General features: G+C 44.8%; 1 long non-coding RNA gene across 1 annotated transcript; it reads right to left on the minus strand.

The window, feature by feature from the left end:
* Positions 1 to 1,776: 1,776 nt before the first annotated feature.
* On the minus strand, positions 1,777 to 11,245 carry LOC308460679. Its single transcript, XR_013978716.1, has 3 exons — positions 11,146 to 11,245; positions 2,840 to 3,070; positions 1,777 to 1,825 (listed from the first exon to the last, which is right to left on the minus strand). It is a non-coding gene; the product is annotated as an uncharacterized lncRNA (long non-coding RNA).
* Between the last annotated feature and the right edge of the window lie 60,844 nt (positions 11,246 to 72,089).

Here is a 72,089-nt window from a genome sequence, read left to right on the forward strand (position 1 = left end):
CTCTCTTGCTCTGATGAGCGGTCCTGCTCTTCTGGTCCCTGCACACTGATCCCCATCCCCTCGCTGTCCTCTGTCATCCTGTGTGTACTTTCTGCCACCCCAGGCTCTCCTTTCCCACCCCCGGTTTACCCCAGTAGGTCCCAGTTGTGGCTACACCCCTTGTCAGAATCCCCTTCCTCCTCCCCATTGTCCTGCCCGTACGTGACAGCGCCCCGACCTCCACCAGATGCTCGCCTCTGCAAGTTCCTGACACCCACATTCCATTGCCATTAAGCATGCTCAGTACCCACTGGTACAAAGTTATGCACCAAAGAAAATCCCCTGTGTTGCAAAACAGAACACTCTGAACAACAACAAGCAACACGGCAGCTAATAATATACTGACAATATTTTTATAACACTATGCTGTTTCAAAATTCATAAACAGAAGACCTGTAAATATGTGCACGGAGTCGCAAACTAATAAGAGTCAAATAAATGTTCCATGAACAGGAGTGGTAAGTCACTGTCAAAGATCACTGAAATGGAGGCAGAATGCCTTTCCACAGTCAATATCCTACAAATGTGAGATAATGGGTGCTCCAAACGTCACAATAGGGTGCTCCAAGCACAGCAGCAGCAGACAGTACCCTTCTTCCAGGATAATGAACTGTTTCAATGATAAATCTTCATCAGCTAGCAATAATATGAAATGAAAACCATTACATTCAAATACAGTCCAGTGAAAGAAATGACAGGCCTGCATGTTAACTAACCAATAATAAATACATACCAAATTAATAGACCTCAAAGGTACATCAAATGGCCATGGATCAGCTATCACTAAAAAGTGTAGTAAGTTGGTGCTGCTGGCAAAATCCTAGTGGAATTATAAAGGCTCTCAACAGGTACAATGAATCACATAGAATTACAGGAAATGTAAAGATATAGTCTCCGAAATACAGCAAAGAACAGGCATAGGCAAACTCCGGCCCTCCAGATGTTTTGAGACTACAATTCCCATCATTCCTGACCACTGGTCCTGTTAGCTAGGGATGGTGGGAATGCAAACCTTGGGGTTCTGCTGAGCATGCTGATACCTCCTCCTTGTTCCTCAAAGATGCTGCTTTGGCTGCAGTCTTGTTGACGCTCACCAGCAGATTTCAATCTAGGGGAAGCGATCGGTCCAAAACCCAGGTATAGCAACAAATCTGCCTTCCCAACTGCCATGATATTATTAGGAAGGCAAATACTGTGCAGTGCTGTTGGCTATTATTTTCTCAGATGCACATCTGTATCGTATCTGTATCCAACCTGTGCTGGGTACTGGATGTTTAGCTTCCAATCTAGAATTGGAATCAGGCTCACAGCTGTTGATGGCTGAAATGTTTACTTCTATGCATAGTACCCTGTTGCATATTAAAGATTCTTGACCCAGCAATCTATCTGCATGCAGTTCCTGTTTCTGCTTGACGCTTCACATGTTGCTAATGTGATCACTTTCTACCTTTGAGTAATGTGGCAATTCTGTACTCATGTACCACTCTCAGTTTATTGTGTGTTTATTTGTTTCTTTCACATGGAAAATTCGATAAATATTTAATTAAAACTAATGAATGCAGTGCTGTAAAACTAGACTAGAAACAGAAGTGCAATCTCAGGGATGCTCATATTTTCTAAATGGGTATTGAAATGATTTATAATTAAGTCAAGAAAACTATAATAAAGTTGGGAGTTATGAAATACGATGCTATCTGAAAATGAAGTACTTACATTAATTCACCAACTGGCAACAGAGAGCTGTAGCAGTAAGTGATATCATGAAAGATTAAAAAATTGAACTTACCTAAGGAAGAAAAAATAGAATTATTAGATAAAAGTGGCTGTAGCATAAATTATTCTATTCCCAAACCAACCCCCCCATAAGCCATCTGAATTTTTATGATGCAAGTACCGTGAAAGGGCATAATTGGAGCTGAAGGGGTCAAATAATTTGCCAAGTGATTAAACTGTTGCAATTTATTAGAGTTTTAATGCAATATTTCCCTGGGATATATATAAAAAGTTTTATAATGTGTAATATAGCAATTTTATAACTAGTGATCAATACAACCCTAATGGTAATAACCTGTTCTGAAATTTATAATCTCATTTCACATTGTGTTTACATTCCAATGTTGGGAAGATAAAAAAAGCTTGAATATCCTTGCTTAGAGAAATGTCTTTAAGAAACCAATGTTTTCTTCATTGGTACCGGTATATTATTTTCGTAATGCATTGGCCTGTGTATTTGGAGGAGGGGAAGTATACAGAGGATAGTTGTCGTGCCTAAGCCCCACTGAAATGAACAGAAGTTGCACAAAATCAGGGCACAGCCCAATGGGGTTTTAGTTGGAAGTACTTATTGTGCTACTACACCAAGAACATTTAAACAATTATGCCTGTGCTAGCAAAAATCTGGAAGTTTTATGGCACACAATCCAATTGCAACTGTTTCCTGAGCAACTATTAATCTGTGCAAGGAAAAAAAGTTCACCCAAATGGTGCTTAATAAAAGCTAGGTGAATCACAGAGAAAGCACAGGCATATTAACCTCATTGGGTCTAGCTCAGACCTGTATAAATTTTAAATCACCCAGACTCACTTCCATAAAGCAGCATGCTCAACACTCAAGCCTAGTAGACCTTCATCTTGGTATTGGATGTTTACATCACATACTCCCATCCTCTTTTGGCAAGGCGAGCCATTGCCATAGCTGCCTTGCCAATATGTTTGTCCAGCACAGCATCGATGGAGAGGTTGCTGGTCATGGTGGAACCCAGGTAGACTAAAACCTCTACCACCTCAAGCATGTGCTCACCTTTGCTGATTCATGGAGGGCTGGCGACATCCTGACTCAGGATATTGGTCTTTCTCAGACTGGTGGTAAGGCCGAACTCCCTGGAGGATTGGGCAAGACAGTTGATGGGTCTCTGCAGAGCTTCCTCAAAGTGTGTGGTCAAGGCTGCATTATCTGCAAACAACATCCATTGGATGAGGACCTTCCACATTTTTGACTTGGCATGCCAGGTTGAACAGGTGTCCGTTGGTCCTTGAAGGCATAATAGAACAGCAGAGAGACAAATATGCCAAAGAGAGTTGAGGTGAGAACGTATCAGTCTCTACAGCCACAGCAGGTGCCGTAACCTTTGAACAGTTTGACTTCATACTCAAAGGTCTCCCAAGACAGATGGATGGCAACAATGATCAGGTTAAATGCAGCCACCAGAGGTTAAATAAGGCTGCAGGCCTAATCCCATTGACCTGGGAGCAAGATCCATTGAATTCAACAGGGCTAAATTTCTAATAGACATGGTTTGGGCTGAACTGTAAATCTGCTTTTGTTGCCTATTTGGGGTTATAAAAAACAAACGGGTTACCTATATGAATGGTGAGCTGCACTATGGTCTTGGAGTGTAATCAGTTGTACAGGCTTGGTCTTGTCATGGATGATACATGGAGAAAAGCAGAGGGAGGAGAATCTTTATAGAATGATGGTTGCCAGGATCAGGTCTGGAAAAGATAACAAAACTCTCTCTCTCTCTCTCTCTCTCTCTCTCTCTCTCTCTCTCTCTATATATATATATATGGGGGGGGGGGGAGGAATATTCACCATCTTGAAACTTTAACTTCTCTTCTTCAGAGAGCCAGTGTGGTGTAGTGGTTAAGAGCGGTAGACTTGTAATCTGGGGAACCGGGTTCGCGTCTCTGCTCCTCTACGTGCAGCTGTTGGGTGACCTTGGGCTAGTCACACTTCTTTGAAGTCTCTGAGTCCCACTCACCTCACAGAGTGTTTGTTGTGGGGGAGGAAGGGAAAGGAGAATGTTTGCTGCTTTGAGACTCCTTCAGATAGTGATAAAGCGGGATATCAAATCCAAACTCTTCTTCTTTTTCTTCTTCTCTTGAAAATCCAACATCTCATCTGAACCTTCCAAATGTATCTTAAATTTTGGAACGTTGCTGTAGGAAAGATTCAGCAGATGCTTAGGGCATTGCAGACACAACACAAAATCTTCATTATCAGATCCATGCTATTTACCTTTTTAAAAGAACAGTTGTTATTTTCTAAAAAGGTAAAAGTCACTAGACCTTCCTGAGTTGAGTTTTTTCTGCTAGTTCTGTGCTCTTCCTTTATGATCCTGCTTAACTGCTCTCTTTTTTCTTTGAAATAAAAAAATTTCCTTCCTGTAGCACCTTAAAGACCAACTAAGTTAGTTCTTGGTATAAGCTTTCGTGTGCATGCACACTTCTTCAGATACACACTTTTTTCTTTGTGCAATATCATTTCTTTTTTCTTTGTGCAATATCATTGATTTAAGTGTTCTAATTCATAATGCCAACAAAGGTTCGTATAGTTAAGGCTATGGTTTTCCCAGCAGTGATGTATGGAAGTGAGAGATGGACCATAAAGAAGGCTAATCGCCAAAGAATTGATGCTTTTGAATTATGGTGCTGGAGGAGACTCTTGAGAGTCCCATGGACTGCAAGAAGATCAAACCTATCCATTCTTAAGAAAATCAGCCCTGAGTGCTCACTGGAAGGACAGATCCTAAAGCTGAGGCTCCAATACTTTGGCCACCTCATGAGAAGAGAAGACTCCCTGGAAAAGCCCCTGATGTTGGGAAAGATTGAGGGCACAAGGAGAAGGGGATGACAGAGGACAAGATGGTGGGACAGTGTTCTCGAAGCTACCAGCATGAGTTTGACCAAACTGTGGGAGGCAGTGGAGGACAGAAGTGCCTGGCATGCTCTGGTCCATGGGGTCATGAAGAGTCAGACACCACTAAACAGCAATTCATACAGGGTGAGTGTTTTAAAAGAGGCCCCATGGAACAGGTGTACTCTGTATCCACGGGGCCTCTTTTAAAGGACTCACCCTGTATTTTAATATTTTCATTGTTCTGTTCTCAGTTATTGTTGGTCATTGTGTGGACCACTTGGTTAAAAAGCAGCATGTCAATGGCCTGAGTGGGTGGGTAGATAAATGAATGAATATATATATATATATATATATATATATATATATATATATATATATATATGTTTTCTTCATACAGTTGGATTCTTATGGCGGCACCTCTTTTAGAGATGTAGAAAAGGAATAACATTCTGGGCTGACTTAGATTGCTTGGAGATGGGGCATAATATCATTAGCATCATTATGCATAATAATTTAATCATGCAGTAGTAGGCGTAATTCCATCTGTTTCAACGAGCCACTGAAGAGGCACTTTTTATACTTAGCTAGATTCATGCGGGAGTCTTATGACAAGCTTTCAGTGTGTGATTCAAGTGGGTGTTAAAAAGTCATCCTTATCATCACTGCCTGTTCTGTCACCAAATGATATCTGTCCCGAGACTGAAAAATGGGTGGGGGAAAGGAACCAGCTTTACTATGTCTGGAAGACTCTTGCAAGACTGAAGCCATCTATTATATTGCTTCATGAACCTCACATTAAGAAAACCAAGAAAATAATTATCTAGATCCCTTTCAATCTGGTTTCTGATTTGGATTTAGCTGCTGCAGCTGATAACTTCAACTAGGAGCTAGGTTGGGAATCTGCATCCTTGTTAACAGCTCTTGTTAACAACAGAGTACCATTCTGGGACACCTTGCTAGGATGGAACTGGTTTTAGTCCTCCCTGCTGGTCTGATCTCAGAAGGTGGTGCTGAGGGGGCTGCTTCTGAACTGCTTGGTCTGGAAACCAAGCCTTATGAAGAACAGTTGAGGGAGCTGAAGCTGAAGCAGGAGAGCAGGATGAGGGAGACACCCAAGATTCTTCACCACCCTGACTCATCTCTGCTTCTTGGCCTCCCTCATCCTGCTCTTCTGTTCCAACTTCTACCTCTGATTCCGGACTTCTCTCTGCCACAGCCTCTCCCAGCTCACTAAGCCCTGGTACCTCTTCAGCTTCTGACATCTCCTCCTCTCGGTCTGCTCCCTCTTCTCCCTCTGGCCACTCATTATTGTCCCACCACCACTCCCTGGGCTCTGAGTCTTCTTCTGTTGGTGCTTCTCCAGTTGGTTCCTTCCACCATTAAAGGTTAAAGGTGGAAGGTGTGTGTCTTATTAGAATTGCTTTTATTATGATGCTGCTTTTATTATGATGCTGTCAATTATTATGCTTTGTTTTATGTTTGTATCATTATGCCCTGCAAAACATGTTGTTGATTCTGTATGCCACCCTGAGATCTTTTGATAAAGGGTGGTATATAAATTGAATAAATAATCATTATCATCACATAATCCATACAAAGGACCACCAATGTGATTTCAAGCCAGATGGCAGAAAAAAAGGAAACTGAATCAAGTGACGTCACTTTACCTCAAATAAACTCTGAGCTGCAGAGAGGAGCCAGAAGGGAAAGATGAGAAATTCACTCATAGAGCCATAGAATTGTAGATTTGGAATTGTTCCCAAGATTCATCTAGTCCAACCCCCTGCAATGCAGGAACTCAAAAACATCCATTACAGATGGTCATCCAACCTCTGCTTAAAAACCTCCAAGGAATGAGAGCCCACAACCTCCCGAGTGAGACTGTTCCACTGTCAAACAGCTCCTACTGACAGAAAGTTTTTCCTGATGTTCAGTTGAAATCACTTTTCTTGTAATTTGAAGCCATTGGTTTGAGTCCTACCCTCCAGGAAGAAACAAGCATGCTCCATGTCACAACCCTTGAGATATGCAGCAACCATTCCTCATAAGGCTTGGCTTCTGGACCCTTGATCATCTTAATTACCCTCCTCTGCACACGTTCCAGCTTGTCAACATCATTCCTAAATTGTGGTACCCAGAATTGGACACAATAGTCCAGGTTTGATCTGACCAAGGCAGAATAGAGTGGGACTATTACTTCCCTGGATCTGGACACTATACTTCTGTTGATGCAGCCTAGAATAGCATTAGCCTTTTTTTGCTGCTGCTGCTGCTGCTGCTGCTGCTGCTGCATCACACTGTTGACTCATGTTAAGCTTGAAGGTTGCTGCTTCATACTTTTGAAGCCAACAACTATTTCCTCTAGTTGCATGAGGCAGAGCCTGTGCATTTTTAATAGCTGTGTTTAAGAAGGAACGCCGTGCAATCTTCCCCAAATGAAATCCACGAAGCGATTTGGTATTCCATCCTTTATCTGATCAAATAAAACAAGTAAGTGAGTCATCACAAGAATGTTTTCAGACTGGAATCTTATGTGTGCTTACTTGGGAGTAAGCCACGGGTGGATTAACTGCTGGTGTGGCTGGAGAAGTGGCAGGAGTCTTGGGGAGGACCGCTCCCCCTGCAAGCCCATTTTCCACCTTGGGCCTGGGGGCGGGCCCCATACTCCACCACAGCATATTAGGCTCCAAGGAGGCTTCGGGACATCGCTGCTGCCGCTCTGCCTATGAGTCTTGGGGAGGACTGCTCCCCCTTGAAGCCCATTTTCCACCTTGGGCCTGGGGGTGGGCCCCATACTCACCTCCGCAGCTTATGGGGCTCCAGGGAGGCCTCAGGTGTGTGGGGTGGGGTGGATGTTTAGTTGGGTGTGGGAATTTGTTTAATTTAATTATGTTGTGTTTGTAACTTTGTTTTTTGTTTTTATAGTTTTATTGTTCTGTTAGTTTGTTTTTTTGTATAGGCTTTAATTTGATTTTAAGGGGAGGGGTCAGGGCTGCCTGGGAGTGGGTCCCAGCAAACAAAATGGCTGGGGCAGGTTCCACAGGGGGGGATGCACTCGGACAACCGATCTCAGTGATCACGGGTCGGAGGAGGAGTTACGCTAAGACCAGACCATGTCATTACCGAGGAAGCAGGCTTAGTCGTTGTTTGAGGACTATCCCTGCCTCCAGGTCTGGTCCTGACCGGAAGGATACTGGAATCAACAAGGGAAACCCACATGACCTGAAAGTGTTGCTGTGCAATGCCAGGTCAATGATGAATAAAACCTCTGCCATCCACGACCTGATTGTGGATGGAGGATTTGACCTAGCATGTGTGACAGAGACCTGGTTGGATGAAGCAGATGGGCCAATCCTTGCCGCTGCTTGTCCACCAAGTTTCTCTTACTCACAGCAACCCAGGCCTTGTGGGCGGGGAGGGGGGGTTGCAGTGATTTTTAGGAAGTCATTAGTTTGCACCAGGCGTCCTATTGGAAAGACCCAGTTCTCTGAGTGCATGTTCTGGAAGTTGGGCAATAGGGGCAGTACAGGATTCCTATTGGTGTACCGACCTCCCCGCTGCACCAAGGATTCCCTGCCCGAGCTGCTTCAGGTCGTGGCGGATGTCCTCCTGGAGACACCTAGTTTGGTTGTCCTAGGAGATTTTAACATCCATGCCGACACGACCTTACAAGGGGCCGCTCGGGACTTCGTGGAAAGCATGGCCTCCATGGGGCTGTCCCTGAATAAGTTTGGCCCAACTCATAGCCACGGGCATGCCTTAGACCTGGTGTTCACCTCTATGGATGTTGGTGATCTGACACTAAGTAAAAGCGAAACCAAAGAAGTGCCATGGTCAGATCACTTCCTGGTGCAACTGGACTTCTCTGTGACCCTTCCCCTCTGCAGGGAGGCGGGACCGATTCAGATGGTCTGCCCCCGCCACTTAATGGATCCAAATGGTTTCCAGAGAGTGGTAGGGGATGTTTTATCCCATGTTGATGGCCTTTCAGCTGATTCCCCGGTGGCCCGCTGGAATGTGGAGTTAACCAGGGCTATTGACTGTTTGGCTCCAAAGCGCCCTCTCCGATTGCATGGAGTCCGGACAGCCCCGTGGTTTTCCACGGATCTGAGGGCAATGAAACAATCGTTGAGACGGCTAGAGCGCCGGTGGCGGATAACCCATTCTGAATCTGACCGGACACGGGCTAGAGCTCAATGTCGAGCCTACCAAGTGGCAATAGCGACGGCAAAGAAGACTTTCTTCACCGCCTCTATTGCATCTGCGGAAAACAGCAGCAGGAGACTCTTTCAGGTGGTTCGCAATTTAGCGGAACCACCTGCTCCATCAGGACCCAGTAGGGGCCACATGATCTCCTGCAATGACTTTGCAAAGTTTTTTGCAGATAAAGTCGCTCAGATTCGAGAAGAGGTAGACTCCACCGTGGGAGCAGGGCCGGGGCAGGAGAGTGCTAGAGTCCTGTCTAGTCAAGTTGTGTGGGATCATTTCCAATCTGTTACCCCCGAGGATGTGGACAGGCTGCTTGGACGAGTGAAACCAACCACTTGCCTCCTTGATCCTTGCCCATCCTGGCTTATAAAAGCTAGCCAGGAAGGACTGGGCGATGGGCTTCGTGGGGTGGTGAATGCTTCCCTCCGTGAGGGAGCCTTCCCAGACCCGCTGAAAGAGGCGGTTATTAAACCGCTTCTTAAAAAACCATCTTTAGATGCGGCCACGATAGCCAACTATCGCCCAGTCTCAAATCTTCCATTCTTGGGCAAGGTGATTGAGCGAGTGGTTGCTGAACAACTCCAGGCACGCCTGGAAGAAGCGGACCATTTGGATCCCTTCCAGTCAGGATTCAGGCCTCATCATGGGACTGAAACTGCCTTGGTCGCACTGGTTGATGATCTCCGGCGGGCTAGGGACAAAGGTGAGAGCTGTTTCCTAGTTCTGCTGGATCTCTCAGCGGCGTTTGATACCATCGACCATAACATCCTTCTGGACCGTCTTGAAGGGCTGGGAGCTGGGGGCACTGTTATACAGTGGTTCCGCTCCTTCCTCCTGGGCCGTGTTCAGAAAGTGGTGGTGGGGGATGAGTGTTCAGACCCCTGGGCCCTCACTTGTGGGGTGCCTCAGGGTTCTGTCCTCTCCCCCATGCTTTTCAACATCTACATGAAGCCGCTGGGAGAGATCATCAGGGGATTTGGGCTGGGTGTTCATCAGTATGCGGATGATACCCAGCTCTACCTCTCTTTCAAATCAGAACCAGTGAGGGCAGTGAAGGTCCTGTGTGAGTGCCTGGAGGCGGTTGGAGGTTGGATGGCGGCTAACAGATTGAGGTTGAATCCTGACAAGACAGAAGTACTGTTTTTGGGGGACAGGGGGCGGGCAGGTGCGGAGGATTCCCTGGTCCTGAATGGGGTAACTGTGCCCCTGAAGGACCAGGTGCGCAGCCTGGGAGTCATTTTGGACTCACAGCTGTCCATGGAGGCACAGGTCAAATCTGTGTCCAGGGCAGCTGTTTACCAGCTCCATCTGGTACGCAGGCTGAGACCCTATCTGCCTGCAGACTGCCTCACCAGAGTGGTGCATGCTCTGGTTATCTCCCGCTTGGATTACTGCAATGCGCTCTACGTGGGGCTACCTTTGAAGGTGACCCGGAAACTACAACTAATCCAGAACGCGGCAGCTAGACTGGTGACTGGGAGCGGCCGCAGAGACCATATAACACCGGTCTTGAAAGACCTACATTGGCTCCCAGTACGTTTCCGAGCACAATTCAAAGTGTTGGTGCTGACCTTTAAAGCCCTAAACGGCCTTGGTCCAGTATATCTGAAGGAGCGTCTCCATCCCCATCGTTCTACCCGGACACTGAGGTCCAGCACCGAGGGCCTTCTGGCGGTTCCCTCACTGCGAGAAGCCAAGTTACAGGGAACCAGACAGAGGGCCTTCTCGGTAGTGGCGCCTTCCCTGTGGAACACCCTCCCACCAGATGTAAAAGAGAACAACAACTACCAGGCTTTTAGAAGACATCTGAAGGCAGCCCTGTTTCGGGAAGCTTTTAATGTTTGATGTATTATAGTATTTTAATATTCTTTTGGAAGCCGCCCAGAGTGGCCGGGGAAGCCCAGCCAGATGGGCGGGGTATAAATAATAAATTATTATTATTATTATTATTATTATTATTATTATTATTATAGAAGTAGGATCTGCTGAAATTCTTCCTTTTTACCCAACTAAGGTTGCAGTTCTATTCTCGCTCAACTGGGTGTAAGTCCCATTCAACCCAGTGGAACACAGTTAGACATGCATAGGAATGTGCTGCAGGGCTGCAATCCTAGGCATCATCCCTATGAAGCAAGTCCTAGTGGCAATGGCAGGAGTTATTTCTAACTAAATATGCATAGGATGATGCATAGAATCCTGTAAAATAACCAGGGGAGGAAAGGCGAGTATTTGAGGGGAGTGACAAAGAATAAACATACCTTGGACATTTTCAGCCCAGGTCCACCCAGTGCTTTGGACGACAAGCAGCAGAATAGCAATGAATGTGGTGGGTGAAAAGGAAGAATGTGAAGATCCTCTTATGCCAATTGTGCACATAGAAACATGAGATTTGAATGACTTGTTAGCAAGATAGTGCCCTCATCTGGACACAGCCTGGATCCTGCCAGGAAAGTCTCTCTCTCTCTCTCTCTCTTTCTCTCTCTCTCTCTCTCTCTCTCTCTCTCTCTCTCTCTCTCTCTCCCTCTCTCCCTCCCTCCCTCCCTCCCCAACCCCTCTCTCTTAGTCTTGCCTGGGAGAATTTTTCTTTTTAAACCTCATGGAATCTTAGCTGACAATTTTCTTTCTCTAACTGTCTGTGTGTGATGGCAGCTTCAAAAGTTTGACAACTGCTGTTCAAATTTTTCTGAAGTTCCAGCTCTTTCATTCTAATTATCTTCCCTCTGAGCCACTGAAAAACAAGAAAACCCAAACCCAACAGTCAGAACCCCTGCTGAGAAACAGAACAGCCTTTCTCGATGCTAGAAATATCTTAAATCATATTTATTTTTCTGAAAGTTTACAGTAATGAAACAATGCAAACCGCTTTTTTACCTTGCTTTCCCCTGAGATATTTTCTGAAGCTCTCGGGTAAACACAGTCTGATTTGTATGATAATATTACCTTCCAGTTTTCCTGTGCTTCCCTCCCCCCTCTTCCTCCTTCAGATATGACTTTGGGGTATTTCAATCCTTGTCTCCGCATTTTGAATCCAAATGAAAATTTATATATAAGGAGGGAGACCAATGTCTGAACAGTTTCAGGGCGGCGATAAATATTTTACGAAATGTATCAGTATGGTGGAATGACTGGACTTTAGATTTAAACCAGAGAATTCAAGTCACTTCTCAAAGCTATTTCCCATATTATGTGGTAGCAAACCCAGGTTTTTTACTTGACTTTGAGAGACTCAAGAAAGAACTGCAGCCAATCCTGAATCTTTAATGCAGGCCCAGGGCCCAAATGTGGCCCTCCAGGAGTCTCTATGTGGCCCTCTCTCCCCTGGCCACGCTCCCTCTCTGCAGGCCGTGTTGGGAATCCTAGGTGAGATACCCAAACAGTGGAAGTTGTTCCCAGTACTAGTCAAGCACATGGAAACAGTGAAAGGTTCAGATAGTTTATTGCTGCAGAAGATAAGGCTCCTTCAAGCAGTTCTGGACGTAGATACAGTATATACAGATTGTAGACTTTTGCAGATACTTTGTACTTGAATGTATCTATATGCCTCTGTATCTCCGCTGCTTTAAATTTTGGAAATTTAGGATGTAACACTTGACAACGAACACCAACAGACTGAGGACTCACTAACTAATTGAGCTGACATACATTAATCACATATATTGTTGGGGCACTGGGCTGCTTTACCATAGGAACTGGTTTAGCTGATCTTGCACCTGCGATTAGCTCATCCATGGGTGGTTTAGGCTCATGAAGGAAATTAACCACTTCCCATGTCCAGTTACTCCAACAAGCCATGCCTTTTACACTCTGAGTGTTTTTGTCTGTCTGGAATGTGCTCTTAAACTCTTACTAATGCCACTTGCTTTCTTAGATGGAAGATAGAGATAGGGTTGTGTGAGCATGCAAAGAAACTACCCGACTGTACAGAGGTACAGATAGAGGGCTGAAAAGAGTTGACCCCATTCATACATTACATTTCTACATTTTAAAATATACCCTGAGGAGGAGGCGGAGGCGGAGGCGGAGGAGGAAGAGGAGGAGGAGGAAGAGGAGTTGGAGTTGGGATTGGACTTGTTCGGTAATTTTGAGGGAGTGGCAAAATGAGGAATGCTTCCTTATTTACCTTGTTGCTACTAAATGTGGTTACTAATCACTTGCTCTTTTCCATTGCAACACAAAGGACAATGTCTCTCACCACTGGATGCCTGGTTGAACATTGCTGCATGAATTGTGCACACCAGTGAGAGGGAGGCGCTCTCAGCAAATTTAGAAAAGTAATTTCTGAAAACAAAGGTTACAGTGGAAGAATGGTTGCTCAACAACGGTGCATCTGCCATTATGTACACATTAGGAACCAGCTTCCATTATGATTTACTATTGCACTCAGTTATTAGTTTCAATGGTCTCCAGTTGTCAAAGAGGGCAATTTTCAAGCAGGAATTGGATGGAGGGGAGGGGATCTTTGAGATTTTAATACAGGAAACGAGCATGCGGCTCCACTCCATTAGAAGCACGGAGCCTTTCAAAATGTACAATATTGCTTTTATTTAATTAAAATAAGTTGCTATGGATAGCTTTTATCGCTCAATGGCTTTCCCCTCTTTTTCTGTTGATACACTCTGCCCCTGCACCTTAAAATAGAATGCTCTTCAAGATATTCCATGCCTTAACTGACTCCCAGGATTATATAGATAGCCACTCTCCCATTCTCAGTCTTCAGGCATTATTAAAAGAATAAAATATTTAGGACTCAGTGTTAAGAATTTGGGGGTGTTTATGCAAACCAGCCTCAGCCACCACTATCCAACTTGAAATATTAACACTGGACTAAATGGCACAAGGTTGTGGTGTGCTGGTCTCTTAGCCTCAGCCTGCCTTCCAAACCACATTGTGTATATAAGAGCACTGGTCCGTACTGAAGGGTTGTAGTAAACCACTCTTAGTCTCAGTCCAATCCCAACTTGCATGCATATTAACGCCAAACCAAATTGCAGAGCTATAGCAACTAATTCCCTCTCAGCCGCAAGCTTCCTCCAAACTGCAATGTGGGAATTGCATCCTGAATTGGCACTGGAATTTACAAAAGGACTATCCACCCCCCCCCCAATATTTTGAAATGCACAAAAATTTAAAAGTTTCACACTAAACTAGACCTCAGAAACAGCAGGAACTCTCCGCACCCCAATATTATTTGATGTTCTACAGCCATCCTCAATGTGAATAGAACACAAAGAATATAATACGAAGAACCATTCAGGGTGGTGTGGTGGTGAAAATGGGTAGCATGAGACTTTGTGTAACAGAGGCAGATTTCACCACATGCATGGACACTGTTAGAATTCCTGCTCTGTGATTGCAGTCATAGGATTGTAGTCTATCACATGACGGTATATGTTTTGACTCCACGCAGTGGGAAGTGACGGAGACAGGATGTTTGTGTTACTGTGTTCCGTGAAGTGGGACTATTGCTCCTTTGCTCTTTTTTTCTTTGCTGTCTGATGTTAGAGAGAGAGGGAGCCATGTTGCAGTGCTCCATGTGTGTGTTTATATGTAAATAAAGTAGATTAGCCAAAATGCTGAGTTGCTGAGGTCTGTTACGCATGATGCGCAAACTCTGCGGATCCCTACGTGTGCTGGTGTTGGTTGGCATTGGTTGCTGTGCTGTTCAGGCTGAAGAAAGCTTATTAATGCTCCTGAACGATTGACCAGGAGGGAGAGAACATGCCAGTCGGGCATGTGTCTCTGCCAGGGTCCTACTCGAGTGTAGGCTGAGCTCCTGACACATGGCACAATGTATCCCATTGTATCCCATTTTAAAGGAATAAAACATGAAGTGACCTAAAATGGAGTTAATCTTGGCATGTTTATTTTTATGTGAGAGGAGGTGGGGTCATTTGTGGGGGGCATTCAAATGTGAAATACCCCTCACAGACTTGAAGGCCTGAAGAAGCCCAGTTTAACTTTTACCACTTGATCTTGCTGATTGTATAAATGGGACTCTTTTTTTATTCTTCTTGTGACAACCTCTCTGAGGGGAAAAAGAATGTGATTGGCCTCAAATTTAGAAGGTCCCATGGATCCCATTTAGATTTCAATTACTCGTAAGTACTTAATGTCAATTAGTTTATAATTTTATGTTGAAGAGTCTCTGCTGTAGTCCTTCAGAGAAATTAAATGTGATTCACAAGTGCTGAGTTGCACAGAAAGAATTATGTTGAAAACCTAGGGAAGAAAAAATCTACGCGGTGATATATCCTATTTTCATTCCAGATTGTGTGATCTAGAATAACAGGCTTGGGTTGCATATTTGAAGATTTAATTTCTCTCACTTATTGTTATTATCAAGCTGTATACAGTAAGAAATTCAGTTGTATATATCAGTATACATCAATCCTCAGACCAATCCTCAGACTCCTGGACTACTGTAAATCAAAAGTGTCTCTCTAAGAAGCAATGCCAGGACCAGAAAGGTCCAGAACAAAGACTTCACACTTCTCATAACCTTCTCTTCCACTTTGCAGTTGGTTAGGCTAATCTTTCTACTTCAGGGTTGGAGGGGAGGCAACTTGTTTTGATTTATAATGGAACCCAGCTTTGGAAATGTGGTCTGGGTCTCTGATTTCCCTGCTGCCGCCTTCTCCCCTCCTCAGAAGGACTCTCACTCGCTGGATCATCACCTTGTCGTGGTGAGTGGGCTTGCATGTTCCTATGACCCTTGTGAGCAAAGCTGTCGGGAATCTCATACTCCCAGCAGAGTCACCCAAGGTGGTAAGGTCAAGGGGAAGGAGCTAGACAAAGAATGATCTAAGAAGTCCTCAATGGCAGAACAGGTGGATGATAAAAAGCGGTATGTTACAACGGCTGCGAAGGTCCATAAATAGTAACACCCTAGAGGTCCCGGGCCCTAAGGAAGTCAGATTAGCCTCAACTAGAGTCAGGGCCTTTTCAACACTGGCTCCAGCCTGGTGGAACGCTCTGCCTCATGAGACCAGGGCCCTGCGGGATCTGATTTCTTTCCGCAGGGCCTGTAAGACAGAGTTGTTCCACCTGGCCTTTGACTTGGAATCAACTTGATCCCCTCCCCCTCCCGCTCTTTCCTTTTTCCTTTCTCCTTCTGTGATGGAACTCCTATTTGCGGACTTCCCTGGCTTTTTTGAGTTGGCCTTGGTGAAGACTTGATGTTTTCATCCTCAAAAAAGTTTTGGATTTGAGTTCCTACTAAAATGAGGCTGCATTTTAATGTTTTAATATTGTATTTTAATCTTGTTTTTAAGTTGTATTTCAATCAATTGTTTTTATACCTGGTGTCAGCCACCCTGAGCCCAGTCTTGGCTGGGGAGGACAGGGTATAAAGAAGAAGAAGAAGAAGAAGAAGAAGAAGAAGAAGAAGAAGAAGAAGGCTGCAGCAGATAAGAATCTACCAGTCGTCGTGATTACTCATGCCATTGGAACAGAGCCTTACTGCGAAGACTGTGCATTCTTCAGAGTGCACTGATCTACACACACAAAACAAATTCACACACAGGCGCCTTCCAAAAACCCATCCCAAACCCAGTCCCCAAAAGTCCCATGGCGATTGACAAATGGTAACAGGGGCAAGATCGTGAAATCTGGAAGCCCCTAGAGTCATGAACCGGCACATGGGCGGTGGGTACAGATTCAGTTGTTCTGACTCAAGGAATGAGGCAGTTGAGCAGCTCGGCAGCTGTATCCATGACTGAGCAGCCCCTTTTAGGATCCACTCTGCTCACCCCAAAAAGGGGTAGGTGCTAGAAAAGGTGTCCTAAACATAGTCTGCCTCCCTTTTTCCCTCGTAGGGACTGTGTGTGATGGCTCTGATAAATTAAAAGATCAATTCACTGATGGTTCACTGTGTACAGCCTGCAAGGGAGGGGTAGTCTTTGCTACTACTCATAATTTTCTTTTCAACATTTGCTGCTTGGGTTTCTTTTGTTTGTCCCCAATAGGGGGGCCGCAGTGCTTTCTTTGCATGTGCTTTAGCTACACTGAGGTCCCTTTATGGGACATGGAGGAAGAGGGTGGGAGTGGGTTCCTTGGTTTTCCTGGTTGGTTGGTTGGTTGGTTGGTTGGTTTGTTTGTTTCTAGTTGGGCATGGGAGTAAGGAGAGGGGACAAGGGAGGGATTGTAATTGTTTTTGTCTTCTGCATTGGAGAAATGTACTAGGATGAATGGGTGTAGACTTTTATCAACTATTGTGTATATTGAGGGAAATGATTTGTGTTGGCAGTGTATAGAGAGCCTTAGTAAACATGGAATTTGGAAAGCTAAATAGCTTGAAGCTTATATGGGAAACAGATTGCAAGAGGATATTGTGGAGGATAAATGGGAAAGGGTCTGGAGGGGAAAGATATTTAAATCAATATCAGCCAGAACAAGGGAACTTGCATTAAAAATAAATTACAGGTGGCATTATACACCTGTCTCCAGTAGTTGGAGAGGATGTGGAAATAGAGGAACGTATTTTCATTTTTGGTGGGAATGCCGTTGGGCAGACGTTAGGCCCCAATATTTTTAGGAAACTGAATTTTCAGGAAACAGACACTGAGAAATGGTGGAATAACATCTAGAGCAGGTTTCCTCAACCTCAGCCCTCCAGATGCTTTTGGCCTACAACTCCCATGATCCCTAGCCAGCAGGACCAGTGGTCAGGGATGATGGGAATTGTAGTCTTAAAACATCTGGAGGGCCGAGGTTGAGGAAGCCTGGTCTAGAGTGCAGCTATATGGGGAAACCTTACAATAGTGGTGTGCAGTGAAATTCTTCATAGGGGAACAGTTAGGGCCAGAGACACCAGCTTGCGAGCCTGCTTGGGGAGGGGGACGATGCTCATGTGATGCCATGATGTTCCCCTGCAGGAAAGGCACAGCCAAGAGGAAGAAAAAGGAGGGCCAAAGAGAACAAGACCCCACAGAAAGCACTCAGAGGCCAGGGCACAGCCAGCACCTCACAATGTGCAGGAACATCACCCAGTACTGCTGTGAACGCAAGGGGTTGTAGTCAGTGGGCTTTATAAGACCTGGAAACCTCATGAATCTTTGCACCTGGAAGAAAGCACACCTCCTGGGACATCCTGTTACCTTTGCACACTGCTGCCTCTGTCCCCCTCATAGGGAATCACTTACCACCAGGAAGCATCTCTTCCTCCTCTGCAGAGTGGCAGGAATCATTTTAGACCAGGGATGTCCAACTGGTTGATTGCGATATACCGGTCAATCACGGGGCATCCCTGGTCAATCCTAGTCGATCGCATGATCCTGATCGATCGCCCAAGGGAAATAAAAATACAGTGGGTAGATCAATGGTCAATACAATGGGCAGATCACTGCCAGATTTTTTTTTAGTGGGAGTAGATTGCAGTCAGTACTGGATTTACGTGTAAGCTAAACAAGCTATAGCTTAGGGCTCCACTCTCTTGGGGGCCCCAAAAAATTTAAAGGGGAAAAAACGGGATGTACATTTCCAAGATATAAGATAAAAAATAAATAAAATAAAACCTACGTACAGCAACAGTGTTTTGTGTTGTATAGGTTCCTATAATGTAAGTAATGGGCCCCGCCTGCTAGCCTGCTCCCTAAAATATCACTGATTTGCTCATTTCTCTATATAGGGTACTTACTTTCTATATGTGCAAATGGCTTTAGATACCCATTAGGTCCATAAATTACCATATAGCATATATTCAACACAAAAAACAGCGACAATTTGTTGTTGACAAAGGACAGCTGGAGATATAAAGGGCCCCAGTACCTTCAGTAGCTCAGGGCCTCATCAAACCTAAATCCGGCCCCGATCGCAGTCTCTTGGAAGTTGGACATGCTCTTCTAGACCTTCCACATGATGCAGCTGATGTGTTCAGCAGTAGCACTGCCAATGAAATTTTATGTAAAGCAAAATCTGTGAGTGAGTTTACTGAGTCATTTACATGTGAATGATCTGGGACATTTTGAGGCACCAACTGCTAAGGAAATACATTGGGTTAATTTGAACTAAAGTTGTATCTTCTTGTATTCCTGCATTCCATTTCTGCTATGTTGTAAGCTGGGAGCTTTGAACTTTTATAGTATTCTATTGATATAGTAGTGCGTATTATTTGTCATGGCCTTTGATCGGAAGAGTAGAATTTATTGAGGATGGGCTTGTGGTTCATTCTCAGGGGGAAAAATAATCTGAAGTATTTTAAGACTAGTGAAATTCTAACGAAGGGGAGGGTTGCGCATCTCCAGTGCCCAGTAATTGCCTAGTTAGTGTATTCATGAAGGCAGAAAATGCTCATGTCACACTTCAAAAGGAACAATGTGTTTTCCAACACAAAGATGAATACATAGGAAAATGGCAACACATGAACCTGCATAATGTTTCTGGCCTTTGTAAGAAATAAAACTTGTCCCTCTCCCCCCCCCCCCCCAAGTTAATGTAATTCTCGGTACATCTTTTTTTTCCAGAAAAGTCATTAATTTTTAACACTCGAGTGCACATACATTTTTCTCTTGCATAATACTTGGAATCTACTCCATAGAAGCACCACAATATTATTCTCCCCTCTTACTGATGCAATCTGTTACAAAATTCTGAAGCAAAAGCAAATGGAAAAGTACAGAGGCCTACAGATCATGTTAATGAGTCTCACACATTGGAAAGTGGGAGTGATGTTCATGAAAAGGGAGTTTAGTATTTATGCCATATGTTAATTCCAGCTCCAGAGAATGATAGTCTGGAACAGTGCTGTGCCAAATGTCCACCCCACAAACAATACTGAAGCAATAAGTATTCTTGAAAGGGGGTGAGAAGCACGCAAAAATCCATACCTTTCATTTTTCCTCTACAAAGCTTTTCAGGCCCGTTAGCAGACAATCAGAATCATGCACTGAACACAAGGACATGACTGAGAAATGGAGCCAACTAATTTGGGCATATGATAATGTGAGGCCAACGAAGACACATGGCCCTCAGTCTGCATTGCGCAACCAGCTTCAACCACACCAGAATGCTCACGAGAATACATATTTTAATGTGCATTGAGACTCCCATTCAGGCTGATCCTTCCTGCTTTGCTATGCTATGGTGTAATGGCTCAATTGCCATGGTACAGACAGATGGGGAGAATTTAGTATGGTCCACGTTTTAAAATGAACTGGCGTTATTCACACCTCCCCAAACTATCACATAGACTGAAACGTAACTGGCAGTTTTTGCACTTTTCTGAATTTTGCAATGAAGCTCTGGCTCAAAAAAATACACCAAAACACATTATAAATGTTCGCGTTAGCATAAGATGCATTTAGAAACTCATATATTAAGTTAAAAATGTGAATTCAAATATTATTGAATGATAAAATATGGATTGTAATGCCATTTTATTGAAACTATCACATATCAATGTGGAAATAGATCCTCATCACAAAAAGCAAAAGCAAAACAAAACCTAAACCCAGAGAGCATCAGTTCAGTTACTGAATTATTTGTACACTCAATTTCCCTCACAGATATTTCTATATTCCTCTAAGTGCCTTTCCTTCCCCCCCAACAACAGTAAAAAAACCCAAGGTACTTTTAAAGTGGTATGAAAATGATCTTGAAGCTCTCCCCATTTGGTTCTAGTCTAAGACTTGAAAAAGAGAAAGTAGAAGCACATTATTTTGATGCTTTAATAATAGTTTCCACCATTTTTATGAAAGCCAGCCCACATCAGCATTCACACATGCCTTCTCCTTTGACTCCAGTTGACAAGCTCTTTCTACACCATTCCCAAAAGCGTTGTAAAAGTAAAGGTAAAGGACACCTAACAGTTGAGTCCAGTCGTGAACGACTCTGGGGTTGCGGCGCTCATCTCGCTTTACTGGCTGAGGGAGCCGGCGTACAGCTTCCAGGTCATGTGGCCAGCATGACTAAGCCACTTCTGGTGAACCAGAGCAGCACACGGAAACACCATTTACCTTCCTGCTGGAGTGGTACCTATTTATCTACTTGCACTTTGATGTGCTTTCAAACTGCTAGGTTGGCAGGAGCAGGGACCGCGCAACGGGAGCTCACCCCGTCACGGGGATTCAAACCACCGACCTTCCGATTGGCAAGTCCAAGGCTCAGTGGTTTACACCACAGCACCACCCGCGTCCCAGCGCCACCCGCGTCCCAAAAAAGCGTTGTAATTGGAAGTAAAAAGGGGGGTCCTGGTACAGTGGTACCTCAGACGCTTCAGGTTACAGATGCTTCAGGTTACAGACTCCGCTAACCCAGAAATAGTACCTCGGGTTAAGAACTTTGCTTCAGGATGAGAACAGAAATCGTGTAGCAGCGGTGCAGCAGCAGCAGGAGGCCCTATTAGCTAAAGTGGTGCTTCAGGTTAAGAACAGTTTCAGGTAAAGAACGGACCTCCAGAATGAATTAAGTTCTTAACCCAAGGTACCACTGTACTGCCTTCTCTCCTTGGAAGCAAGACCTGTCAGTCATAAAACCTCCCACCTCCTCCCGCCTCCCGCCTGCAGGGATGCTGCCACATATGATTCCATCACATGGGGTGGAATGTTTCACTCTGCCTCATGTGTGGGCCAGCCCTGGGTGCAAGGGTACCACCTAGGTCATAGTAACTGCCAGCTGATGCCACAGGCCAATCCTTGCTCCCTGAATCCTATCAAGCCCAGCCCCCCAGCCTCAGAGATAGTTCATCATTCAGGGCAGCTCGTCCTTATAAGTAGAAATAGCAGTTTCCTGCTGCCTCTTCTAGTTCTACCCCCTAGTCGGGCACTCCATCTTGTGGGACAGAAGTGGAACGGCCCCAGCACAGCTTTGCTATCTCGATGAAAGCTACCTTTAGACAATCGGCTCTCAGTGGCACGGGTATATCGTGATCCCTCTGAAGGACCCACACAACCAAATATAGTACAACAGCAATAAATAGATCAATTTTTAATTTTCAAAATGTTAGCGCTAGGTAGGGGCACGAGGGACGGAAACGTAATTGTGACTGGACAAATACATTAGAATGATACTCTCCACCACAAATGTCACCAAATCTTGTTTAACTTACCCAAGCATAAATTCCTGAAACCTCCATATTGCTGACCTTCTGTTTTTATTGATTACCTCTCAGAGGAACAGTCTCCTGGGGCAAAAAGTGGCAGTCACAACTCGAACAATAAAGCCACAGAAGCCAACAGTGCTAAATTATTGCAAATGGAATCTTATCTGAGTTTTTCTTGTCTTGCTGGAGCCAGCTTCAAACCTGTTTCAAACCTGCATGCCTCAAGTGTGAGATTGCCTTTCCTCAAAACAAATGCAAGTTCTATGGTGTTCTCCAAGGAATTCAAAATAATTTACAGAACTCCCCTGCCAATGTTTATCCATACAACAAAACCCTATGAGATATCGGGTTAAGAAATAGCCCTCCAATGTGATCTACTGAATTCATTTCCACATTTCAGATTGTGCTTAAAAAGGACTGTGCAACAACATTGCAATGTAGTTCCTGGTTATAACCCTCCTGGCAAGGTTTGGAGGATGCACTGTTTGGTGCCTGGTGCCTGGGAAATAAGCTGAAATGGAAAGCTGAGGGCTGTTTAACCCACATCCCTTTGCGCGAGGGAAGCCCTTCATTTGCTGCCTGCCGAGTCCTGCGGCAATCCCCACCTTTTACATCTGATACATATTGAACAGCACCTTTGAATACGAGCCCCAGGAGCAAAACCTGTGTTCACCATTCATAGCAGCAAATAAGCAGATAAATCACCAGCAAAATATGGCAGGAACACACCTGCCATTTCCCTTTGATTAAATATATCCTGAAATGGCCACAATCTGCATAAATATACTGTAACTGTCAAAGGGTAAAGTATAGTGCAACACAAATAACAGCAACTCATGCAAACCTAATTAATATTTGAGATTTATCTGTAACTGTAAATATAACACAAAATCCTTCATTTTGCAATAAGGTGATTGCAGATCATGAAGAAATTGTGTGTGTGTGTGTGTGTGTGTGTGTGTGTGTGTGTGGAATGGTTTTTTCATACCAGGATGCTGCTGCTATGCTTATTAATCTACAGCTGTTTTGGTTGTTTGTGACCCAATTTCACCGGATTTCAGTTCAATAGATCCAGTTTGAACTACATCCACCTTGAAACGGAGCTGAAATCCAGCTGTCCGGATATTCCTGAAATAAGATGCACAACTCCTGATGGCTTGAATTTGAGATCATTCTTTCTGACCACACCAGCTGTATAAAAGCCAGTTCCCAACTTTTGTGCGTCCCAATATTTCATCACATTCGTCTGTGACCAGCACTGGCGCCAACTCCAAGGAGCCTTGGCACCCAATTTTTTTTCTTGTTGTGGGTGCTCAGAACCCATTCCATGGGACATTGGACATGACTTCCAGGTCCTATCTGAGACCGGGGGGTGGGGGTGGGTTGGAGGTAGCAGAAATTGGATGCAGAGTAGCAATTTCCCCCTGAGATCCTATGTAAACTAGAGAAACTGGGGGCTCAACTTGGAATTTTCAGCATGCAAAGCATACTCCTCTGTTGAACAATTGCCCTAAGAGAGTTCTGCTTTTAGATCCTTTATCATTGGCACTCATCCTACCTGAAAAAGGGGGGAAAACATTATATTCTTGGTTTGCAGCATTGCAGGTTTTTCTTATCAGGGGAAAAAAAAGCTTCAGTAATTGGTTTTCCAACTTGTACCATAAACATCTTTTTAAACAACATGCCCCCCCCTTTTATGGCTTTAATTATTTACCATGTATTTACTGCCTTCTCTCTGTGTCTCTCTCTGCAATATGAGGCTTTTAAAATAATTTTTCTAACAGGTTTTGCAGTGAACTACCTAATATCTAGAATATACTCCAAGGACATGCTCCTGTAGATAGCATAGAAAAGAAGTTTCTTTCCCCCTAGAAGGGCAAGTGGAGAATCTAATACTCAGTATTTTATCTACAAAAGAACATTCACCTAATCCACTCTTAATGCATGTTGATTTAGGAATGACTTGAAAATATAAATTCTCTGAACAACTCCCACAAGAACCTCCCAGCAACTTTATTATATTTCAAGGGGTGATTTAAAAACAAAGAACCATATATATATATATAAAATCATGAAAATCTTTAGTTTTATGTACTGTATAAACAGTCTGTCAGCTCTGAGCTACCTTTCAAAGGGTTATCTCAAAATTGCTTTTGATTAAAGGGCCTTGTCCATGCTTTCCAAAGTGGAGATATTATACGAACAATGATGCAAAACATGGCTGTAAAATAACACGATAGTGCTTCACTCTTAGAAAAGAAGAATACAGTGGTATCTCAGGTTAAGTACTTAATTCGTTCTGGAGGTCCGTTCTTAACCTGAAACTGTTCTTAAGCCGAAGCACCACTTTAGCCTATGGGGCCTCCTGCTGCACAATTTCTGATCTCATCCTGAAGCAAAGTTTTTAACTCGAGGTACTATTTCTTGAGAGTCCCATGGAATGCAAGAAGATCAAACCTATCCATTCTTAAGGAAATCAACACTGAGTGCTCACTGGAAGGACAGATCCTGAAGCTGAGGCTCCAATACTTTGGCCACCTCATGAGAAGAGAAGACTCCCTGGAAAAGACCCTGATGTTGGGAAAGATGGAGGGCACAAGGAGAAGGGGACGACAGAGGACGAGATGGTTGGACAGTGTTCTCGAAGCTACGAACATGAGTTTGACCAAATTGTGGGAGGCAGTGGAAGACAGGAGTGCCTGGCGTGCTCTGGTCCATGTGGTCACGAAGAGTCGGACACGACTAAACAACAACAACTATTTCTGGGTTAACGGAGTCTGTAACCTGAAGCGTATGTAACCCAAGGTACCACTGTATATGATGATTCAGAGTAGGGGGCCATCTGGCCAGCAAACAATGGCCAGCAAAATCCCTCTGGGAAAGATATAAGTAGAGCCTTCTTGCAAAAGTCTTTCCTTGAGATTTAATTCCAGCAAGTGGTATTCGGAAGCAAGCTGTCTCTGAACAAGGAGGTAGGGGTTGTCACTGGCATCATGCCAAACAGATGTGAATTTGTTGAGTTTCAAGTCATCTTACACAGCGCCCATCGACACATCTTTCCCCTTCCCCCAAAACCTCTTAAATCAGTGGTTTCCAACTAATGCGCTGTGGCACCCTGGGGTGCCTTGAATGATGGTCAGGGTTGCCGCAGGCAGCTCTGGCCTCTGTCCCTCTTTCTTCCTTCTGATCCCTCTCAGCACAGCTGTTTGTTACAGCCACCCTGGCTACAAGCTCCCCAGGTGAATGGTGCCTCAGGCTGGTCAAGGGGTGCTGGTGGCCAGGAACTGAGGCAGCCTCAGAGTAAGCAAGCAAGCAAGCAAGCAAGCGAGGGAGCCCAGCCAGCCAGTTTGCCAGCCCTTACTGTTGGGAATGGACAGACAAGTGGGAGGCTGGCAGGCGCTGTGCTGGTCTTTCTTGTGCTTGCTGTGTGCAAGACCTGCCTGGGCGCTGAGTGCCCAGTGCTGAAGAGGAGCCTTTCTGCCATTCAGGCCTAGCAGCGCCCACTGCTGCCACCCAAGATAAGGTGCTGGCCTCATGTTCAACTTTGGCCAGTCTCGGTTGGGCCACTAAGGCTGGGGGCATCCTCTTCCCAGGCCCCTGGTAGGCAGTGTGAGGCGGTACCTCTCTTTGGGGGAAGGGGGGCGCAGCTGACAGACCAGGGGCGGCAGCAGCGGCTGCCCAGAGGACTCCCAAGGAGAGGAGAGAAGGCTGAGGAAACACTCCACAACGGAGGGTATTCGAAAAAGAGTGAGAAGCTCACAGCTCTGCAGGTGAGGGGTAACATAACTGGGCTCCTGAGTTGGTCAAGGGAGCCATGGACTCAAAAAGGTTGAAAACCTCTGCCTTAAATGCTCTTCCTGGGGAGCAACATGTTAATTGTGTTTAATTAATTAATATATCATATATCAATATTTCTGGGTGCGATTTGTATCATTTGGAAAGCCAGAGTAGCACCGTTTGGGCTTGGACCAAGAAGACTTGGATTCAAATTCCTGCACCCAAGGGAGCAGAAAAATTTACTTATGTACGCAACCCCAGCTGTGTGATTGCTCCTAGCCCAGAGATGGAAAGAAGATAAAGTTCCTATCAGAAAAGAATGGCATATCAAATTGATGGGCTGTCAAAATGACAAAAATGACTGGAAGAATCGGAAATCAGAAAGACCAAAATTTTAATAAGGAATGGGGAAAATTTATAATCTATCGTAAAAACCATTGTAAACAGCTAAAATTGTTAGTGGGATTGGAATAACACTTCTAGTTTAATGGGGAATTTTGGTCATAATGGAGATGCAAAAGATTTGAATTATTATAAAAGATGCAGGAGGAAAGGACTAACAATAGGACCCACAAAGGGGAGGAGGGAAGTCCAGGAGATTCTGTGGAATCTTGTTTCTATATTGTATGTTGATATGTCATTGTAAAACTTTGATTTGAAAAACACAAATAAATGAATTTATTTAAAAAACCAAATTCCTCATTGGTTGTGCAGTTCGTGGAATGAAAGTGGGACAGACACCATCTTTCAGACGAATTTGCCTTACAGAAGGGCTGTTGCAAGGATAAAATTACGAAAGCTATCCTGAGTTGTTGGATGAAGGGTACAAATTTCTTGAATAAATGTACTAAGAAATAAATAAATGTAATAAGAAATAAGCATCTTAAAAAGCAGAGACATCACCTTGCCAACAAAGGTCTGTATAGTTCAAGCCATGGTTTTCCCAGTAGTGATGTATGGAAGTGAGAGCTGGACCATAAAGAAGGCTGATCGCCGAAGAATTGATGCTTTTGAATTATGGTGCTGGAGGAGACTCTGGAGAGTCCCATGGACTGCAAGAAGATCAAATGTATCCATTCTGAAGGAAATCAGCCCTGAGTGCTCACTGGAAGGACAGATCCTGAAGCTGAGGCTCCAATACTTTGGCCACCTCATGAGAAGAGAAGACTCTCTGGAAAAGACCCTGATGTCGGGAAAGATGGAGGGCACAAGGAGAAGGGGACAACAGAGGACGAGATAGCCGGACAGTGTTCTTGAAGCTACGAACATGAGTTTGACCAAAGTGCAGGAGGCAGTGGAAGACAGGAGTGCCTGGCGTGCTCTGGTCCATGGGGTCACGAAGAGTCAGACACGACTAAACAACAACAAAGAAATAAAGGCAACAAGTGGGAATGGAGATCAGTTGGACCCTGATAAAGAAGTGTTCTCAACTGCACAAATCATTCTATTTGTGTTCAAGTGAATGTGAGTGGAAGCACACACTCAGCAAGGGAAATAGTTGGGGACTGGGGGGCAGTGATATACCTGAGGATGTTGGGGACAGGACTTGTATGTGTGCCCTTGGCCACACTTTGAGTGTTCATGTGCTCAGGCAAAGGCCTGAGTGCACTTTTTCTCACCCATCTCTATTTTGCCACATTTTCTCCCACCCCTCTCTCTCCTTTGGTCCCTCTCCCCTGATTTGTATGCTTTTTGTTTAAGCCTTCACCACCACAAGCTCTTACACTGTCCTTAAATATAGCATTCAAAACTGCCTTGCTAATATCCAGAGGGGCTCAAAAAATAAAATAAAATACTGTACTTTAATAATTTCCACCACCCCCACCGTCATAACTCTGTGATATACTGATGCTTTAAGTCATTCTGCAAGCTGGATTGCTGCAAGTCTGCTGGGATGATGTAATAGTCAGGCTAAATAGAATGAATTTTAAAGCAGCATAAAGAAGACTTCAAGTACAGAGTTGCTTCAGTGGATTCGTGCTTATGTATTGATTGCATATTGTATTTCCCCCGAACAGTTTTAAAAGATGTGTTGGCAGTTCGTATCCAGATTATTGTAGGGGTATGCAATAAGGTGTCAACGAATCAAACAGTTGCGTTGACTCCACAAAGAATCCTACTTCTGAAGCCACAATACATGTTAACTCTCTTTGTTTAGATTACAGCTAATTTCAGGTAGCTTTCAGTGGCATGGAGATTTTGCTTTTGGTTAGTAAGCTCCAAAGAAGTTAGGAAAAGAACGAGATGGCACTGAAGAATAGGGAAAAGTATTGATCAAAGATCTTATGGTTTTCTTCTGCTTTGGCTGTTATTTTAGTTCCGGGTCAATCAATAGTCATTCATACAAAAATGCTGGGGGCATTTTTCTCAACTTTTGTTTGTGAATATCCACAATGTAATCACAATGCGGATGTTAAGAAGTCCAGGCAAATTGTACTGAATGCGCAGAACCCCAGAGATAGACTACACCCTGCATCTGAAAGTGAAAAATCAAGGCTTATGTGATTGAAGTTGGGTCTTCAATCCTGACACTTGGAAGTGACATAATGCTCTAGGCCAGGGTGGTCCAACATGCAGCCTGAGGGCTCCATGAGACCCTCAGGGCCTTTTTGGCAGTCCTCAGCAACATGTGACACTCCCCCCCCCCCGGCCCCAGTCCTCGCACTGCCTTCCCAAAGCTGGGTAAGTGAGATGCTGGGCTTTGAGAAGGTGGTGTGGGGGCAGTGACAGGGTCCTAGAGTCCTCCTTCCTCCTCTCCAAAGCCTAGTTAGTGCTTTCCCGGCTTTGGGAAGGAGGTGGGAAGGCTCTAGGGTCCTGTCTTGCACCCCACAGCGCACAACAAGGCAGTATGCAGCCTATAGGTTTTGTGTCAAAGCACTCTTGCTTGGTATTAAATGTTGGACTACATAGGCACATGCTTAGGGAAGTTTGGTGTTTTATCACTTTTTTAAAAATTATTATCAATATTCTGTTGGGGGCTGCCCAGAGTGGCTGGGGAAACTCAGCCAGATGGGCAGGGTATAAATTATTGTTATTATTATTATCATCATCACAGTACATACAAACAGTGGGACGCAGGTGGCGCTGTGGGTTAAACCACAGAGCCTAGGATTTGCCAATCAGAAGGTCGGCGGTTCGAATCCCCGCGACGGAGTGAGCTCCCGTTGTTCGGTCCCAGCTCCTGCCAACCTAGCAGTTCGAAAGCACATCAAAGTACCTGTCCAGCAGGAAGGTAAACAGTGTGTCTGTGTGCTGCTCTGGTTTGCCAGAGGCGGCTTAGTCATGCTGGCCACATGACCCGGAAGCTGTACGCCGGCTCCCTCGGCCAGTAAAGCGAGATGAGCGCTGCAACCCCAGAGTCGGTCACGACTGGAGCTAATGGTCAGGGGTCCCTTTACCTTTACCTTTACCTTACATACCAACAGTGGCGTAGCGTGGGGGGTGCCAGGGGTGCCGGCCGCACCGGGCGCAACTTCTGGGGGGGGCGCGAGTCCAGAGGGAAGGGGAACGCCCCTCGCTCAGCCCGCGCATCCCTCGCCCGCCGGCAGCTTCTCCTCCTCGCCTCGCTCAGCGCCGCGGATGCCGCCCAGACCCCCCAGCGTCCAGGGCCATTTCCCGGGGAGCCTCCTCTGGCACATGCCCCGCGCAGGAGGAGGAGGGGGAGGCGGCTCCGGGATGCTCCCTCCCGCCCCGGGAGGCAGAACGCAACGCACAACACACACACACCCTGTCGCCCCCGCGGCAGAGCAAGGCAGCCAGACGCGGAGCAGGGAGAAAGGCTCGGGCTCACCTTGGGGCAGCCTCCGGAGAAGCGAGTCCCGAGGAGGAGGAGGAGGAGGAGGAGGAGGAGAAGCCGCCGCTGCCGCTGCCGCCGCCGCCGTGCGCCCCCAGCACCGGGAGAGAGGCCGCTGGCCGCCCGGCGGGCCGTGGTTCCTTCCTCCGTCGGGCGCCCAAGGGGAGGGGGCTTTGGCTGCCTCGGCCCGCGGGGGCTCCACAAATAATAAATTTAATAAATTCCTTTTTTAAAAATAAGATATTTATTAAAGTTTTCAATTTTATACAAAGAGAAAAATGCAAAAAATAGAAAAAATATATATTAAAAACACATAAAATTCACAACTTATTTTTCAATAACATATTTCCCTGACCTCCTCATACCTCCCCTTCTTGTTTTCTAGTTCAAATTATTTGTTCAGCAAATCCTTATCTCATAGCATTACCGCTAATAACACCTTATTTTCTATCCAAGTTCTTGAAACTTAAACTTTTACTTTAAAAAACCATTTTTTCATAACCTTTTATACCATTACAGCTAGAAACCACTTAACGTAATTTCAATCCAACATCATTCAACATTCCTTAATATTGCAGTATTTCTGTAAATAGTCCTTAAATTTCTTCCAATCTTCTTCTGCCGACTCTTCTCCCTGGTTGCGGATTCTGCCAGTCATTTCTGCCAATCCCATGCAGTCAATCAACTTCATCTGCCATTCTTCCAGAGTGGGTAAATCTTGCGTCTTCCAATACTTTGCAATGAGTATTCTTGCTGCTGTTGTAGCATACATAAAAAAAGTTCTATCTTTTTTAACACCAACTGGCCAACCCAGTGGCGTAGCATGGGGGGTGCAGGGGGGGCCGGCCACACCGGGCGCAACATCTGGGGTTAGGGCAAATCCATGGGTTAGGGGGCGCAAATCCACAGGTTACGGGGCGCAAATCCATGGGTTAGGGGGCGCAAATTACTTGCCTTGCCCCGGGTGCTGACAACCCACGCTACGCCACTGCATACCAACAGTGCTTTTTTCAGGGGGTTACTCAAGGAGATGCAGTACCAGCACGGTTTGTTTGTTTGTTTGTTTGCTTGTTAAAAAGTGTGACACTTACTGTGCCGACTTCATAGTGAGTACCGGCACCTATTCTTCTGGAAAAAAAAGAACTCCATACCAAGTTGCACAGTAAAAGTTTCTTTCAGGCAGAGCAAGGAGAGGAAGCAAATGGAAGCCATGATATTCTGTTTTAAGAGTCCAGTGAGGCACCAGTAGAGTGTATGCCTCTTGTTTGACCTGAGGCTAATTGTTACCTGAAGAAAAGTATGTGTGAATAATCCAATAATCATCATGTACGCCCCCACCTATAATGTGTTGGCGTTTCGCACACAAAACATTGCATGGGCTCTGTGCAAACCATAAATAATTATTTTGCAGTCAATGAACACCTCTTTCTCCATAGTGTATATAAACATAATTTGGCAAGATTTATTCGTATCCAATTAACCAGATATCAAGTGCGTCATGTGGGGCGTGCAATTAAAAAAAATGTAATTAATTAAATGTGCCTGAAACTGAACAAAAACAATATTTATTTGAACAATATTCCACTTGTTCCTTTCAATTAGATTCTACATTCTTTGACCTCAACAGAGTATATTTTTAGTGATGTGCCATTTGTAAGAAAAGAAAAGTAAAAGATTTATTGTGTGTCTGACTTTTAAGAACTGGAAAACATCCAATTAACAGCAACACTGGAAAGTATAAAATATAATTTTATTTGAAAGGATGCTACTGGGATTGTTTTGATATATGCTCTGTTGGGAAAGAAAAGCACAGTAGTGACAAATAAATTCATAATGCAGGAACTGTAACTAGTATTACTGTGAACACGGATTTGATTGAACACCTATATAAAGCAGGTAACCCAGTGGATATTTCTTTTCTTCCAGTACATCTCTAAAATAAACCATGTAGCAATACCTCACAACCCCCAGTACATTTCAGTCTCCTTGAAATAGTAGAGTGGAGAGATCTTTTTCTTCAACAGAAATTGTCCTCACCATATATTATGCATCACCGCTAGAGGTAACGTGAACAGTTCATCCTTTGATGTTGAGGGCACTTTTAGCATCAAAGTATACACCAGCTTTTCATCACTAGTCAAGCTCAGTACACAACCCAAGGAGCTGTTTGACCTTGCTTGAAATAAATACTGCAAGTGTTGACGCAACCTCATATAAACAGTTGTCACCGTTCCTACACTTCCTGTTACAGAATTTATCTTCATAGGTGACTAAAAGTAATCTGCAGCTATTGCAGCCTTGCATGGAAGGGAGCGGGGAACCAAAATTAAGGCCAGGTTTGGACTTCATTCCGGGGAGAAGCTTAAGCTAGCTCAATGTAATGTCTGGATGTAGCTCTGGGCTTCGTTGTTTGCTTGTGGGAGAGACTTGCTGTATGAACAACATAATGAGAGGAACAAGATTAATGATGGGCTGACCCAAGCTTGTTTTATTCAGCAAATGATTTGGAGGAACTGAATTACTGTCCTGGATAGCTGGAAAAATTATCTGGACTCTGGATTTGATTACACCCCTAGACAATGACCTCAGTGTAGCTCTTTGTCCCTGTCACGGTCTCAGTCCATATTGTATGGGACCTCCTTGTATTGTTTGGAACTCGGAGGGGACAAAGCATAAAAGTATTTTGTGCCTCCCATGAACCTAATTCAGATTGCTCTCCCCTACAACACACCTGCTATTTCGTTTAACAAACCATTCGTGCAATTGCTTCTTTCAAGAATAAAGTTGCGGATTGTTATGTAGTGTAGTTTCACCCTGGGCCAACAGGGGGATACTGTATATAGTTTTCACTCAGGTCTGTAGATAGTTTTCACTCAGGTCCGTGTCTGTTATTTTAGGCGGGAACTCTGGGCTGTTGTGGTTACAATGTTGACAGCCGGCTGCCTATAAATACAGGCCGGCTGAGCTGTTCGCAGTCAGTTCTATTCCAGCTTACCATAATAAAGAGCTACTTGAAGAAATCGCTGTGCCGGCTGCTATGTCAACCCACGACTTAACACTGGCGACGAGGATGGGATGGATGGACATCAGAGCACAGCCAGATGCGGCCAGCCTCTGAACTGAGCTGAATCACTGAGCTGAATCACAGAGCGAAATCACTGAGCGAAATCACTGGGCAGAACCAATTCAGAGCTGACTGTTCTGGCTAGAGCACTGTGTTCCATCCATCGCCCTTCACGCCGGCATCGGGATCATGGCTTCACTTGTGCCTCTACCGCTTTTTGCGCCAGCCTCTGAATCATGGGACTCCTACCTCGCTCGGTTCGACTGCTACCTCCAAGCCAACGAGCTGACAGAAGTATCACAGGAGCGGAAGCGGGGCCTATTCCTCAGCCTCTGTGGGCCTGAGGTGTTTGAGACGGCCCGAGCGTTGGTTGCGCCTGAAGCAGTCCAGGCAACACCATGGGACACGATCCAAGAGAAGCTCCGCAACCACTACGCACCAAAGCCGTCCAAGATTGCTGCCCGCCATGTGTTCTACCACCGGAACCAGGCAGAGGGGGAGTCAATCAACAACTACACCACCGCCCTGCGACAGGCTGCCATGCACTGTGAGTTCCGAGACTTAGACGATGCCCTGATGGATCGAATCGTCTGCGGGGTCCGGGACATCCATCTGCAACGGCGCCTCCTAGCCAAGCCAGACCTCACGCTACAGAAAGCCATTGAGGAGGCTGTGGCCTCAGAAGCTGCTGAACGCTCCGCCCAGGAGATCCGCAAGTCCAGCAGCCCGCGTCTTGCTAGGGAGCCAGTTCCGGTGCATCATGAAGAGGCCAGCAGTGAGGAGGCATCCTCCAGTGAAGACGATGACGTGCACCAGACAAAGCGGGAGCGCAGGAAGTTCCAACAGAAGTCCAAGGGCCAACCGGAATGTGCTGGCTGCGGAGGCAACCATTCCCGTGCCAAGTGTCGATTCAGAGACGCCATCTGTAGGAAGTGTTCCAGAAGGGGCCACATCGCTAAGGTCTGCCGATCGGCTCCGTCTGACACCCCCCCTTCATCGACTCGCAAGTCCAAGTCTTCACTCCAGTCTGCCAAGGAAAGTTGTTTCGCTCTCACCAACTGCCGCTGCCCGTCTGGAACCACGATTGGCCAAACCGACTCGCCTACGCGACGCAAGCTGAACGTCACGGTGCTCATTGAAGGAGCTCCATGTGACATGGAGATCGACACCGGGTCTGCCCTGTCCATCGTGTCATGGAGCACCATCAAAAGACTGGTACCCAGAGTGTCCAAAAGGCAACTCGACTCTCACCGCGTACACCTGAGAGACTACCAGGGAAACGACATTCCCGTGGTAGGCGTTGGCCGGTTCCGGATCGCCTTCAAGGATTTTTCGGGCCTGCTCCGGTTGGTGGTGGTCGAAGGTCAGCGGCCAAGCCTCCTAGGGCTAGACTGGTTTGATGCCCTCGGCCTGGAAGTCACCGGCATCAACTGCATCTCTAACGCAGAGACTGAGGGTCTGGTCAAAGACTTTGCCGAGGTTTTTGACGGCACCTTGGGCCAATATACAGGTACGCCCATCTCCTTTAGCCTTGATCCACAAGTCGCCCCCATCAAGCTAAAGCCACGCCGGGTTCCCTTTGCTCTCAAGGCTAAGGTGGACGAACAACTGGACAAACTGATCGCCCAAGGAGTTTTGGAGCCGGTTGACCACGCAAAGTGGGAAACCCCCATCGTCACGCCTGTCAAGCCAGATGGGTCGGTGAGAATCTGCGCTGACTACAAGTGCACGATCAACAAGGCACTTCAGCAGCACGCTTACCCGGTTCCTGTTGTCCAACACCTGCTGCATTCCCTGGGTGAGGGTAAGGTCTTCGCTAAGCTGGACCTTGCCCAAGCCTATCAACAACTGCCAGTCGATGATGCCACTGCTGAAGCCCAGACGATCGTCACCCACCGGGGGGCTTTCCGTTGCCGCCGGTTGCAGTTCGGGGTGAGTGTGGCTCCTGGCATCTTCCAAAGCCTTATGGAGCGTCTCCTGCAAGGGCTTCCGGGCGTGGTACCATATTTTGATGACGTCTTGGTGTCTGCAGACTCACACCAGCAGCTGTTCGAGTGCCTCCGTGCCGTGCTGACCAGGTTCCAGGAGGCCGGGCTCAAGGTAAAGAGGGACAAGTGCCAGATCGCCGTTCCACAGGTAGAGTTCCTGGGCTATCTTATCGATGCCTCCGGTCTTCATCCAACCACATCCAAGATCCGCGCTATCCAGCAGGCCCCCACCCCAAAGAACAAAACGGAGTTGCAGGCATTCCTGGGGCTGCTGAACTTTTATAACATGTTCCTGCCCCACAAAGCCACAGTGGCTGAGCCTCTTCACCGACTCCTTAGCACTAAGACGCCTTGGGCCTGGGGTCATCGGGAGACGGCGGCCTTCAACGCGGTCAAGGCTCTCCTTTCTTCAGACAGTGTGCTGGTACAGTACAGTGAATCCAGGCCGCTGGTCCTTGCCTGCGACGCCTCACCTTTTGGCATCGGTGCTGTCCTTAGTCACCGTTTTCCAGATGGAAGAGAAGCACTGCTCGCCTACTTTTCCAGGACACTATCTCCGACGGAACGGAATTACAGCCAGCTCGACAAGGAGGCATTAGCACTTGTGGCTGGAGTGAAGAGGTTCCATGAATACCTCTATGGCAGGACTTTTGACCTCATCACTGACCACAAGCCACTCCTGGGCCTCCTCGCCGGTGATCGTCCAACTCCACCGGTCCTCTCACCACGCATGCTGCGATGGACTGTTTTCCTGGCTGCCTACCACTACCGGCTCATCCATCGCCCGGGGAAATCGATGGGCCATGCCGACGCCCTCAGCCGTTGCCCTCTTCCAGCATTTGTGGAAGACCCGGCTCCAGCTTCATCGCTCCTTCTGATTGAGGATCTTCCGGCAGCGCCTGTATCGGCTGCCACTGTGGCCTCCGCATCTGCCCAGGATCGCACCATCAGCCGGGTGCTCAACTGGGTGTGGAGGGGGTGGCCACAAGGGCCTGTTGCATCGGAGTTCCAGCCCTTCGCAACCAGACAACATGAACTCTCAGCTCATCGCGGCTGCCTGCTGTGGGGAGACTGCGTCGTGATTCCCCAGGGACTCCGTCAGCGCGTCCTGGAGGCTCTGCACGTTGGCCACCCGGGAATTGTCAAAATGAAGGCGTTGGCTCGGTGTTACGTCTGGTGGCCTAATATGGACGATGCCATCACTGCCTGGGTGTCCGCCTGTCAAGCGTGCCAGGAGTCGAGGCCTGCACCACCGGCAGCTAAGGGACACACCTGGGAGACGCCAAAGACACCCTGGTCGAGGGTGCACATCGATCTGGCTGGCCCCTTTCACGGCCGGACCTTTATGGTAGTGGTGGACGCCTATTCCAAATGGCTGGAGGTCGCCCTGATGCCCTCCACCACTACCGAAGCTGTCATCCGGGTGCTGCGAGGCCTGTTTGCAACGCATGGGTGTCCTGATGTCCTTGTCTCTGACAACGGACCGCAGTTCACGTCAGGCACATTTGAGCGGTATCTTTTGGGACTGGGCATCCGCCATGCCCTAACGGCACCCTTTCATCCATCCAGCAACGGGCAAGCGGAAAGAATGGTGCGCTCGACAAAAGAGGCACTGGCGCGCCTGGACCGGGGAGACTGGCATGAGCGGGTCGCCGAATACTTGTTCGTGCAACACATCACCCCTCATGCGGCCACAGGGAGGAGTCCTGCTGAACTGCTTATGGGCCGCCGCCTCAGGTCACCGCTCGACCGGCTACACCCAGACTTTGCCGTGGCTGAACCCCCAGGCTGTGCCAACGCACCACGGTCATTTGTCCCAGGAAACCAGGTCTTTGCCCGGAACTATGTGGGGGACATCCCTTGGGTGCCAGCCACAGTAGTGGGAGTCACTGGACCTCGCTCGTACCAGGTGGCACTCGAAGACGGACGCTTGTGGCGACGGCACATAGACCAGCTTAGGCGCAGGGTTGGGGACTTGGACACTACCGAGGTGCCCCCAACTGCGCTTGCGGCTCCAGAAGAGACACGTACAGATGGCGAGGCCCCACCTACACCTCCCTCGCAAGCTGCCAGCGTGGAGCCGAACCAAGCCATTTCAGAACAGACTCAGACCACTCCACTTGCGGAGGCTCCACCCACAGCAGCGGATCCAGGGGAGTTGGTTCCAACGCCACCTAGGGTCGCACCACAGCCTCAGCGAGAACTGTGTGGCCCTCCGGACTTGGCTACCAGTCCCCGGCGGTCTGGCAGAGTTTCCAAGCGCCCAACTTATTTAAAGGACTATGTTGTTGGACAGGTATCACTGTTGGTCTAAGTATGGGAAATGTAACCGATATGCTTTTGTGCTTAATTGAACCATTACGCGTAGTGCTGTATATAAGGAAACCATTACGATTGTAACTAACGCCTTATCTCGGTGGGGAGGGGTGTTATGTAGTGTAGTTTCACCCTGGGCCAACAGGGGGATACTGTATATAGTTTTCACTCAGGTCTGTAGATAGTTTTCACTCAGGTCCGTGTCTGTTATTTTAGGCGGGAACTCTGGGCTGTTGTGGTTACAATGTTGACAGCCGGCTGCCTATAAATACAGGCCGGCTGAGCTGTTCGCAGTTCTATTCCAGCTTACCATAATAAAGAGCTACTTGAAGAAATCGCTGTGCCGGCTGCTATGTCAACCCACGACCTAACACGGATAGTTTGGCCCTTACAGCAACTCTTTCAGCTCCTTTTGCCTATGCTTGTTGTTGTTTAGTCGTTTAGTCATGTCCAACTCTTCGTGACCCCATGGACCAGAGCATGCCAGGCACTCCAGTCTTCCACTCAGTTTGGTCAAACGTTGTCTTTGTCCATGGAGTTTTCTTGGCAGAGATACTGGAGTGGCTTGCTGGTTCCTGCTCCAGGTGGATCACGTTTGGTCAAAACTCTCCACTATGACATGTCCATCTTGGGTGCCCTGCTTGGCATAGTTCATAGCTTCTCTGAGTTATTCAAGCCCCTTCGCCACGGCAAGGCAGTGATCCATGAAGGGATTTGCCTATGCAGAAACCTACAAATTGGTCTTTTAAAGTTGAATCCAATGACTACCAAAGATGTTCTGCTGCTTATTGGGGGCTGGGATAGGGAGAGACAAGAGAAAAAGAGTGTGGGGGAAAAACCCACGGACTGTGTTGTAGGTGCTATTAAGTACCGTATTTTTCACTACATAAGATGCACTTTTTTCTTCCTAAAAAGTAAGGGGAAATGTCTGCGTCTTATGGAGCGAATGCGTGGGCCCTGGAGTCGAATTGCCCAGGGGCAAAAAGCAGGTCATGGTTTGTTTGGGGGTTTTTTGGAAAGAGGGAAGTGGGTGTTGAAACAAAGCCACTAATAGGCAAGTGAGATAAGGGACGCTAGCAATAAAGGAGACTGCCTGGGAGGGGGGAGGTAAAGACAGCAAACTTGCAAGGAGAGGGGACAGGAAGACTAAAGCAATGAGGAGAGAAATTAGAAGAAAAGGAGGAGAAAAAAACTGCTCCAGCTAAGGAAAAGACACTAAGGCAAACAAGAGGGAAGGGAGTGTTGAAAGGAAGCAGCTGATCGGTGGGATCGGAAGAGAGATAAGGGACGCTAGCGGAGGCTGCCTGGGAGGGGGTAGGTAAAAGCCCATGGATCCTCATGATTTTTACATTGGGTCACCCCAAATTCACCATCAGATCACATAGCATGTCCATGGCTACAGCCTGCACCAAAAAAATCACGCATCCACTGTTTCGTGGGGCTGAAATGGTGCAAAAACATGGTTACAAAGCACGGATCCACATGGATCCTCAGGATTTTTGCATTGGGCTACCCCAAACTCACTGTCAAGTCACATATCTATGGCCACAGCATGAACCACAAAAATCATACATCCACTGTTTCGGTTAGAATATTTTTTTCCTTGTTTTCCTCCTCTGAAAACTAGGTGCGTCTTATGGTCAGGTGCGTCTTATGGAGCAAAAAATACCGTACTTGTTTGCAGAGGAATAGCTACTGAAATGCTGTATATTTCACCGTGAATTTCATATCTATTCATACCCTTAGTGGGATAAATGATCACTGTCTCTGATGTGATTCTGTCTTTACTTTAAGGAAATGTATGTTTAAAAATAAATAAATAGGTGGTTTGCCTCTTGAAATTCAGGTCCTAGCACTTGATAAGCAAGTCATATTCACATTTGCTATTAAAAGAAACTGAAAAATTGAGGCCATTTATCTTGATAATTGAAGTTCAGAAAGCTCAGTTCTAAATCCGTTGCCCAATGGCACAGTTGCAGCAACTGTGGAAGATGAGCCAAGTGAGAGAGAAGCAGGAATCAGAAGAGGTCTGTTCACATAACCCCATCACCACACATTGTGTGTGTGTAACTTAGTTTTCTAAAAAGAAAGTTTTCTAAAAGAAAAAAAGAGGGAGAGAATAAATGAACAGAGTGCAGTGGGGACACTCCCTCTGCAAATTGGGAAAGTAATTCTCCCTTCCATGTGATCTGTTGTACGTGAAACCTAATCAGATTTCAGGTTCCACAACCCCATAACCCTTTCTTTTAACAAATAGGTGTTGGGCAGAAACTGACATAATGCAACATCCCGACTTCTGAGCTCACTCCACCCTGGAACTGAATTTATTAAAATGCTGTGGAGCTTCGTGTGGGCATGGCCTTGTCAAAATAAAATATCTACTGCAATTAAAAGCCAATTTAAAATGCTGGGGTGAAGCAGCAACGCATGGAAGGCAGACTGAATGTCTCGTTTTGCAATAAGAACTCCCGGTCTAGTTATTTATTTAAACAGTATTAACTATAAACCAATCACACCACAAAGTCCAGACTGTCTTACACTCCAGACTATCTGGAGTGCTAGACAGTCAAGCACTAGTAAGATTAAAACTATACTAAATAAGCGAAAACTGCAACTTTTTGTTGTTAGCCCCCGCCCCCAAATCAAGAATTATTGAGCTCCACTTTTCTTCTCACCCAGGGCAAACCCTGAGCTTAATGCAGTGGCAGGGGAAATAATGACATTCTGGAATCAAATCAGAAGCTGGGGTAGCTTTTATAATTCCAGGACTGTCCGTGGAAAATCGAGACACTTGGAGGTATGCCTTAAAGGTAAAGGTAAAGGGACCCCTGACCATTAGGTCCAGTCGTTCCCGACTCTGGGGTTGCGGCACTCTTCTTGCTTTATTGGCCAAGGGAGCCAGCGTACAGCTTCCGGGTCATGTGGCCAGCATGACTAAGCCGCTTCTGGTGAACCAGAGCAGCGCACGGAAACGCCGTTTACCTTCCCGCCGGAGCAGTACCTATTTATCTACTTGCACTTTAACATGCTTTTGAACTGCTAGGTTGGCAGGAGCTGGGACCGAGCAACGGGAGCTCACCCCATCAGGGGGATTCGAACCGCCGACCTTCTGATCGGCAAGCCCTAGGCTCTGTGGTTTAACCCACAGCGCCACCCGGTATGCCTTGCCCCTCTGCTATATTGGGGCCTCACCCAAGCTAACTGGGGGGGGGGGTTGTGTTTGTGTGCAGCATGCACCTGTGCACTGACATTTCAAAGTCCCTCACAGTAGCCCAGAGCACTTGACGAAGTATTGTTTGAGGCATTGTGGGAAATTTAAAGGGTGATGCACTGTCAGGCTTCGGGGAATCAGATCCCTCCCCCAGTGGCAGTAATTAAGCAGATCAAACGAAAGGTGTGTGCTTACCAGTTAGTTCCTTAATCATCACAGTAAGAGACAAAGGAATGCATATCTCTGTAATAATGGCGTTGCTCCCATTAAAGGGTTTACCCCCTCCATCCCCATTATCTACATCACTCCTAAAACGGGTAATCTGAGCTTGTTGCCGCTGAGCTCTCTGTTCTATCACTCTCAAAGCCCGTTTAGTCTTAGGCAAAGGGGGGGGGGGGTCGTCAGGAATGCTCTCCAAGGACACTGAATCTGCCAGCTGTCTCTCTCCTGGTGTTTCCTCTTCTAGCTGCTCCTCACCCAGTATTTCCCAGCTTTCCCCCTCTGGACTATGCCCTTCTGCAAACCACTGCTCTAAATCAATACTGTCCTCCTGCCCTTGGGAAGATTCAGGAGAAGGGGGCGGCAGTTCCCACCATTCCTCCTTAGTCCAGCCCCTGACACTAACCCATCCATCCAGTGAAAGTGTCAACACACAGGGGCCCTGGCACCTGGACCTCTGGACCAGAGTGAATCTGCACAAGGTTGTTGCCAGGACTTTAGATAATAAGCACCCCCAAATCTAGACCTAGGGGTCATCAGCTCCATCTTAGAACCCTGTGGTTAGCTGCTCAAGATTGAAGACGGCAGCAAAGAGCTGTTTGCAGAATTCGGCTCGTTTGGAGCACAGCATGTGGGTAGCCTACACACAGAATTTCAAAGTACTTCTGAGTATGGAGCAAACACACTCTTGCCTTTAACTAATTTAAATTTAATTTTGTGTCTGGAGGAGAGTGGGTGGATAAGTGACTATCCTGGGACTCAGAGGCATTCGCCAGCTCCCTGACGGCCACTTTTGTTGCATGAGGGAGGGAAAAGCAATCTGAATCTACTCCCTGTCACTTTCCGTACTGAAATGGTTGCAGCTGCTCATAAAAAAGCAAAATAATAATCTCGCCGCTCACAAGCATGCATTGGACAAGTCCAAATGAAGGGAATGAATGCCTCAGATGTGTGGCGCTGAGAGTCAGAGAAGGGAGCAGGTCCCTTTGTATGCAGAAGCTATAACAGGACGAGAAAGACGAATGGAGATCAAGAAGCATTGTTCTGCAAATTACACATTAGTATCGCAACTGGGAATGGCACAGTGAATGCCAAAAAGAATGCATTTCAGAATGTGTGCTAGGGCAGAGGTTCCCAAAGGCTTCTCAAAGCAAGGAGTAAATATCTTCAAGTCTCTTGGAGGTGGGGGGGAAAGTGTCAGGTACCAAACACCTTGAACTTTAATCCCTGAGGAGCAGCAAGTGCTTATGGCACCCTGGTAGCATAATGTAGGCAGGAAAGTCAAGGATTTCAACCCAGTCAGAAAGTCTGCCTGAAACTCAGGGCGCCAGAATCAACCCTGGCGATCAATGGGGTGACAGATGTCGCAGCCAGATCGCCACCCCCTCAAAGTTAGAAACAGAACTGTTAGAACCCAAAACTAAGATTTTGTCAAAGATGTATAACTTGCTGTTGAAATGGAATACTCAGGATGAAATGGTGAAATCTGCTATGATTAAATGGGCACAAGATGTTGGACATAACATAATGATGGCTGACTGGGAACAGTTATGGACCACAGGTATGAAGTTTACGGCATGTAATGCCTTAAGAGAGAATATTATAAAAATGATATACAGGTGGTACATGACCCCAGTCTACTTGCAAAAATCTATCATTTGCCCGATAATAAATGTTGGAAATGTAAAGAACTGAAGGTACATTCTTTCACCTTTGGTGGACGTGCCCAAGGATTAAGGCTTTCTGGGAGATGATTTATAATGAAATGAAAAAGGTATTCAAATATACCTTCTTGAAGAAACCAGAGGCCTTTCTCCTGGGCATAGTCGGCCAATTGGTGCCAAAGAAGGACAGAACTTTCTTTATGTATGCCACAACAGCAACAAGAATACTCATTGCAAAGTACTGGAAGACACAAGATCTACCCACTCTGGAAGAATGGCAGATGAAGGTGATGGACTATATGGAATTGGCGGAAATGACTGGCAGAATCCGAGACCAGGGAGAAGAGTCGGTGGAAGAAGATTGGAAGAAATTTAAAGACTATTTACAGAAATACTGCAAAATTAATGAATGCTAGAATGATGTCAGAATGAAGTTAAGTGGTTTTAGCAGCAATGTTATAAAGGTGTATGTAAAAATGGATTGTTAATAGGTGAGAATCTAAAGCTATAATTTATTAAGTTAAAAGATTAAGACGAAAACAAAGAGGGAAAGGAATTGCTGAATTAACCAATTGAACTGGAATACAAAAAAGGGAGGTGAGAGGAGGTCAGGGAAGCAAGGAAATGAAATGTAAGGTATGGAAAGATGGATTTGTTTTTAAGTGTTTTTTATCTTTTTTCTGTATTTTGTATTTTGTATTTTTTCTCTTTTTTATTTTTTATTTTGTTTCTTTTCTTTTTATCTATGTAATCTATTGTTTTTGAAACCTTAATAAATATCATTTTAAAAAAAGAAGAAAGAAACGCAGGGCGCCAGCTGTGCTTGCTTAGGAAGTGAGATGATGGCAAAGCTCAACAACACATCACCTCATTTTGCGAAATAATATTCTGCCCTTTGGCTCGGAGAGAACTCTCAGGACAACTTATGATTCTGACATAAACAAACAATGAAAACAACGAATCACGGTGCGATGCAATCTAAAATAGACTAAAACAGCTTGGGAAAAGCAGAGATAAAGACTCGACTGCCTCAAAATTGGCTGGGGGTGTTGGGTATTTCTAAGTATTCTCTTCCCCCTCCCCACCACCACAAGGTGTTTGCAAAACTTTTCAAAACGCTCGAAGGAAATGCTCACAAAACCTGGCCTTTGTTTTGACTGTTTTCATCTTCCGCTGTTGTTAGCCTCTTTAGTTTGAACAAATATGGAAACACTTTAGGAACATTGTGAAGTGCTACTAATTGTCTGAAAAAGGCGAGGCATGAGCCATCGAGCATTCACCACTTTCATTGTGGATAACTAACAAAAAAGAGTCTAGTATTGCTCCCCACAGAGACATAGGTGGTGTTGTGGTCTAAACCACTAAGCCTAGGGCTTGCTGATTGGAAGGTTGGCGGTTTGAATCCCTGCCACGGGGTGAGCTTCCATTGCTCGGTCCCTTCTCCTGCCAACCTAGCAGTTCGAAAGCATGTCAAAGTGCAAGTAGATAAATAGGTACCGCTCCAGCGGGAAGGTAAACGGCGTTTCAGTGCACTGCTCTGGTTCGCCAGAAGAGGCTTAGTCATGCTGGCCACATGACCCGGAAGCTGTACGCCTGCTCCCTTGGCCAATAAACCCGGAAAAACTGTCTGCGGACAAACATTGGCTAATATGGCCAGTAAAACAAGATGAGCGCCACAACCCCAGAGTCATTCGAGACTGGACTTAACTCTCAGGGGTCGCGACTGTACTTAACTGGAAGTAGAAAGAAACCAGGCAGGTCATTTTTTGGGACACCAATCTCAGAAAATTGCTGATGTATTGACCAGGTTGAATTTGGTTAATGCAAATCCTGTGGATACACCAATGGTAACAGGTTTCCAGGTAGATGATGCTGGTGAAGCATTTTCTGACACTACATTGTGGGGGATGTACTCCTAACTGACTGCATAGGCCCGGAATAGAAAATTTTTCAGCAGGCATTTAAGAGTTGGCACAGAAGGCGCCTGCTGAATTTTATTGGCAGAGTGTTACAGAGGACTGGGCCGATGACACTAGAGGTTCCATTTCTCAGTGCCATCAAATGAGCCTCACCAACTTGTGGAGGGAACAAAGATGCTCCTGCAAATGACCTGAGTGATCAGGCTGGGATATAAAGGTTCAGGTGATTCTTGAAGTATCCAGGGCTTTGTAAATCAATCCAAGAACCTTGGATGTGGCTTGGTAGCAGATGGGCAACCAGTGCAGCTGCTGTAATGATGGTGTTGCATGTTCTCAACCAGAAGCTCCCATCAGAAATCTGGCCACAGAGTTCTGCACCATCTGGACCTTCCAAACCAAACCCAAGGGCAGCCCCACATATGGTGCATTACAGTAATCTAGCTTAGAGGTTACTAATGCATGGACTACAGTGCTCAGGCTATCCCTGTCCTGGAATGGCCATAGTTGGTGAAGCAGACAGAACTGGTAAAAGGCACTCCTAGCCACAGAGGACCTCTGGTGCCAATGATGTATCCAGTAGTACCCTCAAACGACACACTTGCTCCTTCATAGGGAGTGCAGCCCATCCAGAACAGGTAATTTGCCAATTTCCTGAACATGGAAACTACCCACCCCAAAAGCTCTCATCTTCCCAGGGTTCTTCCCTCTCCTGATTCAGATGTTCTGGAAAAGTAGATCTCCTAATGATCACATGCAATGGTTCCATATAGGTATTAAATAGCACCGGGGAGAGAATAGTACCCTGCAAAACTATTTATTTATTAGATTTTAATACCATTCTTCATGGTTCTTCCACCCCCGCCAACACAGTTTTATCTTCACAGTATCTCAGTGAGTTAGTTTAGCAGTTAAGCTGAGAGAGAAGCATTTGTTAATTCAAACATTTATGTCCTGCCTTTCTCTTAGAGACTCTTAAGGCAACACAAAGCAAAATTGAAGAACAGTAAAAAAGAAAAAAGAGCATTAAATATTATTAATATAAAACAGCTACAAGAGAAAACTTAAAAGAGCAGAGCCAAAATATAATTTAAACAAATAAAATATATTTGGTCTTAAAGGACATGTTGCAGCTTCTTACCGGGTAGCAAGCCATGTGAGACTCTGGGGAGGGCAAATGCGTTTTCCCAGTGAAAGTGTTGGGACAAAAAATAAAAAATAAAACCACTCAGCCCTTGAAAGCCTATGCCTATGCCTAGAAAGCGTGTAGCAAAGTTAAGTGTGGATGAACCCTTATAGTGAAGATTTGTCTTCAAAAGGAATGTTTTCATGGTCTCATATAACCAACATGCTTAAGTCTAATTAATGCATGAAAGGGTTAAGACCATAGAGTAAGGTGTCCTGCCAGGTTTAGCTAGGTCACTGCCCCTCACTTTAAAAGTAAGGTAATCAAGGCCTTTGTTCATATTCAGTCTACCGGAAAAGCTCAGCATGTAAAGAGGTCTGAGCTGGTTGCCGCAGCTCAGATTGCATGACTCTAATACAGGACTCTTGAGTTCCTGTACCAATAATTCAGGAACTTTCACCACTGTAACTAAGCCAAGCCTTACTGCCTGTGTTTTCTGACTGATGTATGGAAAAGCACATGAAGATGACCTTTGGAGAGTTTGTAAGTAAACCATTTTTAACCTACCAAAAGTGTGGAATTTTTCTATGAAGAGAGAAGTTTGGGGATTCACAAGGGCATATATTAAAGGCTGAACAGCCTATATTTCCACACTTTGCTGCATGTTTTGTGACTTTAAATTTCTCTCAGGACTACTTTCCTCAAACTTAGATCCTGGCATAGGGGAATTCTTCTTTTTAATACTCATTTCCAGTGCTATTTTTCTAGAAAAAGAGGTGCTGGAACTCAGCATGAATGCCTCCCCTGTTCTCTTATAATGGCAATGGCGCCCACCTGAGAGGTGCAAGAACTGAGTCCCAGCTGAAAAAAGCCCTGCTTATTTTTTCCTTGCCAACCAACAAGAATCACCTATAAATGCAAAATGTTTGCCTGCACGGCAGGTTTGCCTCATTCTCTTTAATCTTTGCATCATACAGCCAACATCTTCCATTAGAGAGAAAGTGCTTGCAACTTTTGCCTTGGATTCATTTTCCATTTCTAGTGGCTGCTCAGTATTGTAACTTTTAACTAAAAGCCAGCAGCTTCCGGCAGGTGTTTCATTTTCTACTTCCTCGAGTCTTATGGTTACTCCCTCAGTGCACAGTTCCTGATGTGAATCACCCCTAGACTAGTTTCCTCCATTATCCAAGTCTATTCACCTGTAATGGAAAGGTAATGGTTCCAATCCTTCTTTTTCCTGTGCTGACTGCTTGTGCAGCCTGTGGAAAGACACAAGGGAAGAATTCACTCCTCATTTTGGAGGGAAGTTGTGAATTTTCAGATATACTCGCTTTTTCCAAGGTAATCTGGAGGGTATGGAGAGCCCAAGGAATCATTGTCCTGTACCATATTTCCAAATAACTGAAGACAGTAAAAAAGTGAAGAAGAGAAGTGCAGAATGGATCCCAGCACCACCTGAGCAAAACAAAAAAAGTCCGAAAAGAATTTTCTGACAACTATTAAAAACTTCATTTTTCAAGCCTCTCCTGAATGAAGATCTAGTTAATATTGTTTAATATCATTTAAATATTGTTGATGGAGACAATGGGTGTGGCCTCTCCTCCTTCCAGTCCCTCGCTGTCAGCTCATCGCTTCTTTCACTGACCAACCTGGACTAAGAAAAGATTGTTTCGGAAAACATTAAAAGAGCCAAAATTTCTCAGAAGAATTTTTTTAAGAATAATTGGCAAAATGGACCACCCACAAATAGCACTGAGAACTTGAGAGATTGTTTTTATTCAGCCTTACTCAGCTTTTAAAGAAGCGTTTGAAATGCATCCTCCAGTGTGGTGTAGTGGTTAAGAGCGGTAGTCTCGTAATCTGGTGAACCGGGTTCGATTCCCTGCTCCTCCACATGCAGCTGCTGGGTGACCTTGGGCCAGTCACACTTCTCTGAAGTCTCTCAGCCTCACTCACCTCACAGAGTGTTTGTTGTGGGGGAGGAAGGGAAAGGAGAATGTTAGCTGCTTTGAGACTCCTGAAAGGGAGTGAAAGGCGGGATATCAAATCCAAACTCTTCTTCTTCTTCTCCTTCTGGAGGAGAAGAACGTGGACTTTAGTAAAAGGCAAACAGAACAGAAAGCTTCTTTTAAGAAACAAAAAAACAAAAACAAAAACAAGCCACCCACAATGTTTCAGGTCTTTCTTACAAATTATTAAAGGAAATAAAACATTAACAAAACAAAAAAAAAAATTCAGGTCACCTCTAACAGTTATAGTCCTAACCTGGAACATGGAACGACTCGAAAAGCTGGAACAGAGCAATTAGCTGGCACAGATGTATCATGGCTTGCAATAAAAGTCAACCTACAGTAAAATACTTCGGCACTAAATTGACCACCCCATAATAAAGCTCCACAAGGAAATTACACTTCCAAACTCACTCTGTCACTTCCTTGAATCACTGCAGGGCCTGCCACATGCCACGGCTATAAAGATTCCAAGTCAAATGGCAGCTGGATTCCTCGGATGCACCTCAGCTATATTAAACAAGCGAAATACTCATCAATGTGGCCTGGGAGTGTGTACCTGAGAAGGGAGAGTTTCTTTATTTCAAGGACAACTTGTGGGGTAAGATACATTGCGTGGACAGGCGGAGTCCCCCAAACCCTGGGCGGCCCCCGTGTGGAATAATGACTCAAGACAACGTGCTATGGGATTAAAATTGGCCACAACTTTATTATGTTTCAGATGTGGGTAGACCTTGACTCAGGCATTGGGCGTTTATGCCTCCCAGTCCCCCGCCAGTGATCTGGGGAACATCAGGGTTATCCAGTGGGGGGCGATGGGGTGGCTTTGGAGAACATATGTTCAAGCAGAGAGAGCCCACCCCCGTTACGCCGTCGATGCAGGGGAGAGCAATGACGACCTCTAGGCGTACGGCCAAAGCCTCCCCTCAAACAACCCCTTTAACGGGGAACCCTGGTATCGCCGTCACAAAGAGGAGGGGGGCGTGGGTCACTGCTACACACCTACCCCCATTTAGGGAAGATAGACTAAAGGATTCCTCCCAAGGCCTGATACCGCCAAAGTTGAGACATTTTGCTACGGGAAAGGCAAACCTGCAAATGCAGGAGAATTCCTTTCCAGCCCTTCAACAGCGACCTTGATGTAGTAGCGCCCACGTACATGTGGAAAAAAGGTTAACCTGCAAAAGAAGGCTTAACTGAGGGTGGGAGAAGCTCTGGAGCCAACTGACGCTTCCCAGGTAAGATCCTCCCCCTATTGTGTGGGCAGGTAGTCCCTCCCCCTACCTGGCTCGATCACCTTGGCAACGCCTCTCCAGGCAGGATTGGGCAACTGGCTGAGGTAGGTAGAGACCTCCAGGTATCCCACCTGGGGAAGGCAAAGCCAAGCCTGTGCTAATGGTGTCACATAGGGTCCAGGGGGCTGCGTGCGGCCACGCAAAGGGCACCCTCCATTTAATGTGGGGAGCAGTCATTGGGCCCTCCGGTGGGATCTCTGTCAAAAGGAACCAGAGGTTTCCTCACTGGAAAAGCAGCTGATGGAAGGGACGAGTGTTGGGGAAGGAGGGCTGGCCATTCACTAGCTGCAGTAGTGTCCCCAAGTTCAGCATTTTGCTTCCTCCAATAGGCCTGAATGGCAAGTATCTGTAAATAAGGGGGAAATTAAAGGAATGGTGTAATATTAGGCGTAGTGTGGAAAACGTAGAGAGGGAGAAGTTCCCCCCCATCTCTCCCATAATAATATAATATAATATAATATAATATAATATAATATAATATAATATAATAATATAATATAATATAATATAATATAATATAATATAATATAATATAATATAATAATATAATATAATATAATATAATATAATATAATAATATTAATAATATGGGGCCAGCAAACTGAGTTGGAGATGCAGAACAGACAGACATCTTCTCTCCCAGTCCCCCAGTAATGACTGTTGTAATAATTTAGATTGTTGTTACTCGTTACTCAGTGTGAAATGCAATTCATTGGGCAAAATGGAGTCCCACGGTCTTTGGATGTAGAAGTCAACAATCCAAATGCAGTTGGTATAATGACTCTGGACTAACAGATAGAGGAGGAAGAGTTATTCTGTACGTTTGCTGTGTTAAGAGATAAATTACCCCTTATTGGAGATGGCCCAATGGCAATATTTGCAATGGCTTTAAAATATATATATATAACCCTGTTTGAACCAGCAGCCATTACAGAATCTAAGACCGTGGTGTCCAAACTTTTTTCAAAGAGGGCCAGATTTGTTGAAGTGAAGAGCCATGAGGGCCAACCAAAGGCCGACCAAAGTTGTTGAGCTTTTATTTAGGATTGAAGTTGTTGAGCATTTTTTAGGATTGATTAGGTCCCCAAAACGGACTTTGGACAAACCTGATCTATGACACCAGAGATACTGGAACAATTGGCTAAACCCTTTGATACTAAAAATCTGGTGACTACTTTTTATACATACAGTGGTACCTCGGGTTAAGTACTTAATTTGTTCCGGAGGTCCGTACTTAACCTGAAACCGTTCTTAACCTGAAGCATCACTTTAGCTAGTGGGGCCTCCTGCTGCTGCTGCGCCGCCGGAGCACGATTTCTGTTCTCATCCTGAAGCAAAGTTCTTAACCTGAAGCACTATTTCTGGGTTAGTGGAGTCTGTAACCTGAAGTATATGTAACCTGAAGTGTATGTAACCCGAGGTACCACTGTATAAAGAATTAAAGGTTCCTATATTACTTAGACAACAGGATAATGTTTTAGCTTCTGTAGCAAACATGTCAATTGATTTTAAATTGTATCTTATACAACAACAACAAAAATATTTATAATTTATTGGACTCTGTTATATTTATATAGAAAAGGACTATCTATATCAACATATTATTATTATTATTATTATTATTATTATTATTATTATTATTGCAGGGGTTGGACTAGATGACCATTGGGTCCCTTCCAGCTCTAGGATAATTCTTCTTTGAATCATGTTCATGCAATGCAGTTTTAGGAGAAAGTACTAAATTGTATGAGTATTACTTTGAGGGGAAAACTAGCATTGTCAGGGGATAATATTCTTTTAAAATATCTACCTGCTGCATGGAATTTGACAACTGGTCAGTGTAAATGGATTTTTTTATCCCTTCACTATGGCTAAAACTCTGATACTGATCCACTGGAAAGATAAATCTATGACTCCCTTTAATCAATGGATAGAAGACATGACATATGTCTTGCAACATATGAACAGATTGCTTATAGGCATGGACTGTGTATGGACAACAACAACAACAACAATTTATTACTTATACCCCACCCATCTGGCCGGGCCTCCCCAGCCACTCTGGGCAGCTTCCAACAGGATATTAAAAACACAATAAAACATCAAAAATTTAAAAAACTTCCCTAAACAGGGCTGCCTTCAGATGTCTTCTAAAAGTCAGATAGTTGTTTATTTCCTTGACATCTGATGGGAGGGCGTTCCACAGGGCAGGCGCCACCACTGAGAAGACCCTTTGCCTGGTTACCTGTAACCTCACTTCTCGCAGGGAGGAAACCGCCAGAAGGCCCTCGGAGCTGGACCTCAGGGCAGAACGATGCAGGTGGAGACGCTCCTTTAGGTATACTGATAGATATTATGATAGCTGGAAAGCATTTATACAAAATATAGTAGGTTACAAATAATTGTATATGTATTAGAATAAAAATGCCATTTATATACCATTGTGTTAGATAAGCATGTATAGAATTATAATGCTTTCCTCCTTTTTATATATATATTGTATTTTTAATGCATGTTTTTGTTTATTTTTTGTTGGTTTCTGTTTAACTGAAATATTTTTAATAAATAAATGAAAATCAAATGCAGTTACTTGCATGCATTGGCCAGCCTTAGAGTACGTGCAAAAGGTTGATTGTTATGAATCTTGCTTTCCAATTAATGCTGCTCCGCAGTAACGACTGCCAGCACCAGAATTTGGAAATGTTCACCTTTAACGCTTAACACCTGTATAGTGCTTTCAGGTCTTCAAAGTTTTCCACGTGTATCATGCAGTTATAATCCTTACAACAGCCCTAGTAAGTCGGGTTATGCAGAGGTGTGTGTTTAAGGAGAGAGACTTGCATAGTAAGTGTTTTCTCTTTTGCCAATTTAGTTATATCAGAATATTAATGAAGATTAGCACCTTTTGACTGTGGCTGTTTCAGAAGTAATTGACAGCGCAATTATTTCAGCCTTCTTTTTATAATTCCCTTTTTCTCTTTTTGGAAAAAGGAATTAACTTCTACTAGGGGGAAAAAATGTTCCCTGGGCAAAGGCACAGCAGAGCGTTTTCACTAGCAATTTATTGAACTTCCATTATCAATCTTCTCAAGTGCTGGGGGTTTTTTATTTCCATTTTCTGCAGTGCTTTATTTTAAGAAAATACATAGGACTTCTATTGTGAAGCATTTTAAATGCTAGGGATTATGCTGTTGTGCAATATCAGCATTGCAAACAGCGATATAATCTGTACTCCTATACATATGTACGTGGGGATAAGTCCCAATGAAATTGTGGGGCTTACTTCTTAATGTGCTGTAGATTCTTTATATGTTTAGAGCCATACATCTTATTCCTTACAATCTCAATAATGACTAGTGAACAAATTAGCTCCCAAACGCCACAAAGTGAGTGTTCCGGCTTGCGAATGTTTTTCGGAAGCCGAACCTCCGAGTGCAGGAAGCTCCTGCAGCCAATTGGAAGCCGTGTCTTGGTTTTCGAACTGTTTTGGGAGTCGAACAGACTCTTGGAATGGATTAAATTTGAGAACCAAGGCACCACTGCATTCCTCACCCAAGTAGGGATACGTGTGTGAAAGCCTGTTTCGGTCTGCATGTATCAGCTAGTAAGATCGAGGTTGGCATCTGTCTGTCTTGGGAGACAATGGAGGAGTAAACCTTCGGGGATGAAGTCAAACCATGGAGAGTTACAGCACCTGCTGTGGCTGTGGAGACCAATAAGGGAGAGACATGTTTTGTTGCAGCTGGGGCAGATGAAGGCATCTGGTTGTGCTGATGCTTGTGTGCCATGGTGTTTCTTCTCTCTGGGCTCCTCCCAGTGGTCATTCCTCCTCTGACTTATTTTCAAAAGCAGCTTATATTTTCCAGAGGGAAGGCCATACAGCCAAAATAATGCAGGGTCATGCGGTATCTCCTAAGTGCCGCTGACATATTTTTGGTGACAAAAAAATTGATAGATTAAAGCCTGCTTTTTCTGACGCATGGAGAATTATCCTCAGTTAGCTAACGCTGGGCTCTCATCCATTAAAGTTTGTCACAACAAATACAGTGGTCTTCAAATTAAAACAAGATTCTTTCCTTTTTTGTATTTTTTGTTTCAAGAATCAGTAAGAAAATTGTCTCTTCTTTGGTGGCAAAATTCATTCAGCCTTGGAAGAGAATAAGATGAACACACCACACACACAAACACACAATTAAAACTCTTCAAAATGACAGAAGGCAGTGATGAGGTTTTTGTGTGTTTTTTAATACTACTGGTGTCTTTTGTGATGACTAACAATCACTGTTTCATGGCACCAAGTGAAATCTTCATTAGCAGGAAGTGATAACAGCAGGCCTGAATATCTGCCAAAAAGAGATCTTTATCAAACATACTGAGAAGGTCAGAAATAGATGCTCCTCTTGTTGGTTTTCCATTGCTTGAGTACAGAGTGTCACATCAAATTAGGTTCAACCTGAAGCTGTTGCTTCCTTGTTCTATGAGAGGCATCTTAGTCAAATAATGCATTACATGATAAATTGCTCCTGGGCCCTTACAGTTCAGTATCAGGATTTTATGTTTTCCCATGATGGGAAAATCCTGCACATAGAAAACTGTGTCAGGCAGAAGGCCATACTCTCCCACATTTCTCCGATTTAAATAGGGACATTGTATTCCATAATAATAGTTTCACTATTTATACCCTACCCATTTGGCGGAATTGCCCCAGCCACTCTGGGAGGCTTCCAACAGATAGAACAAACATAATTCAACATTCAACATTAAAAAAAACTTCCCTATACAGGGTTGCTTTCAGATAGCTCAAGGGTCAGATAACTCTCTACCCTCCAACATTTCTCTGATGAAAATAGGGACATCCTACCATACCCTCGGGACACGGGTGGCGCTGTGGGTTAAACCACAGAGCCTAGGACTTGCTGATCAGAAGGTTGGCGGTTCGAGTCTGTGCGACAGGGTGAGCTTCCATTGCTTGGTCCCTGCTCCTGCCAACCTAGCAGTTCAAAAGCACAAAATGCAAGTAGATAAATAGGTACCGCTCTGGCAGGAAGGTAAATTGCGTTTCCGTGCACTGCTTTGGTTCTCCAGAAGTGGCTTAGTCATGCTGGCCACATGACCTGGAAGCTGTCTGTGGACAAACGCCGGCTCCCTTGGCCAGTAAAGCGAGATGAGCGCTGCAACCCCAGAGTCGGCCACGACTGGACCTAATGGTCAGGGGTCCCTTTACCTTTACCTTTTATGGCCTTTTAAACTGTGGAGGTACTGTTTTGCTTGTTAGTATGCTGTGCTTTCATATGGGCAGTATATAAATGAAACAAACAAACAAACAAACTTTTCACCCTTGAAATTTGAGGGAAGGGCAACAGGCCAGTTGGAAGTTCAATGCCTATTACCATCACAATGTATGCCCCTTCCTTCCTTCCTTCCTTCCTTCCTTCCTTCCTTCCTTCCTTCTCCTCCTCAAAAGGAATCACAGGATAGGAGACTTGCCTGAGAAGATTTTCACCCTTCCCTTTTCCACAGCTTTCTGAGGTTACATCATCTCCCTCACTGATGCTTCTTCAACTGCCATTTTGACTGAATTATTATTTTTTGTCATGCAGTGGGTACCGGGGCTGTGCCATATTTGCAAAAGCCCAAATCCTGAACCAAAATCAGGCTGATTTGGGAAGGATCCAGGCTTCAGCAGAGTCAGGTAGGGACAGCTCTGGGTCATCGTGGCTTGGGTCAGGCCGCTCAGAGTGATCTGGGGCTGTCAAGTGTTCTGCCCAGACGCTGAGAGCCTTCTGGCAGTTCCCTCACTGCGAGAAGCAAAGCTACAGGGAACCAGGCAGAGGGCTTTCTCACAGTAGTGGTGCCCGCCCTGTGGAACAGCCTCCCATCAGATGTCAAAGAGACATCTACCTGACATTTAGAAGACATCTGGAGGGAAGTTTTTAATGTGTGACATTTTAATGTATTTTTAATCTTTGTTGGAAGCCGCCCAGAGTGGCTGGGGAAACCCAGCCAGATGGGCGGAGTGCAAATAATAAATTATTATTATTATTAGGCATCAGACAGGATACAGCAGCAGACCCCAGCAGGATTGATTCCTCTGCTCAACAGCGGGTGACTGGAGGATTCCTGCAGGGTGCTCTTTTGCACGCTCTATCCCCACAGGGTGTAGGGTTTAAAACACACTAATAAAGCATTAGACATGTCTCTCAAATTGTTTCAGGTGGTCGTGGGGCAGTTCAGCTCTACTGGTTGCATGTGAGCAATGCTATTTTTTCTATAAAAAAAGGTGCCAGAACTCACCCTGAACTCACCTCATTCTCCCTTGTTCTGGCCCACCTGAGAGGTGACAGAACTATGTTCCAGAGAGTTTCAGCTGAAAAAAAGTCCTGCATGTCAGACACTTAAACAAACAAACAAAACATTCCTGTTCATAATTGGAAAGAGAAGTTGAAGCAGACGTTTTAAACATCCAAATAACAAATGTGCTACATTTATATGTACATCCAATATTTATGCTTTAGGGGAATTAAAATTATTTATTTTCTGTTTATTTTCCTTTGATGTTGGAAACTAATTTATTACTGATGTGAGCCCACCCTATCAGTATGAATCACAATTTTTTTTCATTCACATCCACACAAGCTTTCAAAAAGACTACATCCAGCTAAAACTTGGAGATATGAAGCTTATGAGACTTCTAATCTTCCCTCGTAGTTTGGCCTTCTTATTCCATTGAGGGTTTTGCTTCTGAAATCTGGGGAAGCTTTGCTGTTTCCTAAGCAAATATATTTGTGTTATGTATTTGATGTCTCCGGGAAAGTTTCTGTCAGCCTTCTGATGTAGCACATGATACTTGCTGGACAGACTAGTGATGATATCAGACTTAAGTTTGTCTCTGCACTATTGAATATCATCAAAGCTGTTTTATGCCATGGTTCCCCTTTGGGTGCTTTGTACTACAGCATCCAACCAGCTCATTACAGATGTCTGATTTGGCCACAGTGACGCCTGCCTTAGTTGCATGTCATTTGGATAACACACGTGACATGGAGCTGCCTTTGAAAAATACTCAGAAACTTCAAATGGCTCAGAGGTGCAGCCAGATTGTTGACTGGGGCTGGTTATAGGGAGGAGATGACTTCCTTCCTAGAACAGTTTCACTGCCTATGACTTATAAAGCCCTACATGGCTGAGGTCCAACCTATCTGAAAAATCATATTCCCTGGGTTCTGAGATCTTTGGAAGAGTCTTTCTCAGTCCTGCCACCATTCCAAACATGTTTGGTGGGAAAATTGGAGAAGACCTTCTTGGTGGCTGCTCCCATACTTTGGACCTCTCTCCCTAGAGGAGTGAGACTGGCTCCCTCCTTGTCCTTCTGCTGGCAGGTGAAGAAGACCTATTTGATCCAAGAGGCTTTTTGAGGAACTGACTGCTTTTAATGAGGCGGCTGGTGCCATGCTCATTGGAGCCCCTTCCCTATGAAAAAGACACATTAAACTAAAACATTTAGGATGTTTAGCCTAGAACAACCTTCCTCAACCTTGGGTCCCCAGATGTTCTTGAACTACAAATCCCATCATCCCTGGCCACTGGCCATGTTGTCTTGGAATGATGGGATTTGTAGTCCCACAATATATAGGGACCCAAGGTTGAAAAAGTGTGGTCTACAGAAATAGAAAAACAAGTGGGTGTATGAGACAGAATTATAACATTACGAATACTGTAGCATGTTAAGGATGGATATATAGAATTGTCTCTCCTCTGTAATACTAGAACGTGGGGTCATTCAATGCATTTGTTTTGCCATAGATTCAGTGGACACAGGCAAAATAAAATATGTATTCACATAACACATAATTAACTTGTTGGAATCCACAGGTGCATGGTGTTGTGGTCACTGGCTTAGTAGGTCTGAAAAAGAGATTAGGCGTTTTCAAGAAAGGCACATTTATCAAGGGCTATTAGCTAGAATGAGGGATGCGGGTGGCATTGTGGTCTAATCCACAGAACCTAGGGCTTGTCGATCAGAAGGTCGGCGGTTCAAATCCCCATGACGGGGTGAGCTCCTGTTGTTCGGTCCCTGCTCCTGCCAACCTAGCAGTTCAAAAGCACGTCAAATTGCAAGTAGATAAATAGGTACCACTCCAGCGGGAAGGTAAACGGCGTTTCTGTGTGCTGCTCTGGTTCACCAGAAATGGCTTAGTCATGCTGGCCACATGACCCGGAAGCTGTATGCCGGCTTCCTCGGCCAGTAAAGCGAGATGAGCACCACAAACCCAGAGTCGTTCGCGACTGGACCTAACAGTCAGGGGTCCCTTTACCTTTACCTATTAGCTTGAATAGCTAAATGGAGCGGCCTTTCTCAGAGACAGTGCACCTCTGAATTACAGCTGCTGGGGACAAACAATAAGGAAAGGCTGCTTTCAAGATTCCTGGAAACACCTGGCCATCCCGATCTTAGTGGACAGATTGGCAGATTAAAGCGGGTCTGTTGTTTGATGCAACAGGTCACTGTTTTTGAACTTATGATGTAATATATATACTTGGTCTTCCCAGAAAGGATGAATGCTGTTCAAAAAGTGGTTAAAAAAATAAAAATGAGTCACATCTCTCCCACTGCAAGTAACTCTGTTCAAATGCATTAGCTAATCAATTTAACTGATTGCCTGTCATGAGCGTTTGATCTTCCTATTCTGACAATTATGCTTTGATGCTGGGGTGGCAGGGAGTGCTCACAAAGTTTGCTTTCCCAAAAACATTATAGTTGCATACAGCTGATATGCAACTTCTGTTTAATAACTTCTGCACCAGTCCTAAGCTTGAGTAGAGATACTTAGAATGAGCGTAGCAGTCTTCAGCAGTAAGTATTTTTAGGAAGCAATTTATCCGGCCCGTCAAGGAAACTTAATTGTTTACTATTGCAAAGAAAATATCACCACAAAATAAATATATATTTTTAAAGTTTTCTGACCTGTAGATGACACTTTGAACTAAATGCTGTAGGCACCCGCTCACTAAGCCAGAAATCCAATCCCATCTCTTTTCATTATAATTAAAAGAATTAGTTTTGCATTCACGGGCACTGGTGTAGAATAAATGTTAGCAGTCGTTGTTGAAGTGCCTGGATGTCCTTTTAGCCTTTGTGAAAAACAATTAAAAGGTCCTAAAAGGAAAGTTGAAATTGGAGCACAGTCAACTATGACACGTAAGAGACCATCATGTGACCGCAGTGCTTATTTATAGCTGCAACAACAAATGCAATTTCTTTTGAAGCATTTGCTCTGTATGACATCCAAAATATACCCACAACGTAACTGGCTGTGTTTAACTATATAAATTCTTCATACATCATATAAACATAACTCTTTTCACATTATCTAACTGAGTAGAAGCAATTAAGGACCAACATTTAAAACAGGAAATACAAATAGATCAGTTCTTATATACAAAATGTCCAAATAGAAGCTTTTGTGTTCCACGTATGTACAAATGAATCAGTTTTTTTAAAACGTAATGTCCAAATAAAAGCTTTTTGTGTTCCACATATGTCTTAGCGAATACAAGTTTCAAAAGTAACAACTTTAAGGAGCAGTACTTGCAAAAGATGAACTTTTCTTTGTAATGTTCCACATCTGTCTTTGCAAAGTATGGTTGTTGTATACAGCTGCTGTATGCAGGTAGCGGACGAAGGATACGAAAGATCTTAACATGTGCCTTTGCAAAATACAGTTGTTGTATGTCAGTGTCAGACGAAAGAACTTCATTGTAACAAGGATTCCCGGAATAATACCTTGTTTCGCCCTGTCTGGCTTCGTCAGCTGAGCCTACTCATATTTCGTGTATCAGAGACATGGAACGAGTGAATAATTATGCAGAATCATTATGTCATCACTACAGCAGAGGCAAAATGCCACGCACACCCAGTGGTGGAGGAAGATCCTCCGCTCACGGCTGCAGCGGCAGAGGAAGGGATCCCACTGCCGTCCATACGGTGCTTGAGTGGCAATGTCGGCAAACTGCCCTATGGCGCAAGTGCGGTGCCGCTGCATACTGCTCATGCTATGCACGGCCTACGCACATGCTACATACGTAGCGGTGCCATGCATGCGCCATACGTATGGTGCATGTGCATGCGCCTCCAGACAGTTTGCCCCGCCCCCCAACACCCCACACTGGGTGCCGGTTAGCCTTCCTTTGCCCATGCGCACACCCTGCCAACTTCACCATCCTGTTTGCTTTTGTTCCAGTCTCCAAAATGCCTCGTTCTCCCTTCAATGTGTGCAAAGTAAGTATGAAACTTAGCGGCTCCAGTCACATTCCTGGGTTCCATAAAAGGTTGCAAAGAAGGCCTTTGATTTGCTGCCTGCAACACTGTTTCCATTCCTCTGCAGTTTGTCTTTTGCAAATACAAAACCAAACCAAGCAAAACCACAACTGTTTTTTATTATTCATCTTACTGACTGCTGTGGTCAAATCATTTAACTTAAGATAATTTAAGGTACATAATTTACGTTGGCATCACCCTGTTCTACCCCATTCATTTCCACGCAAACGAAACAAAATGTAGATGGAGAGAAATGTAATCATTTGCAGACTGAAAGCCAACAAAGAAACCCACAGTGAATACCATTCCCAATTGTTGGGACTGATTTGCCTGGGCTGAATATGTGAATATTTGCAATATCTGTAGCCTTTTCTGTTTTTGTTTGAATTCTGCATCATCCCTAGAGTCATATTGTGGCATCTGAAGCAAAATCATAGTGAGGATATGCCTTCTGCCCTCATTCTGGAGCCCACATGGTCAAAAAATAAATAGTGCCCATCAACAGTTGGGACACAAATGATGCCACAAGGGTCACTGAACAGGCAGGAGGGGTTGTTGTTGTTTAGTCGTTTAGTCGTGTCCGACTCTTCGTGACCCCATGGACTAGAGCACGCCAGGCACTCCTGTCTTCCACCGCCTCCCGCAGTTTGGTCAGACTCATACTGGTAGCTTTGAGAACACTGTCCAACCATCTTCATCGGCCCCTTCTCCTTGTGCCCTCAATCTTTCCCAACATCAGGGTCTTTTCCAGGGATTCTTCTCTTCTCACAAGGTGACCAAAGTATTGGAGCCTTATCTTCGGGATTTGTCCTTCCAGTGAGTACTCAGGGCTGATTTCCTTCAGAATGGATAGGTTTGATCTTCTTGCAGTCCATGGGACTCTCAAGAGACTCCTCCAGCACCATAATTCAAAAGCATCAATTCTTCAGCGATCAGCCTTCTTTATGGTCCAGCTCTCAATGCCTTGCCATGGCAAAGGGGATTGAATAACTCAGAGAAGCTATGAGCTATGCCGTGCAGGGCCACCCAAGATGGACAGGTCATAGTGAAGAATTTTGACCATAGTGATCCACCTGGAGCAGGAACCAGCAAGCCACTCCAGTATCCCTGCCAAGAAAACTCCATGGACAAAGACAACAGGCAGCAGGGGATTTCCATGCAAACTTCCACTCTCTAAACTTTGGCTTTTGAGTAAAAAGGTTGCTAAATTAAATTTTGTTTCTGCTTTAGTTTCTGCCACAGAAGCTGTAACAGCACACAGCTGCAAAATGTTGAAGAAAGGAGGAATGGGAGTTTATAGCAGGGAGTGGTGGCATTCCCCCAGAGCAAAACACTGCTCTTGCACTGACAATCAAAACAGGAGAGCCTTCAGTGCCGTCTTAATTATATAAACTATTCATAAAATAGTCTGTTTTCCAAAGTCAGCTTAGAGGTCGGACAGAGTCAGAGAATGAACCTGACCCCCAAATACCTGACATATTCAATGAAAAAGAAGCTCAAAATCCCTTTCAAGGCATCTTAAAATATTTATTGTTAAAAGCAGGTAAAGGGTGTTGCTTAGGAAAAAACATCAACATGTACAAGTCAGCAGAACTCCAGAGCTGTGCCTCCAACAAATGAGTCAATAAACGTGCCGCTTCACTCTCAGACTTCCCTGAAAGTTTGCAAGAGATGTCTGTTAGAATTCAAGGGAAAGAAAAGTGCCACTGATTTTCACATAATAAAAGGCAAACGGTTGCCTGGGAGAGCCTGACAGCAAATCCACCAGCTGGCTGAGGAAGCAAACTGACAATATAAGGCACTGAGCCAGCACTACAAAAATGGTTCAGTGAATGTGATGAGCATTACTGCAAAAATAGAGGACCCTCTCAAATTATTGTCTGAGTTCTACCTGGAAAAATATGACAATGGGGCATCTATTGCATTTTTCAGATCTGCCATGTTCTGTAATCATGTACACATATGTGAATACTATATAACAGACCAAATTATTATTATTATTATTATTATTATTATTATTATTATTATTAATTATTTATACCCTACCCATCTGGCTGGGTTTTCCCAGCCACTCTATGCGGCTTCCAATAGACTATTAAAATACAATAGTCTATTAAACATTAAAAGCTTCCCTAAACAGGGCTGCCTTCAGATGTCTTCTAAAAGTCTGGCAGTTGGTTTTCTCTTTGACATCTGGTGGGAGGGTGTTCCACAGGGCGGGTGCCACTACCGAGAAGGCTTCTGCCTGGTTCCCTATAACCTCACTTCTCACAGTGAGGGAACTGCCAGAAGGCCCTCAGAGCTGGACCTCAGTGTATGACAATGTATTGAGCTTTATTGCTATGCAAAATAGTTCCCATTATTATTATTATTAATTTTATTTGCATTTATATAGCACTTTTTCTTCAGAGGAGCTCAAGGTGGTTCTCCCCTTCCTCATTCAACCTCCATTCAAGCCTTCATGCCGAAGGTGGGGATTCAAAACCTGGTTTCCCAGGTCCTAGTCCAACGCACTAACCACTGTCCCCCCTTGGGATAGTATACCGGGAGCTAGCCTTTATTCATATCCCACTGCCTCCCTATGTAGGGTTGCCATAAATCTGGAATTTCCTAGACATATCCAGTATTCAGCCCTCGTAAACAGCATCCGGGCGGAAACCACTAAAAATGTCTGAGAAAATCTGGACATATGGCAGCCCATATCGGCAATGCAGATTTTGGCAAATTTCATTAAAAATAGGTCAATAACTCATTCCCCCACCCCTGAGATTTCACAAAGAAACCTCGACAACTTTTGTGTCCAGATTTTCACTTTTTGAAACATGGTGACCCTACTCTAAAGCACAGCGCTTCCTTGCTAAAAACCCACTGAAATAAGTCATTATTAGTTCCCATTCCACAGCTTCTGTGAATTTTAATCCAGTTTTAAAAACTGAGACTTAATGGTCCACTCACTAGAAAGTAGGCCACAGATTTATTGGGTGGGATGACCAAGCTAGCGATTCCTTAACAACCAAAATCTTTCATCTCTTCCAACATTCAGACCATGCAAAACCTCTAACCTCTTCCTATGGTTTCCTACCCATCTCACATCTGATCCATCCTGTGTTCCTTGCCTTTATTTTCAATGACACACTCCCCTTATCTCTCGACTCTCGTATCTCCACTCTGCCCATGACTCTCACTTCTCCAACCGTCATCCCTCAACCACATGAATGTCTCCTGCTCCCTCACATGATTCTGCTTATTCTCTATAGTTGCTCCATTTGCTGGGAACTCCCTCCAAGGATATGTCAGAACATTTCTCTAACCACCCCAGTTTCCACTTTCCCCTCAGAATCTACCTATCTGCAGATGGAGATGACTTGGAAATTTCAAGTTTGGAAATATTGAGTCTAAAACTGCAGTTCTAACCCCACCGGCCTGGGAGCAAGCCTCATAGGGACTTACTTTTGAGTGGACATGGTTATAACTGCAATGTAAATCCCTAAGAACCTTGACCCTGTATGACGTTATTCAAACTGCTCCTTTCATTTTCTCGCAAGCCAACTTTCCATGAGTATGTGTATGCAGGCCTTCATTAGCACCTTGTCAGTCAGAACGGTCCAGTGCAAATTTCGCTGACTGTTGTAGCTTGCAAGGATTTCCTGTCTTTTATTAAGAATGTGGAAGCCCTGGCAAATTACAGTTTCCACAAATTTTTGCACGTGGAAGGCCTTGGGGCCTAATGAAAGCCAAAGCTACCTTCTTTGCACTGTCAGGCTTTGAGGAATAGTCTTCCTCCCCCGTCACAGTAAATAAGATCAAATGAAAGGAATGTTTTACCAGTTAGATTCTGTAATAACCACAGTGAGAGACAAAAGAAAATATCTCCCTAGAAATGGTGGTGCTCCCAATTAAGGCTCACACCCCCTCCTTCCCTATTAACTTACGTCTCGCCTATGTCTTGTAGTCTGAGCTTGGAGCCTCTGTGCTTTCTGTTCTGAGACTTTCTGAGCCCTTCTCTACCTTGGGGAGGGCGATGAAGGAATGCTGTCCAGCGACTGTGAATCTGTTATTCCTCTCTCTTCCAGTGCTTTTCTCCTAGCTGTTCCCCACCCAGTTCTTCCCAGCTTCTGCCTTCTGAACTGTGCCCCGCTTCAAACCACTGTTCCAAATCTATACTGCCCTCCTGCTCCTGGGAAGATTCAGGAGCAGGGGGTGGCTCCCACCGTTCCTCCTCAGTGCAGTACTCCTCAGCATGGTCCCTGACACCTACCTATCAGTGCTGAATGACAATGTGCCTTTTTCCACACACACACCCTTCTACAGACTGGAAAAGCATGTGTATGGCGGGGGAATACTCATGGGAAGTAAGTATGGATGGAAAACATTTCTTTTGAGAAAGGGAGGGGGGTCAAAAAACTCACATGGGGAGAGTGATCTGCAAATGCATCTCCTTGTTTTAAAGAACTGGTCAGCGCAACTACTTTAAGTAGACAGTGATCTGGTCTTAAAGCACTGGGAAAACAGGAACAAGATGATTGTTGTATTGGTGTCTATGCCATGCAATTCCAAGACGGATTGAGCTAATTCTGGGAGCTGCTTTTAAAGATGTCATTAAAGTCAGGAGGGAAACAATCAGGGAGAGAAACTTGTCAATGTCACTTAAACTTCCCAGTTTACAAGTAAAAGCAATTTAAGAGGGTCATCTATAATTAACAAGATACAGTGCAAATTGCAATCAAGCATCTTGTTCAATCAAGAAGTAATTATGATATTCCGGGCTGAGGGAAGGCAGCATTTCTTGTACCCATTTAATGTGATAAGCAGTGAGCACATTTAAAATGCCAATAAAATGAAAGCTGTCAGGAAGCCGTTTTCCCTTCCAAGAACTACAACAGTTCTCCTAAATAAAGTTAGCTTGCTGGCAAGGCTAACCGGTTCTGTTCATCAAGAGCTGCACCCTTCAGACAAACATGGGTGCCTCTTGTATTGGGAAGGGAGCAGACAACAGCACCCTCTTTCTGACAGTCAGAATAACATAAGCTGAGAATTGGTTTTGTTGACTGTTTCAAACGTGATTTTTTAATTGACCATTTTTAATGTTTCTCCCCCAACTTTCAACCTCTTTTACTCTCTTTCCCCCTTCCTGTCCTTGATCTCATCCCCTCCTTCAATATGCAGCAATTAGGCTTTAGAAAAGCTTCCATTAGTGCCAAAGGGAGTTTTGAAGGGTCTGGATGCAGGGTCGGGATGCATTGGAGAGGAAAGGGTTATTCCCTTGCTCCACAGTGATTCCGCCAAAAACCACAGACATGCACACAGAATGGGAATCTGTGGGGTGTGCGATGGAGAGATGGTGGAGGTTTGCAGCTGGCGCACAAATGGTTAGTTCCCCTCTTTCTCTGTGCCAGGAACTCCCCAAAATCACACCCTGGAACAATTAGACTTAAGGAGAGTTTGCAGTAGTACTAATGGGTAACAAGCAGGGAGGCTGCAGCTTAGATGGGGTGGCCCTATGACCATGTATCACATCTCCCTTTACCATTTTGTTGACAAAGAATGATTAAAAGATTTCTTTGAAAGGTATGCACTGATTTGTATGTATTTAAACCAAACTCTGGCTTCAATGACAGTTGCACAATAAAAGTGTTTGAGAAAGAGTTTTGATCTACTAGCTAGATCCCATTGATTGCATCTTGTATTGTTTTAGTTTAATCTCGTATCCCACTGTGACCACAGCCTTCCTGATCTGCTATCTGGGTTTTCTTATTAGTCTTCTTTCAGATTCTTTTGGTAATGGAATTCAAATCATGTAAAAAGATCTGAAAAGCTCTCTTGAAAATTTCTGGTTCCTCTGGTGCAATGATTTCCATTTCCTTCTGTATTTTGCTTAGTTTAAATTAGTTTGAAGTTAATTGAAATCTAAGCACAAAGGCACTATTCGAAGTTAATTTCATTTATCATGCGCCACCTAGCACTTCCCAGTGCAAGTTGCTGCAAATGGTCACGAAAAGGATCTCAGAAACTTAGTCAGTGTACACACTCCCATTGACTCTGCTCTCAGTACACTCCCAGTGCTGATTTGGGAAGCAGTGAACACACAATGCTGACCACAATCCATGTCTATCTTGTAACTGCCTTTTGTTTCTTATGAAAAACTGTGTTTTGATGCATATTCCCTAAAACCAGCAGAAAAGGAATGACCTCACTGCATTTTAGGCTGGTATCTTCTTCTTCTTCTTCTTCTTCTTCTTCTTCTTCTTCTTCTTCTTCTTCTTCTTCTTCTTCCTGTCCTCTTCTCCTTCTTCGTTTCACAACCTGAATGTAGAGCATGATTCTACAGTTTCTGATATCACATTATTATTATTATTATTATTATTATTATTATTATTATTAATTTTCCGTAATATTAGAGGCATCTCACAGAGATTCACATAACTTTTCACTTTATTTTTCTGGACATTTTTGCCTTCCCCAAAATTAGCACTGTTTCCTCTTGGCTTGTTATTTTTACCTATCTCCGAATTGTCATTGCGCACCGTTACGGAGCATAATGTGTCCAGTCAGCTCCATCGTTCCCAATTCAAAAGCAGGAGAAGTTGTTGCCTGTCTGATGTGTGGGTCCAGGTGCAATGAAGCTGCGGGCAGTGGAGCCAAAGTATGATAAAGTTGCAGTAAACACAGGACAACCGCTTGGGATTTAAAATGGTCACAGCTGTATTGATTACAGAGGTTAGCAGGTTTGGGTGCAGGCGTTGAGTCTGTATCCTATATCAACAAGTCCATCTGCTAGCTGATAACCAAGGTTAACAATCGCCCTATGATGTATATCAGCTTGAGGCGGCCCCTCCAAGATCACCATATTGGGGGCGCTATGGACCATCAGCTTGCATCTGGGACTCTGGAGAGAAGCATGACCTCCCCTCGGATCCCGTTAAGGGGATATCCTGATCACTTGACTGAGACTGAGGCTTGGGCATTGCTGGCTTTTATAGCTAGTGAGCAGACCAGACAGTGACGAAGTGGTCAGCTCCCCGAACCATGTGTTCCAGCTTACCTGTGATTGTCTGCAACTGTGGACAAGCCCCAGCAGCCAGCACAGCTGATGGAGGAGGAAGTGAAATCCTCCCCTGGTCATCCCTCCAGCTGGCAGTGATTGGTCCTTTCCATGTCATGAACTGAAATGCTCCAATATTTGTGCCTCACTAACTTCTGCAGTTAGGGACGCGGGTGCCGCTGTGGGTTAAACCACAGACGTGCCAATCAGAAGGTCGGCGGTTTGAATCCCCGTGACGGGGTGAGCTCCCGTTGCTCAGTCCCTGCTCCTGCCAACCGAGCAATGCGAAAGCACGTCAAAGTGCAAGTAGATAAATAGGTGGCAGGAAGGTAAACGGCGTTTCTGTGCGCTGCTCTGGTTCACCAGAAGCAGCTTAGTCATGCTGGTCACATGACCCGGAAGCTGTCTGCGGACAAACGCCGGCTTCCTCGGTCAATAAAGCGAGATGAGCGCTGCAACCCCAGAGTCGGTCACGACTGCACCTAATGGTCAGGGGTCCCTTTACCTTTACCTTTAACTTCTGCAGTGGCCTCACACCTAATGAGAGCCAGTCTGGTTTAGGAACTTAGGAGATCAGGGTCAAAATCCCCACTCAGCCATGAAGCTCACTGTGGTGATCTTGGGCCAGTCATCATCTCCCAGTCTTAAATTGTATACCTCCAAGACAGGTGAATAACAAGCGGATCTAGTTGCCTAGTGGCCCCTGCATTCTTTTAGCACCCTGAACAACAAATGGCTGCATGTTTCGCTGTAATAAAGTTAATAAAATGTGGTCCAAGTCGGATTCACTCATCTGTATCTTGCCTCATTATTCCAGGTTTAAGCACAATGGCTCGTCAACTGATAAGGGTGGGAAAAAATCGTGTACGCACATTTTCATATATATATATATATATATATATATATATATATATATATATAATGTTGTATTTTTCGCTCTATAACACGCAACAGACCATAACACGCACGTAGTTTTTAGAGGAGGAAAACAAGAAAAAAAATATTCTAAACGAAATAGTGGATATATGATTTTTGTGGTTCATGCTGTGGCCACAGACATGTGATCTGACAGTGAGTTTGGAGTAGCCCAATGCAAAAATCCTGAGGATCCATGTGGATCCATGCTTTGTAACCACGGAGGAGGGAAGGAAGGGGAACCATGGATCCTCTGCTCATGACTGCAGCAGATGCCCCCCCCCCGCCACCCGCAGGCATTCGCTCCATAACACGCACAGACATTTCCCCTTACTTTCTAGGAGGAAAAAAGTGAGTGTTATGGTGCAAAAAATACGGTATTTAAAAACCCTTTAGTGCTAGTAAGCCACTAATTTCCTTAGATGCTGAGTCTGTATATTTCCTCTCTGCATTTACTTTAAGCTATATGAAATAGGATTTCTCCCCTCTAGCCCAGGCTTCCATGTACATAACAAAACCAGTTATATTTGGGTGGCTTAGGAGATGATGGTTCTGAGAGAAATCCCTGATTGGCTCTAACCACAGCATGGAAATGCATTAGTCAAATAAAGAGGTTGCTGGCTCTGGCAGAATTTCTTAATGGCCAGACTGATAGGGGTGATGTCCCTCTCCCAACTGGGCTGCTTCAATTCCATTGAAGTCAATGGGATTGAAACGGCTTAAGTTTTCACAAGTGCTAAGCCTTGCTTTCCAAGGCTACATTTCCCTCTTTGGATGAAAGACATGCGATGCCGATAAGCAACTAGGCCAAAATAAAGGGGAATGTGATGTCTTCTCTATATGATAACTTGCTGGGATTAATACGTGATACACCAAAATCACCGCTAAGGCATTAAACAGCCTCCTGCTCATCTCAGCAAAAATAACTCAAATATGCATTTTATATGAATGATGGGAGTGCAGCTGCTTTGCTGGATAAAGGGATTTTGTGATGTATAGGAGTGAGAAAAGCCTTTCCCTGTATATTTCTTTGGGATATTTCTGCCAACACGAACACTGTTCGTGCCACGCAATTGTCACAATGCAAATCTGAATTACTGTTGGATTTCACACTTATCATTAGTTGCAGTTGGCTTAATTGCACACCATGCTTCCCATTCAAAAGCATGGCAGAATGATTCAAATATGAATCCCCATGGACATTATTATCTCTAATTATCTTGGCTGAGCTACATGTTCTCCTTTCAAAAGTAGGTGCTTCCTTTACTTTCATTGTTAGGAACAATAGGAGTGACTGTGCAATGGATTGTACAACCAGCCATCACTCCTGCCCCCCCCCCCCAATTGGATAAATAGTATTTTAAACCTGTTGCCTGTTGAGGACACTTATCCATAACAGTGAACATGCACTTTTCATTTTATTTGGGTTTTTGGCATTGTGAATGGAATGTGACACACAGGGTTGTCATATTTAGGTGACATAAAACAGTTGAACTGTCCTTCAGAGCATAGCCATGGGGACTTTAAGGATGCTCTCCCACACTTCACACTGAAGGGGGAGGAATCTAATTTCCTGAGCTCTTGAACAGTTACTGAGCCTTCATACCTGATGCTGTGGTGGCAGTTAGGGAAACTGTTGATGCATATCATAATAACTGGATTCTGTTACATTTTGCTGAATCAAATCTCTTTCCTTCTTCTTTCCAACACACCCCTCCTTTGTGAGCGAGAGCCCTCAGAGGCTGTTCATTCAGGACTTTGGCTTTTATTTTCTAGGAAGAAGGGTATGTGAAAATTACTGGCAACACGTTTCAAGCCAAGGAAGTCGCAACACTTTCATTTGTAACTTGCTAATTTGTTTTTCTTTCCACACTAGGGACACCATTTAGGTAAAAAGGACTTTTTTTTTTTATGAACTGTCAGTTTCTGGGGTGGCTGCCTTATTTGCAGTGCGTTTCTGTAGGCTAAACAGCAATGCTGCGAAACACAGGAAACAACAGGGACAGAAATTTTTTGACAGCTGTAATTTTTCCTTAGAAAGTTCAATGTCAGATGAAGAAACATGTGGGCAATATGAACCTAAAATATTGGAAATATTGCTGCAAATTAAATAGCACCAGGATCATGACATGGGGTTAGTTCATACATATATGTTTGCTGCCTGACGATTGAAGCATTCAGTAGTAACCTGCGTGTCTGAATGAGCCATAATGAAGTAGAACTTTCATACAGAGTCATACCATCTCCAATGCAGTGAAATTCGGTGTAGACTGTACACACACACACCTGCTTGTCAATCATCAAATGTACAGTACTACATTTGGAGTGGAGAACACTCAATATGTCAGCAAGTATGGAAAACTCAGCAGTGCCAGAGGATTGGAGAAGATCAGTCTACATCCCAATCCCAAAGAAAGGCAGTGCCAAAGAATGCTCCAACTACTGCACAATTGCACTCATTTCACACGCTAGAAAGGTTATGCTTAAAATTCTACAAGGAAGGCTGAAGCAGTATGTGGACCGAGAACTCCCAGAAGTGCAAGCTGGATTTAGAAGAGGCAGAGGAACCAGAGACCAAATTGCAAACATGCGCTGGATTATGGAGAAAGCTGGAGAGTTCCAGAAAGACATCTACTTTTGTTTCATTGACTATGCAAAAGCCTTTGACTGTGTCGACCACAGCAAACTATGGCAAGTTCTTAAAGAAATGGGAGTGCCTGATCACCTCATCTGTCTCCTGAGAAATCTCTATGTGGGACAAGAAGCTACAGTTAGAACTGGATATGGAACAACTGATTGGTTCAAAATTGGGAAAGGGGTACGACAAGGCTGTATATTGTCTCCCTGCTTATTTAACTTATATGCAGAATTCATCGTGCGAAAGGCTGGGCTGGATGAATCCCAAGCCGGAATTAAGATTGCCGGAAGAAATATCAACAACCTCAGATATGCAGATGACACAACCTTGATGGCAGAAAGTGAGGAGGAATTAAAGAACCTTTTATTGAGGGTGAAAGAGGAGAGCGCAAAATATGGTCTGAAGCTCAACATCAAAAAAACGAAGATCATGGCCACTGGTCCCATCACCTCCTGGCAAATAGAAGGGGAAGAAATGGAGGCAGTGAGAGATTTTACTTTCTTGGGCTCCATGATCACTGCAGATGGTGACAGCAGTCATGAAATTAAAAGACGCCTGCTTCTTGGGAGAAAAGCAATGACAAACCTAGACAGCTTCTTAAAAAGTAGAGACATCACCTTGCCAACAAAGGTCCGTATAGTAAAAGCTATGATTTTCCCAGTAGTGATGTATGGAAGTGAGAGCTGGACCATAAAGAAGGCTGATCACCAAAGAATTGATGCTTTTGAATTCTGGTGCTGGAGGAGACTCTTGAGAGTCCCGTGGACTGCAAGAAGATCAGACCTATCCATTCTGAAGGAAATCAGCCCTGAGTGCTCACTGGAAGGACAGATCCTGAAGCTGAGGCTCCAATACTTTGGCCACCTCATGAGAAGAGAAGACTCCCTGGAAAAGACCCTGATGTTGGGAAAGATGGAGGGCACAAGGAGAAGGGGACGGCAGAGGATGAGATGGTTGGATGGTGTTCTTGAAGCTACCAGCATGAGTTTGATCAAACTGCAGGAGGCAGTGGAGGACAGAAGTGCCTGGCGTGCTCTGGTCCATGGGGTCACGAAGAGTCGGACACGACTAAACGACTAAACAACAACAAGTGTGGAGAATTCAGGTGATATGCTTTCATACATAAGCCTGCACCACATGGAACATAAATGAGGTCTGGCCTTTCATGCTGCCTCAGTGCTAAACCACAGCGGGGTGTGTGTGTGTGTGTTTTGTGTGTGTGTGTGTGTGTGTGTGTGTGTGTGTGTGTGTTCTGAGCTTCTTGGAAGAAGAGCAGGGTATACCTGTAATAAATAAATTATTTCTAACCCCAGCACTGCAAACGGATGACCCATCTCACGGAAGTGGAGATAGAATCTCAGTAAGCGCTTTGAAAGAAAAACAAGCTGAATTTAAGCTGAATTTGACTTTGTCCTGGTCTCTTCTATAACTAGGTCTATCTATTTCAGAGCATTTTTAGCCCACTCATCATTCACACATGTCAAACTGTTTGATTTTTTTAAAAAAAACCACAACCCCAAAACAATAATACATTAGCCCTGAATTAAAAAGTAGGGCAAAATACAGTTAAATCTGCCAACAGAAAACCTAGAAGTGGACTAATATCTATAAATAGCCTGGGCAAATAAAGAGGTCTTAGCCAGGCACTGAAAAGTGTCGACACTTGCCATAATTCCAGGGAAAGGACATTCCAGAAGCAGGATGCCACCAAGAGAAGGTCCTGTTCAATGTCACCACCCAACGTCTCATGCCCAGTATCAAAAATTATGAATGGATGGCCAAGACATGTCTTTCGTAAAGCAGTCCTGCACAATTTGTAAACAGTTCCCTTGCCCTTTGACTGTCACTTCATCATCATCCTGAGTTGGAATGTCAGAAGTTAAATTTGAAAGCATCCTTGCTATGTACAGTATAACCAAAATGAATTTAGCCTGCTAAGGGGGTTATTTGATTTGTTAGATGGCTTGGTTTTGGATATCTTTTTTTCTTTTTTCTTTTACACAGATGCCCTAGGACACTTCTCTTTTCTAGTAATGACTGAAATTCAAAACAAAGGGCATATCAGAAGGTTAGCTATCAGAAGGTTAGCTTGAAATCTCTGCAGCTGCCTGACCTGCAGCAACTCTCTAGAATGTCAACCCTAGTATTATAAAATATTATGAAATATTGTTGTCAGGCAACCTCCAAGTTGAACTCTCCACCACTCTGGCGGCTGTTCACCAGCTCCAGGAATTGAGTTGGGAGATGTAGGTGTTAGATTAAACAACAATATTGACGGTGGTGGTGGCGCTGTGGGTTAAACCACAGAGCCTAGGACTTGCCGATCAGAAGGTCGGCGGTTCAAATCCCCGTGAAGGAGGTGAGCTCCCGTTGCTCGGTCCCTGCTCCTGCCAACCTAGCAGTTCGAAAGGACGTCAAAGTGCAAGTAGATAAATAGGTACCGCTCCGGCGGGAAGGTAACCAGCGCTTCTGTGCGCTGCTCTGGTTCACCAGAAGTGGCTTAGTCATGCTGCCCACATGACCCAGAAGCTGTATGCCGGCTCCCTCGGCCAATAAAGCGAGATGAGCACCGCAACCCCAGAGTCAGTCGCAACTGGACTTCATGGTCAGGGGTCCCTTTACCTTTAATGACGGTGGTGAAGATGAAGGTGATGGATAATCGCAAGATAAGCAAGGGCAACACTAGGGTGGCCAAATCTCAAAATGCCAGTTTTAGCTTCCCGCTTAAAGGCATGAAAACAACATAGCAGCTCCAACATTGGTGTCTGCCATGTTTCTGGTGGCGGCCATCACCCCCCCCCCCCCAGATCAATGCTTCATCTATGTCCTTTGTGAATGAAGGAAATTGGAACAGCCTGTTGGGAAGGGAGCTCTG

Source organism: Podarcis pityusensis (assembly GCF_964106645.2).
Source record: "Podarcis pityusensis genome assembly, chromosome: 13".
Taxonomy (NCBI): Eukaryota; Metazoa; Chordata; class Lepidosauria; order Squamata; family Lacertidae; genus Podarcis; species Podarcis pityusensis.